This window comes from Pleurodeles waltl, chromosome 7 (assembly GCF_031143425.1).
Source record: "Pleurodeles waltl isolate 20211129_DDA chromosome 7, aPleWal1.hap1.20221129, whole genome shotgun sequence".
NCBI classification, from domain to species: Eukaryota; Metazoa; Chordata; class Amphibia; order Caudata; family Salamandridae; genus Pleurodeles; species Pleurodeles waltl.
In genome coordinates this window covers 226,668,234-226,740,322 of record NC_090446.1, presented here as the reverse complement: position 1 = coordinate 226,740,322, position 72,089 = coordinate 226,668,234, and the positions used below count along the sequence as shown (strand labels likewise).

The following is a 72,089-nucleotide window of genomic DNA, read 5'->3' as shown; positions in this document are numbered from 1 at the left end:
GTTGCGCAAAACCATTGATTAATATGCCTCTCAATCTGCAGTGCTCTGTGTTCTGCACACCCAGTGCTTTCTAAACTAGTGGCTTATCCATACTGTATCATTGACACTGTTTTAGCATTCCAAAATGGCCACCATATTTGGAAGCATGACAACAGCCATCTTGGCCTGGTAAAGTGAAACCACTATGCACAGTACCTTTCTATAATGGTGTAGGAAAATACCATCTTGCCTGACATGTTATCCCCATTTTTACTGTCTGTATGTTTGTTTGTTTTTGCCTATGTGTCACTGTGATCCTGCTAGGCAGGACCCCCGTGCTCATAATGTATGCCCTGTATGTGTTCCCTGTGTGGTGCCTAGCTGTATCACTGAGGCTCTGCTAACCAGAACCTCAGTGCTTATGCTCTCTCTGCTTTTTAAAATTGTCACTGCAGGCTAGTGACTAATTTTACCAATTCTCATTGGCACACTGGAACACCCTTATAATTCCCTTGTATATGGTACCTAGGTACCCAGGGTATTGGGGTTCCAGGAGATCCCTATGGGCTGCAGCATTTCTTTTGCCACCCATATGGAGCTCAGACAATTCTTACACAGGACTGCCACTGCAGCCTGAGAGAAATACGTCCACGTTATTTCACAGCCATTTTTCACTGCACGTAAGTATCTTATAAGTCAACTATATGTCTAACCCTCACTTGGTGAAGGTTAGGTGCCAAGTTACTTAGTGTGTGGGCACCCTGGCACTAGCCAAGGTGCCCCCAAATTGTTCAGGGCAAATTCCCCGTACTCTGTGAGTGTGGGGACACCATTACACGTGTGCACTACATATAGGTCACTACCTATATGTAGCGTCACAATGGTAACTCCGAACATGGCCATGTAACATGTCTAGGATCATAGAATTGGACAATTCCATGCATCCCTGGGTCTCTATGACAGGACCCGGGTACTGCCAAACTGCCTTTCCAGGGTCTCCACTGCAGCTGCTGCCAACCCCTCAGACAGGTTTCCCCGGGGCCTGGGCAGCCTGGTCCCAGGAAGGCAGAACAAAGGATTTCCTCTGAGCTAGCTGAGTTGGACTCCGACGTCGTGGAACCCTCATTTGTGACTCTGAGTCAACCGCTGTCCTCAGATCTTCTAAGTGCCTGTTCCGGTACTTCTGCAGGTGCTGCCTGCTTCTGCAGAGGCTCTCTGAGTTGCTGAGCGCCCCCTCTGTCTCCTCCTCCAAGGGGCAACATCCTTGTCCTTCCTGGTCCCCAGTAGCATGCAAAGTCCTCAACCGCGACTCTTGCAGCTAGCAAGGCTTGTTTGCGGTCTTTCTGCATGGAAACAAATCTGCATCCTCCAGCACGCCGTAAGACATCTTCTGACCAAAGGAGAGGTTCCTGGCACCTTCTGTTGTTGCTGAATCTTCAGCTTCTTCCACCCGGAGGCAGTCCTTTTGCACCCTCATCCGGGGTTTAGTGGGCTCCTGCCACCCCCTGGACACTTGCGTGACTCTTGGACTTGGTCTCCTTCCTTTACAAGTCCTCAGGTCCAGGAATCCCTCTTCAGTGTTTTGGTAGCAGTTGTTGTTCAAGCAGAATCCTCTATCTCGACTATACTGTTTTTCTGGGGTAGTAGGGTAACTTTACTCCTACTTTTTAGGGACTTGGGGTGGGGTATTTGAAACACCCTTACTGTTTTCTCACAGTCCCAGCGACCCTCTACAATCTACACTAGGCCTGGGGTCCATTCGTGATTCGCATTCCACTTTTGGAGTATATGGTTTGTGTTGCCCCAGGCCTATTGCTACCTATTGCATTCTATTGTGATTCTACATTGTTTGCACTACTTTTCTTACTGTTACTTACCTGATTTGGGTTTTTGTACATATAACTTGTGTATATTACTTACCTCCTAAGTGAGGGTATCATCTGAGATACTTTTGGCATATTGTCACTAAAATAAAGTACCTTTATTTTTGGTAACTCTGAGTATTGTGTTTTCTTGTGATTATAGTGCTATATGATATAAGTGATATAATAGGAGCTTTGTATGTCTCCTAGATCAGCCTAAGCTGCTTTGCCATAGCTACCTCTATCAGTCTAAGCTGCTAGAAACACCTCTATTCTACTAATAAGGGATAACTGGACCTGGCACAAGGTGTAAGTACCACAAAGTACCCACTATAAGCCAGGTCAGCCTCCTACAGATGGCCGCCTGTATCGATGGGATTGAAATTAGAATAATAAATAAGACTCCTAGACCATTTGGAGTGAGTTGAACTTCCCCCAAAATATTCCATAACTGGAGTTAGAATAGTAAATGTGACCTTCCAATGATCACCACTCATACTTTTTCCCCCCAAGGACAGAAATCAAGGCAAAAAAAATTGCTATGGTTACTGAGAAGCCATCTTGGAATGGTGTAGTCAGGGCCACTGGAATTATGCAATTCTGAGGCCTTGGCGATTTTTGCATAATTATGTATTTTCCACGTTTGCCACGTAATCCATCATCTTATGCACATTCTGCAGATTTTAACCAAAAAAAAAAAAAACATGTTCTACTTCAAAAAGATTAAAAGGTAAAAAAAAAAATGGCCAATCCGGTTCCTGCTCATTGGAACCCTTTTCGCAAAGTTTGACTAGTCATTTTCAAATTGCTTTTTGCTGTGTTTGGGTGTTAAATTGTTACTAATAAGGTGAACTCTATTTCCAGACACTATTACCAAGCGTAAAAATGGAAAAATAATGAAGTAATACTATCATAAAATGTGCTGCAGTAAGCCACATAATTTGACTTTTCTTGCCACTTAATTTGTTCAATCCTGCTGCATAATTTAGTCCTCTTTTGCCGCTCATTTCCAGTGGTCCTGGGTATAGTGTGTCATTATTTACTACCCAAGAATGCAAAGCAATTGCTTCTAAATGAAGTGGACATATTGGACCTTTAAAACAATATGCCCAAATCCAAGATCGCCACCCACTATTTATTTTTTTGTCCTGCAAGTGTTTGACCAATTAATTTAGGTGTCATGTTTTTTTTGTTGATTTATCTTGCCTATGCCTATTTTACTTCTGTGTTTTATTGTGAAAAGATAAGGGGGTGAAAGGATGAGAGACAAAGTGCAAGTGAGTTATGTAGAGGTTAAACTCACTAGTGAATGACTGGGTATTATGTTAAACTAATCTATTATACCTATTGGCAGGGCCAATGCTTTTTTTCATGATAGATGTCCTTTTCAGAATAAATAAAGGTGTAGAACATCTTTAATGATAATCTACAATTTCAACTATTTGTCGATTATTCTTATTATAGCTGGATTAAAGTTCCATATTTTAGGTCTGATGGCCTTCCGCCATTGTGCAATTATTTGAATAAAGGTATTGTCAATCTGATCTATTAGATGTTCGGCCATTTCTTGCATTTAAGAAATACACAAACAGAAAAATGAGACACATTGGGTTAGAAGGGAGTCGCTGGTGAGTCGTTAATATTGAAGGGAAAGAGTAGGGAGTAATAGCATCAGTCAGGCTCAAGCAAACTAAGAAACAACTTTACAGGGTTGGCAGAAAGTAAGGAACTGGAATATTAGGGCAGAAAAGGAGAACAGCGACTAAATGAAAGGATTGGTAAGGCAAAGTGGCAATTTAAGGTAAAAGAGAGCTGTAGTTATGTCATCTGACTCAAGTAAGTGGAGCATGGACTCTTTATCGATGTTAATTTTTAAGAGCAGAGCTGTCAAGATATGACGTTTATGAAGTTCTGCAACAGTTGGAGTAAGCAGATATAGAACTTATGTTGAGGCAAGGTGGGAAAATGGTGTTTAGGAAATAGGTCGTAAAGTTAGGAGTTAAGGTTGGCACAAAGACAGCAATACGGGCATGAGAGTTAGGGGTGATTTACAGACCACAAATAAATGAGGAAGATAACAGGGGACAGATGGGCGACAATGGGGGAAAGGTGGCAGTAGAACAAGCAGCTAGGAATTTGTAGGCAGGGGAAGTATGCCTCCAGAATGAGTGGTTAGGTTGTGGGTGAGAGGACTAGAGTCGTGCAGAAGGGTGGTAAGCATAGGAGGACAGGACATAGCATTAGTTAGAGCAGCAAGGGGGGCGGAATGTGGGTAGAGAGAGAACAGTAAGAAGCATATTACTTGAATATGTCGGGAGTTTGGAAAAAATGTTTTGCTTGCAAGTTGACAGGTGTCCAGTGGCTATAGTTTACGGTACATTCTGGACTGGTTGGTGCGGCGTCCCGGGTTTTACAGCCATCCAAGTGGATTCAGATTTCTTTAGTATGAGAACAGAGTTTAACTCACAATCACTAATATTGTTGATTTTGCATCCGGTCTGCAAGATCTACTTGCTTCTTCAGTGACCTCTTTGCAGATTTGCAAAAAAAAATGATGGTCCTCCTCCCACTGGATGCTTCCATGCCTCCCGGGTTGGAAGAGGGGCCTAGAGAAGCAGAGCTTAATCTCCACTGCCTGCTGCTCCCCTCCCAAACCAAAAAATAAGTTTTCCTTTTCCTCCCCTGGGCCCGATAGATCTTGACGAGGACTTCTTGAATTCCAGCAACTAATCTGGTTCTTGTCTAACTTATGGCTTCTCCCAGGGCTGCTCCTTTGATTTTGAGGTTTGTGTAGGAATGCGGTAATGTAAGAGGGGACGAAGGTGTAGGGGAGCCATGCACTCACTCACTATTGTTTGCTGCTCATGAACTGACTGAGAACTTCTTCACCTCCTGCCCCCCACCACACTGCAGGCTTACTTATGTCCCAACAACATGCCACATAGTCAGCCATGAACCAGACTGGCAGCACCCTATAAGTCACACCGAGACCAGGAGGTCTATTGAAATCAGTCCCACAGGATATATTGCAGTCTTAGCAAAGGGCATTTACAAGTCGGGAAAGTCATGGACAGTTTTGGCTTTTGTGCCAGTACCCCTGCCCAACTATCACCAATCATGCCCCCACCTGCACATCAGAACAAAATACATAAAACGAAGGCCTGTGGTAATTTCTAAAAGAACATATTGCTCACATTTTCAGGTGGATACTCTATCTAACCGTAGATTCCTCACCTTGGAATATCCTGCTCAAGTGCCAGGGTGGGTCCAGAGATTTTTCGTAGCTGTGGTCACATGCACTGATGAGTGGGAATCTGCAGGTCCTCTTCGACTCGACTCCATACCACCTCAAAAGGGACAGAGCAGCGCTGCAGATACATGCAACCCCCCCCCAAATGCTGACATCGCCTTGTCTTTTACCTTTCCAGGCTCTCAGAGGCAGAGCGTGAACACTTAGTAATAGTGTGCTGAATACTAGTTTGGTAACTATTTAGATATTACCCCCCCCTCCACCGAACAGGGAGGCAAGAGGGCAGTGAGAAATCTGTAGTTAGACTTCATATTAGAGAGAGTTACTGCATGTCACTAACATTGATATTTCTTACTTCCAATTCTTCACCTCAGATACCAAAACAGCACCTTTGAATTGTGGAGGGTCTGTGCAGTAGGCTTCTCAATGGCCCTTGGCCCGGTCTTGGTTTGACCTGGGTAAAAAAATGAAAGCTCTTCTGGAATCTAACCGATGGAGCCTCACATCTTTCAAGGGATGAGAGTGAGCACAGAAAGCTGGTAGAGTGATGGATGGCCCAACCTGGAAGGAAGTCACCACGATTCTTTAAAATGTATTTTTATTGCATTTAAATGTTCACAAAGTACACCAACAGTAAAATAATAATCATAGCCACAAAATTCTGCCATATAGATTACAGTAGTTCCTTACCCTTCAAGTATCCACCCCCCTCCACTGTACAGTTTAAGGACTTGCATTAGTTGTGGTAGTCCCAGAGTGCAAACATCTTGACTAGTGATCGCCAGTGGGGCGCAGAGTCCACCCCGTTAATCATTCCAGCACATCCTCCCAATAGTTGCCCATTTTATTGGACAACCTCTACCTTCGTAGACTGTTCTCTCTGCGACCATGCATCAATCCATGTCTTGTTTCCAGTTATGCAGTTGTGGTGCCCCCTCCAGCATCTTGCTATATTGCACTTGGCAACTATCAATCCCACTGTCAACCAGATCTGGACTGACCGGGTTAGGTTGGTATCATCCCAAATATTTATGAGGCACAACTTGGCAGAGGCCACCTTGTCACATCCACACATTGTATTTAAGCAGGTCATCGCTGATTCCCAGTATTACTGAATGGCAGGACAACTCCAGAGCATGTGAAAAAATGTTCCCACTTGACCGTAATACCTATGACACATCTCCGTTGGCATCCTACCCATTTTTGCCAATGAGGAGCAGGCATAATAGCACCTATGTAAGATTTTGAGTGGCACCAGTCAGAAACTATATCGTATTGCCACCTCCTGGGGAGATACCAGCGCAGATAGCCGCTCCTCGTCTTCGAGATCCCCCCAGATCACGCTCCAAATGCCGCCGAAGTGTAGTCAGGGTGCCTGCGGAATTGTCAAATACTTTACAGTATGTGAGATGGCTTTTCGGGGCATGGAGTCATCCAAAAGCTTATCTTCCAAGGGGGATGCCTCAAGGAGGTAGTCGCCCCTCAGAATAGGATAGGGTGTATTTTGTATTGTATATACAAAACAGGGCAGTGCCATCATTTTAAATAAAGTAGTCTTCCCTAGAAGGGTCAGTTGTAGGGCTCAGCAGTGTTGGACATCGTGTTTTAAGCTTACGAGCGGGGGTTCTAAATTATGTACTAGAAAGTTACCGGGGCCCATAGTTACATAGGTGCCTAAATAGCAGAAGCCATCCATTACGACACTGGCCTTACTGTCATGTAGCAGTCGCGGCACACAACCAAGTAAATAGATCTGGGACTTGTTCCAGTTTAATGTGTATGTGGAGTGCTGACGGAACAGTGAGAATATGTGCATTATCCTGTTAAGGGTGTTCGTAGGGTCAGCAATATATTACAGAATGTTGTCTGCATATAAGGATATCCTGTCTTACCAGTCCTCAGTCCACCTAAGCTCCTTGATCAATGGGTCCCCCATATTTATGCTGCCAATGGCTCTAACACCAATGCGAAAATTACAGGGTAGAGGGGGCAGTCCTGTCATGTGCCACGCTGGAGACAGAATGTGGAGGATGTGCTACCATTCACCATTACACTCTCTAGAGGTTCTGCATATAAGAGTTGAATCCATCCTGGACCAAATCCCAAAGATCAAGGACCACAAATAGGAATGGTCACTCGATCATATCAAAGGCCATTTTTGCATCTAAGGATAGAACCGGTGCATTTTCCCGAATTTCAGAAGCCCATCCCAGTACACCCTGTAAGTGAAATAGGTTGAGAGCAGTACTCCGACTGGGCGTGAAGCCCGATTAATCTATGTGGATTACAGTCTTGATGACCTGGAGCAAACGTGAAGCCAATTGTTTAGCTAAGATTTTGCACTCTGCATCCAGCAGGGAAATCGGGCTGTAAGAGGCACAACCATTAGGACATTTGCCCCCTTTGTGAAGCACCACTTTGCTAACCAGACTGATCAATCGGAAGAAAACCGGTCTTGCAGCTTTCCTGAAAATGTGCAAAAGGTGTGGCGCTATCTCGGCTGCTGTGAGCTTGTATAGTTCATGGCCTTAGGCCTGGAACCTTTCTCCCTCCCTCATGCCAGTCCCATGTCTCTTCTGGAGCTTCAAAGTTGAATGTTTTCTCCTTGGCTGCCACTTGTAGTTTTGCATGGAAATCATAGAGTTCTTGATCTCATGGCCCCGAAGGGCTTTTTTTTTTTTTTACTTCAAAGAAGCTCATGTGCATCCTTTGTACTTTGAGTGTAAAGTCCGGACAAAAGGTGCCTAGAATTTATGATGCGTGCAATTATTGGTTGGGGCAGTGCTACTGGTTTTTACAGGAATGCCGGGAACCTTGTGGGCAGATACACTAAGAACATGTTTGACAGGCCACGAGGTTGCAGTTTGTCTATGATCAAGACCTCTAAAAAGAGATCCACTGCAGGCTTCTCAGACACTCTTATTGTGCACAAGTTGTTGCGCCATATTTGGCCTTCATAGCCTTCCAGTCATGCCTCCATATTCTTGGTGGCGGCTCTCAAGTCTTGGACCTAGGGTGACCACCCATCCGTAAATTTCACGGACTGTCCGTAATTTCGCCCTGACGTCCGTTGTCCGTGATGAAAGTCTTCACGGACAGCATTTGTCCGTAATTTTAGCCTTTCACCTAAAGGACAATGGAGGCAGGGCGAAATTACGGGCAGATCAGTCTCCCCAGCTGCACTGGAAGGCAGGGAGTCGCCTGTGCTCTGAGGAAGGGGCAGACAGATAAGAATCAGACCTTCTTGCCAGGGGGTCTCCTTCCCTAAAGACATGCAAATGTGCCCAACTGGTAAATCTGCAAAAACAAAGGGGCTTGAAAACCTGCATTGACTTTACTAAAAGGAGTCACTTGAAGTTTTCTGGTGGCAAAGATATTTCTTTTAGAGAGGTATTGTAATGGTGTTCCAAAGTGAGCTGTGGGGTGTGTGGTTGTAATGGAGTGTTATACAAATTTTTAGTACTAGGTATAAACTGTATATTATTCAAATCTGTATTTGAGAAGCACTTTTTTTTTAATTTAACCGAAATGTATTTGCACATTTTGTAGCAGCCTTTATTATGATGTAATTGTATTTTTCACAGTTCTTTCAGGTACCTCGGTACCTCATAGTACTAACAAACATTGGCAAAGCCAATAGGTCTTATCTATGAAAGAGTTATTGGCCTTGCTAATGTGTTTTAGCCATTAGCAATGTTGTACACCAGAGTAGCTGCTGTTCAGCATGGCTTAAAGTTAGTGGCATAGTTGTGTGGAGTGGAGTAGAGTGGCATAGGAGCAGTGGTGTAGAGCCCAGTGGTGCAAAGTACAGTGCAGTGGGGTACAGTGAAGTTGTTTAGAGTCCGTTAGCGTAGAGTGCAGTGGTTTAGAGTGCAGTGGTTTAGAGTGCAGTGGCATGGAGTGGCGTGGGACAGAGTAGAGTGGCATAGAATGCAGTGGAGTAGAGTGGCATACAATGGAGTAGCAGAGAGAGCAGTAGTGTAGAGTGGTGCAGTGGCATAGATTGCAGAGTAGACTGATGTTGCAGGGAGTGCAGTGGCGTAGTGTAGAGTGGTGCAGAGTAGAGCAACGTGCTGTAGAGTGGAGTGATGTAGAGTGGCATAGAGTGCAGTGGCATAGAATGCAGTAGTACATAGTACATTGGTGTATAGTACAGTGGTGGAGAGTGGAACGCTGCAGAGTAGAGTGTCAGTGCAGTGATGTAGAGTGGAGTAGAGTGGCACAGAGAGCAGTGGCGTAGAGTACAGTGGTACAGAGTAGAGGGCAGTGGCGTACACTGCAGTTTAGAGTGCATTGGCGCAGAGTGCAGTGGCATAGAGTGGCATGGGGTAGAGTTACATAGAGTGCAGTGGAGTAGTGTGGCATACAATAGAGTAGCAGAGAGTGCAGTAATACAGAGTGGTGCAGTGTCAGAGTGCAGAGTAGACTCATGTGGCATAGAGTGCAGTGGTGTAGAGTGGTGCAGAGTGGAGTATTGTAGAGAATAGTGCCTAGAGTGCAGTGGCATGGAGTAGAGTGGTATAGAGTGCAGAGTTGAGTGTCAGTGCAGTGGTGTACAGGTTCTGGCAAGGCAAGAGAAAGCTGTGCATGATAACCCTGAATGGTGATCCGTAGAATGGTCAGTAGGAAACAATGAGCAGTGCATTAAGCCTTTCTTAAAAGTCTTTACTGGTAAACCCCATCTCATGCAGGGAGGTGGGCAGAAAGCCAGCAAGCCACCCATTGGACCTGTGCAGCTGAATAATAGCATTCTAAGTCCAGTCGAAGTCACAGTTAGCTTTAGAGTGGAAAGAGCTCCTGATGGCGCCGCAGTGAATCAGATGTGTGGCCTGTCTGAAGAAGGAATGAAGGACGAGCAGAGGAAGGTTTGCAAAATAATACTATCATTGGGCTAGCACACCATCTTCACTAGTGCCACATGGCTTCTACAGAAAGCAGACGAGAAGACCAAAAAGCAAACTGGGCTTGGAGGGACCGTTCGCTCTGCCGAGATTTTCTTCCTAGAAATCAGTGTAAGAATGGTAGATAGTAATCATTAGGTATCAAAAGGTAACTGGTTCCCAGTTCAATCTGAGATCTAAATGTATATAAAGGCAAAAACAGTGCCATATGTCCAAGAAACACTAATTACATTTTAAAATTTGTAAATTGTGTTTGTGCAATTTACATCCCAAATATTTTGAGGATTCTATGTGTACTTGGCACTTAGGGATAACCCAGATCTCTAGTTTGGCTTTTGCTCAATTTCAAAATCATACAAATACATGGACAAAGCGGGCAATTGCCTTCCACAACCTTGCAAGGGGTCTGGCCCCTGCTCACCCTTCAAAAGCACTAACAACGGACCATTGCACCAGAAGAGTTTGCCAAGGTGGATGGGTGTTGCTTGTTCAACCACTTGACAGTGCCCCTTCTGTTTCGCTCCTGTGTGCAGAGACAACTCCCCAGGTTCCCAATACCTTCGAATAGTCTTGGTGGACCCATCTTGTCTGATTTTAGGAATTGTCCCACCTTGTACTTCTCTTCCTTATTTACCCAGTTCTTGGCAACAACCCTTTGAATTACTTGCCGTGGATCTCCCATTTGCTCTCGATTTTATCCTCCTCTTTTATTATCTTTGATTGGTAGTCCGGGCTCCCATTTCTGAGATAAATGTAGAGTCCCGGACATACACTCTAGTGCTGTGAGACCACAGACAAGTTATGGGTACATCACTTCCTGACATTAGGTGTGAGACTGTCGCCCACACCATCTGCCCTGCCTTGTTAAGTTGAAAGTCCATGGGCGGTTGGGGTAAGCCAGATGTTTTTGTCCAATTTGTTTAAACTAGCATAAGGTTAATTACCTTAATGTTTCCCAAACTGTTTGCCAGGGGTTTTAAAATGTTCAGAAATATAATCAAAATTTTGCTGTTACTTTCTCTTCAGGAAAGATCGGGTAGATTTGGGTAGGGGTGATGGCCTTGCTGCAGTACTGAAGGGCATTAATTTACTACTGAACAAGGACGTAACATCTGTAAGGATGTGACACCTGAATGTAGCATACCAGGAGGCAATCACAAAAAGACCACAGTGAATAAATAGTGCTATGTTAAAAAAGAGTAAATAAATGTACTGACAACATAGTGAGGCATGGCCTCTCTTGCGTGTGTCTGTAAAACTGACATTTGTTCTTGAATTTTTGTCCTGAATTTTGACCCTTTGTCCTGAATTTTTGTCCTGAATTTTGACCCTTTGTCCTGAATTTTTTACAGTCCTGTCCAGAATTTTCCTCAATGCCAGGTGGTCACCCTACTTGGACCTAAGTTTCAGAGCCTCTGTGTTTGTGGCAAAGGTGGTCGGGGAGTCCTCCACTTCTTTCATTCATATACCCTATTGCGCAGGTCCGTAAGTAGCAACGGCACCTCCATTGTGACTGAGCCTATCTTGCCCTCTAGTGAGGTCCACACCCCTTGGATTCTTGTCATTATGTCTTTAAGTGTGAGCGGCGTGTCATCTGTTTCTGTTTAGGAGGCTGGCAGTTCTCCCCCAAGGGAGGATTTCTTGGGAAGCACATGTTTCTCAAGCATGTTTTCTTGTGTTCCTTTTCACCGCCCCTCTTGGTCCTAGCACATATGCAGCCTGATTTCACCCAGAGTTCCCACCAGTTTCACTTGGCAATGTTGTTGAGTGCTCCTGATAGATCACAGAACCAAGGGATGGGAAGGTCAAACAACCCCCTCCCAGGCCACACTGTTACTGTTGTACTCACTGTGTAGAAGTTCTAGGTAGATTTTGTCTGTGCAGGTTTAGGAAGCCTCAGTACACAGAAGCCAGTTTTGTGTCAGTACACAGAAGCCAGTTTTGTGTCTGCGCAAGGCCTCCCTGCTCTTGTCGCAACTGTGGAGTATCTCACACTAATGCCCCAAGTCTCCAGTCACTCTGTGGTAGTACTGTCAGTGGGCCATCCAAATTCCCCAGTAGAACAATGTGGCTGTAAACATAGCTTGCCTTTTGGGCCACAACCTCCAGGTTGCTGTCCGTCTCACCCAAGGTCGAAGGGCAGGACACCGGGTCTCGACTCCTCGTTGTCAGCAGCTGTGCGGAGGCTTGCTGCTGCCTTGAGGATCATTTATTGCCACCAAGCCTCGGGGCTGTGAATTCACACCTCTGCCTCTCCCAGTGAGCGTCTCAAACTCTTTGCCCTCCCAGAGGCCTTGCGTTGTCACCTTATTTGGGTGCCTTCACAGTGACACCGCCGTGCATCACCTGCCGCCAGAGCCGGGTGTTGCCAGCATCTTGGCTTGCAGGATGAATGTTAACCCACGGCCCTCTCGATCTCCTGTGGTGCCAGTTTCCATCTCCAGTTTAGGGGAACGGACGGTCACCGCGGTGCCACGGCTGTTAGGGGCCGGCGCTGGACATGTCTCCATGCCCTAGAGACAGGCCGACCTGGTGGGATCTGCAAGCGGTCTGGTCTGCGGGAAGCTTCTCCAAGATGCACAGCCTTACAGGTGCCTCCACCATACATGAGATCAGAGTCTGGTCTCAGTGGTAGGCCTTGGTGAATGTGGGTCAAACAAGGTGTCTCTCAGGCATGATATTTTGAGGAGTCTGATTCCCCCAAAACTGGGCTCAGGTCCCGGATTACTTGCTACGGAAAATGGACATTGTGGCGGATGTTAGTCTTAATGGTAGGACAAAGCCACTTTAGCACGTCACCATTTTTTTGATAAGGGCTCTCAAGTCCTTATCTCTAAAGATTCTAGGAAAAAAATGGTGCATGGCGAAAGCACTGAAAGTGCCTGCAGTTCACTAAGGAGCAGACGTACGTGCAATGAGGAGCAGTCTTTAAGTTCAAGAAATGCAACAAGCAGCCATGCATAGGTCTGAAAGACATACATGTGAGGAATGTTAACACCAAATTAAGGTCCCGCTTTCCATCAGAAACGTTCTGGTGGGAAATACGTTAACCTTTCATTAAAACACATCACAACAGATGATTTAAACTAGGATAGTTGGTCGGCCATCTGACAAACATAGAAAGGCCCAAGGAGCGAATAAATAACCTTTTAGGGTGCCCAAGCTAAGAAGTTACTGAGCGAAAGAGAACACTAACAAAGGAAACATCCTACAACTTTGCCACTAAAAGTTCAGTGTCCTAGGCACTCCACCGGTTTAAATAAAACTGTCCAGAGTGGACTGATTTTAAGGAAGGGTGTCTGGTGGAAAGGATGACCTGTACCACCTCAAGCAACAGACTGAAAACAGTCACGGCTGCTGCTCAATCTCCACGCATTGGGTTGAGGACTCTGTCCTGCAGCTTGGACACCAGGTCTCCCAGAATGGTAGTCTGATGGGAAGACAGATGCTCATGCTGAGGAGCCCCAAGTATTACACTCCTGGCCCAATCTGGAGCCACCAGAATAACTTCCTCAGTTATTGTTGAGCTTCTGAACTCTAGGCAGGAAGGCACAGTCACTTGCTCCGTTGCATCCCGAATGAGCCTTTTAAAAAGTGTTCTTTCAGAAACCCCAAAATGCAAAATCATTTACACTGCACATTCAACAGTGGCAAGACCATCTCGCCATGGTTCTCTTGTGCCACCTGGCTTGGCTAACAAGGAGAATGCAAAAAGCTATAAGACAAAGAAGATTCAAAGCCACCCTTACCTGGATCCCAGGACAGAGCCCAAAATATCAGTATCATATCCCAAACTTGTTGCTGCAAGTGAAAGACCTTGAAGTGCATAGAGTCCAAGACTGCCTCCAATGAATGGACACGTATGAAGAAAGTAGGTGGGTATTAGGTTCATTTTTGGTGAAACCAATGACGTTAAACGTTACACCATATTCCAGGGGTGGCTAAGGATTAACTGCATTGAGCGCACCTTCAGAAGGCTATGAAGTATGGGAATAACCTGACTTCCTGAGATGGGCACCAACCACTGCTATTACTTACAGGAACATCCAAGGGACATTATTGAAGCCAAGGGGGGGGAGCATGGCAAACTGAAAATGACAGTGGCCCACCTTGAACCATAGATGGGTGCATACACGTATGCATCCTGCAAGTTTAATGGCAACATCCAGAGCAGATGGGACCTGTGTGAGCATTTTGAATCTGTCCTTCTGCAATTCGTTTATGGGTTGGATGTCAAAGGTAGGCCTGAGGCCCCAAATCCGTTTTTTAAATTAGGCAACAGCAAGAGAAACAATCTCTGCCTTCCTCAGTGTCTGGCACCCCTCTATATGGCACTCTTGGCAAGTAACGGCCCTACTACTTGTTGCAGGATTAACCATGTTCTGCCGAGATTCATTCCGTTGTAAGACGAATATAATATGGTGAGGTAAAAAAAACAAATAGGGCACAACCTGCCTGTGAAATCTGTCGGACTCAGATGTGATAAAATGCCAACCTGAGAATAAGTGCTGGATCCCACTTCCCACTCAGAAGGCATGAATTGCTAAGGGTAAACTATAGAAGTTCAAGCTATTGTAACAGGGGAAGAGGAGTTGGAGGACAGATTCTTCTGCTGACCAGCTCATCTGCCAGTTCCACACCCCCTGAAAGAACTAGGTTGACGGCTGGCTGGCAAGTCCGTTTGCATCAGTCACTTGGAGCAACACCTAAATGTCCTCAACTGATGAGGAAATTGTTTAGCAGGGGCGAACAGCGCCAAGAAACGTGCCTTAGCTCTGCTGTTTTAAAAGCATTCCAAAGCAGTCCTCCACCTCTTCAAAGAGGAGAGGCCCACCAAAGGGCATGTCCATTAGCTAGGTCTGCACATTGGCAGAAAACCCACTGGACATTCTCCCAGCATATGGACAAAGGACAAAGAAAATAGTGTAATCCAGACCAGCATGAATAACATACCCGCCTGTGTATCATACATGATCTGAGCCAGACGCCCCTTGGGACTGCCAGTAAGGTTCTGCTGGCCATCTCCTAAATGGCGTGTATCAATCCAACAGACAAATTGGATCTATGAAATGTAGTGCCAAGCGGACAGTAGAAAACATGGCCGCGAAGAGGGATCAACCCTTCTGGTTTTTCTTGTTAAGAAGATTGTTTGGAAAAGAGTCACGGTTCACCTTACTAGTATAGGCCAGTACAATAAAGCTTTCAGGATTGGTATGCTTAGTGAGAGAAAACACTTCACCCGTCTGGCCACCTGCCTGTTCAAGGCACCAAAAAAAAAAAATGTTTCGACCAGGTAACCACAAGTGTATAAATAAATGGGTGCATGGGCTGAGTTCCTTCTGGCCTGGGCTCTAGTATTTCTCACTGGACGGCAGCTAACTCATACTTCAGCAGCCCTTAAAACCAACACTGCGAACAAGGAACTTTCTCTAGTTGGCGGCCCATGTGGCAAGTATCAAGTCCACGTCTGTATTGAAAATCAGGGTACTGGGCACCAGTGTAATATAGGAGGGTGGGGAGCAGGGGGAACAGTCAAGCCATCCTCTCTAAATATCCTATTTTGCCCCTTTCTCTGTCACAGGACCAGAATCAAAACTAAAATGTTTTCTCCTTTCCTGACGGACTTTGAAGAGCAATTATGTACTATTTGGTAAGAATATACATCTAGCATTTGCAACACTCTGCCTGCTTGTTAGGCTGCTTTGGGGGGGGGGGGGGGGGGGGGGGGGGCTGGCAAGTGGATGGGATTCTTAACGTGGAACTTCAGTACCATCTTAGATAGGACTCTTGCTTTGTCCTCGTTACTACTATGCCTTTTTGGATCCACAAATACGGTTCCTGGTTGGTGGGTGCTTGTAGTTTACTGACTTTCCGTGGTGAAGTGATATGAATGAAGAATGGAGCCTTGAGAGTTAGTAATTTGAGGTGTGCATTCGGCATTGTCTCAAAGCATGTTGTGAGTAGTACATTCAGGTACCATGTAGTCATGGGCTCCCTTCAAGAAGGGTTTTCCCACTGGGGTAGTGAGGGAGGAGGAAAGAAGGGGGGAGGGTGGGGGTGGCTAGTACGCCTCTTGTGGATGCTACAATGGCTGCTAGGTGAACCTGGATAGATGTTATAGAAGAGATGCTCATCCAATAGGTGTGTAATGCACCATTGATGAACTCTCCACCTGTTCTCGCATTTCCTTATTGTTGGTCACCTTGCTTCCTTTAAAATCTCCATTGCTCGCCTTAGTAGATTGAGAGTACCGAACTCTCAGGATACATGCTGCTAGGCTGTGTTTGGTTCCTTGTGCCATACCTGCTCCTCCTGTATCATTAGCAGGTCACAGAAAGCTGTGGGTACAATGTATTGCCCTCAGAATATCTCCATGAGGTCTAAGTACCATATCCACCGAGGCTATTATGATCATGTTGACTTGTTCCTGCCTTCACTTGTGGATGATCTTCCTAGATGTTCTACCATTCATCCCATCTCTCCCATTTGTGAGACACCCTCTTCCCTTATTGCTCTTCTTACAACTCAAAGTACTCTTCCTGCAGCTCTGGCGTTTTCCAGTGTCAGGGTTGGACTCCAGCTGTGTCCCTGGTCTTGGACCCATACAACTCTTGTGCTTTACCTCACAATTGACAGTATTGCCAACTTTCGAAGCAGTCATCTCAGTAGTGTCTCAAGCCTAAACGTATACCTTTAGTCTTAGCTCCTCCCATAGACTCCTTGGGCCTCCTCACTTTTATAAGAGGGCACTTAACAGTCCAAGTTCCTTTAAGGACTGATGTTTCCTGTGGTGAAGTCATTGCATAACGAGCCCACTTCTGCCTTACTGATGGTCTTGTTTGAGGACTGCTTGCGGATTGTTTAGCAGCTCAAATCATCAAAAATGTTTAGGTGAGTTCCCCAGCTTCCTCTAATAAATCCGTGGTGGTCCCCAATAATAGCGTGGGTGATTCCAGTAATGATTAACTAGGGGTCCTCAGAAGTCAAATGGTTAAGAACCTTTGGTGTACAGTGATTCATGGTATTCTCCCCCCCACCCCCCCAAAGCCCCACTAACAATCTACTACACAGCCTCCCAGAATCTGAAATCGAATAACTTACTTATCACACACAATTTGTTTGGTCATTCACAACACACAAGTTGCGATGTCTGTTTAGGCCACCCCTCACTGGAATGTACTACCATCTATAGTACCATCACCCCACCTCTGACTACTTAAACCAGTCAGTCTAATTATGAAATTGGAGGGGGAGGGGGAAGATTACGAAAAAAAGCTTCTTAAGTAACCTGACAAGCCTAGTGAAAAGCATAGGAGTAGAGCTCAAACAAAAGGAGCAACCAATAGTGCACAGTAAATGCACATTGAGACCATCAAGGAGTCAGGCCACAAGCATTCCCACAATTTAGGCTGCTAAGCTAGATAGACTAGCTTTACAAGGAAACCACCCCCACAGCAGATGACGGAAGAGCAAGTTCTATAAAATCTCCAATTACGTAGAAAATGCTTAAGACAAGCGATTTACTTTCAGTAATACCTTGTATGTTAAAGGCTGCAGATTCCTTACCTTTCAATTCTCATAAGAGATGGGCAATGGGTGGGTTAAGAAATCTGCAGCTATAATCAGTACCAGATAAGGAAATACCAAACTAGGAGGAGGAGGAGGTGGTGGGGGGGGCAATCGTTCTGCTTCTTGGCCATTGTGTAGTTGATTTTAATGCAGTGTACAACCCATCTGGAGATGGTACGCTTTTACACTGCCCAGCATTTTTCCACACCTACAGACTTGATCTTACAAGGGTTCTTGATGGATGACCAAGATGTAATGCGAACGCTTTGCCTGGGTCCAGGCAGCAGAGTCTCCTCTTCCTAAGAAGGGTGTCAGGATAAATAGTGAGTTAGGGCAGCTTGATAAGGCCGGCAGCTCACTCATTCACTCTGCTGGCCGATTAAATTGAAAACAGCCTTCCTTGTGGCAATGTGAGATGCCTGAGTGACAGTGATGACGCAGAAAAAGAGGGTCCAACATATATTCACATATCATGTATCCAAAAGCACATAATGTAGTGTGATTTTAGTAAAGAAAATAACGTACAAGGGAAATTGTGCCCTCGGGGTAGTTCGCCATAATTGTAAACAAGCTTTATTAATCATGAAGAATTGAAAATTGTAGTAATCCGACATAATTGCAAATGTATGCCATGATTTCTTATTTGAAACTGTTTTGCTTAGCTTAAATTTAGTAGAGGCTTTGGCCTAGTTGCCTGGTTTCAAATTCTAACTGCGTGGCTTTTCCTTGAACTAATGAAACATATTCTTGCTTGAAGTTGTATTTTTCCAGCAGAGATGACTAATACACTTATCTCCAAGGTTTCGTACTAGACCGGTGTCATCCCCTTTGATACAAGGTCAGTCTCTGCAGGTGCGGACAATGAAGGTACAGATACCAAAAATAATTGGCAACCCATGTTGCAACTTGTGTTCCAAGGCTCCAAGGACAGTGTATGCATAAATGAGCGCTAGTAAAGAGACAATTTTCATTGGGCAATTTGAAGACAACCTATGAACCCTCCAATGGAAGACCCTGCAGAATTTGGAATGTTTCTTACTTAAACCCACTGGACAAAGAGAAGTCAGTCATTTTCCTCGATGCCAATTTGAAGCCAGATGCCAGACTCCATTTTGGACGACACCCTGATGCCCTTTTCTCTATCTGAGAGAAAGAGACTTTAAGAATTCTCACCCTAGAGACTTTAAATTTGATTTGCCCCGTCTTGCCCATGAAGTAACTTTGCCCCATTCCCCTTGCTGTGGCAAGGAAGCTTGCCCTTAACTTTGACCCTTTGAAACCTGCCCCAAGCTGATCGAACCGGTACCTGAAGGACGAAGACTTTTCTTGAATGTGGATTGTATTTGGTAAATATGAAAAGGATAATTGTATTATGCATTGTGTTTTTTTTTTTTTTTCCTTTTTAGGTACCAACTGCTATTTCGATAGGGCCTAAGCTAGAGGTTTTCCAAATTTTTGTTGACTAAATTAGTTTTGCACGAATCCCCACATGCCGATGCTAATTAGAGGTTAGTCGAGGTATTCATTCAATGCACCATGCTAATTTGAAATCTTGTTATGCTGACCAATGTATGAAATTAGTCAAATACAGTTAGTCATATTAGTGATTTGTGTATTGCCACAACTGAATGTATCATTATTCAGATTTTGCGTAGATTGCGTTTCTTCCGCCGCTATGGACAGCTAGTAATGTTCATATAAATATATCATTTGGTTTTGAGACTCATACATTGTGCTAGCTTTGTTAATATAGGGAAATAAATTCACTAACTTTTAATAAACAGGTGTGGTTATTCATGACTGAAAGGTCACGGTGCGCCGAAATATCAACTTATTGATTTCTGATGTGATATATTGATCTATTGAGTATTGATTACCGATTACAATAGTTATTGATCTAAGTGACCTGACTATTCTAGGATGAGGAGAGCCCGACTTGACTAAAAGATTCACCGACCTCCAACGTGTCCAGGTACAGGTAATTTATAAGGGCTAGACGCGTTATCAGTAGATGGTAGCAGAGATTGATGGTTATGCTCTTTGGGACCCCATCCGAACAATAGACTGAGTTAAGATAGAATTTTCTTTGATAAAATAAGTTGGAGGGATGATGATGCCCTAAGTCCCCAATGACTTTCCCGGAATCTCTGAGCTTGCGAATGGAGGACAGGGAGGTGTGAGAATGTTTTCGGCGTTTCTAGTGATGGTATGAGAGAGGTTAGGGTTTTGCAGTTGCACAGCTTATTGCCGCAGATTAATTGAGAAGTTTGTGAGGATTTTAGGGGGTTAAAAGATATTAGAGGAGTGTTACTCCAAAGTGTGAGAGTAGGGAAGTCATCGAACTTCACATGTGTGTAGCGCTTTGTGCAGAAAAATTGTCCACGTGGTTGTTGATGTTGAGACGAGTCCTGAGAGGTCAAGAGACTCCGGAGTATGTTGAAAAGTGTATGAGACACTTGTTTGATGATGTGATCTGGTCGGTTTAATAGGTTGATGGGGCGTGGTCAACAAGTTGGTATGAATTCTGAAGAATGAAAGAAAATTTTCGACTTTGAGATTTGACGAATTCTAAAGTGCACTAGAATAGTTCATTGATCAGTTGAGGGTAAAGTTTGCGGGTCAAATTTTGCTTGCGAAAGTGGGAAACCGAGAAAGATGGAATAACTGCTGAGGCTAGTGAAAAATCCCTAAGGTTTCTGAAGCGATTGTATTACCCTTCCTGTAGTAAAACCGACAGATTTGTTTTCTTCCTTTGGTTAGTGCTCGCGATATATTGCAGAAGTTAATATTTGAGTGAAGACGAACGAAAGAGGACAAGCCGCTGGACTGTCAGCCGCAGTGTGAGAGTGTGACGTCACTAGGAGCACGATGGTATAGGTCGGTTGGTTGGTTGGTGAGAAGGGTCGCACAAGGATTGGACACAGTCCGTGAAGCGCAATTGGTAGGGGCAAGGCAAGCAAAGAGTATTCCGGGAATTAAAGTCACTTATTGATTACACATTTTAGAAAAATATAAGACCGAAAGATGAAATTCTTCAAAGCATTTAAGAGTGCCATGAGGGGAGATGTTTATATTAAAACAAATGTAGGAGAAGAAACACCGCCTGAGGGTACACCAGCTTACATTGTGACTGAAGAAAAGGGGGTCGCACCATGTCTTTGGCTAAAGCAATGGTGCAAATTAACAGAGAAGCACGGAAGTGTAGCGTTCCCTATCCATGGGTCGTTTAACCTAAGGGTTTTGGAGAATCTAAGATTTGCGTTGTGCGACATGAAAGTACCTCCAAGACCAGCAGTTTCAGGCACTAGCAATTTGGGAGCTAATAGCTAGAAACCAACAACAAAAGAAATTTCAGACAAGAATAAGAAAAGACACTAGCGGATGCTAGATGGGACAGCACACAGAAGGTGTGGAGATCAGATGTATTGCAGGGGATTAAATTGTTTCCAGCAATTACCGATGAAGAGGAAACAGAAGGAAAGCTACCTATAAGACAAATAGGAGTCAGTCCAGAGATAGAGAGAACAACAGACACTCGAAAAGGTCAGACGATGAGGAGTTCATTATACAATTGCTGAATGATCGGCCGCCACCATATGTGGAAAGCGAAAAAGGCTCAAGCATTAGTACTGCCCCTCCATAACCAATACAGGGTAATGTAACACCAAATTTGAGAATCTCTGAGGCCGAACAGCTCCGACATGCCTTTCTCACCACAAATACCACAGATTCAGAGAATATACCCAGACATGCCTAAATTGAAACCGGCTGATAATTATCAGCCACAGGTTCAAAGGCATTGCTGTGATGGGCATAACATGGAAATGACTTCGGATTCAATGGCGCAGGGAGGACAAAACTATCAAAGACCGACACTGATTCAAGCCGAATCAACACAGTTTTTGATGCCTCAAAAGCAGGCACAAGAAGTGCCGAAGTATACTCGAGTAACAGAGCCAGTTAAGTATGCCAGCAATGATGAACCATAATGTGGGGATTAACATGCCACAGAATTCGGGGAACAGACAGAATCCAGATGCGATATCTCTGCCTATCCCTGTAGGTCCACCAGCACCACTGTACATACAAGCAAACCCAAACGTATGCGAACAAAGGGTAGTAATGACAGAGTGGGACAGGGAGAAGATGCATAGAAACCACTCCAGAAACAACTCCAATAGCGACACTACCAAATGGATCTGGGACCTTGTCAGAATTTAGTCCAATCCCAATTTGTGCTCCGTCAACCGTGGTAAGGTCACATCCACCACTATTAGTACCGTTAACCTCAGAGACTGAAACATTACAGAAACCATCAGTAGCAGTTGATGTAACTGCTACACTGATGGGACTGAACGCGCAACAGTTAACACAATGGTTCAACAGCCTGAACTCCCCAGAGTACATCCAGCGGGAAGGGAGAAGAATACCTGAATAAAATAAGATTGGGTATGGAGGCAGATTAACTGGTAGAGGGAACAATGTGCTTGAACAGATTAGAATCATACACACAGAGTAAGAGCTAAAATACATGTGCCCTAGGATTACAAGAGAAGTAAGTAGCATACATAAGAAGTTACAAGAAATTGCAGACAGGAACGAGATCGATATAAGTAAGACTAAACACCTGAGCAGAAGTTACAGGTTAGATTTTGAGACAAAAGATTTTGAACACATGAGAGCCACAGGGATGAAAACACACCTTAAAGAGATACTGCAGAGCGCACAGGTCTGGAGATGTTTAGACAAGTGGGAAAGCAGGTGGGTTAAGAAAAAGGACAAAAAGAAAGAAAATACCCCAGAGCAGAATGAGAAAGCACAACAGAATGACGACCTGATAACCATGTTACCAATAAGAGAGACAGCAGGGGGGAACTTGTACCATGGCACAGGTGCGATATTCAATCCTTTACGGATGATTTCCCTAAATTAAGAGAAAAAACAATCGAGTGGTATCAAACAGATTTGTGAAACTCGCAAAATGTCTCTGGGAAGACCTAAATACATTATTTGAAATTGTGGTTCCGGCAGATTTGTGGGAAGATTGTAAAAGGGCTGTAGGTTGGCCGACGAGTGAGCCAGAGAGAGATAGGGACACAGGTGCGCCATCACCTACGGTAATGAGTTTGTACCACTAGGTGATCGAGCACTTGAAAACCAAGGTTGCGTCGAAAAATGTGGATTGGCAGAGGATTGATAGAACAGCCCAAGAGGTTAAAGAATCTATACATGCGTACTATGAGAGATTGTTGAAAGCGTTTAAGAATTACAGTGGCACAGAAACGATTGAGGCAAAGGACATGTTCCATTTTGTGTTCAGATTTGTGGAAGGGTTGAGAACCGAAATCAGCCAGATGATTAAAACGCATTTGATTTGTTGGCAGTCAAAGTCGATCGATGAAGTGTTGAATTATGCAAAATACTGCAGTGATGAGATTGAGACAAAGTAGAAAAGATTGAAAGAAAAGGTGATGCAGCTTAGAGCAGCTCAGACAGGTTTGCAAGGTTTTCAAACAACAGATGCCACAACAGCAACAACAGGGAAGTGCTATGTTTCAGCCGCAGATGAGAGGCAGAATCACATGTTCAGAAAAGGGAGACAGCTTCTGGTGTGGTAGGAGATATATTTGGAGCATTGATTCCTTCAGTGGGAGTCATATTGAATTCAATAAAAATACGAAAGTTGTCTACTATTGTGGATAACATGCTGACAAACTTTTCAGGAGATGTAATCCTGATGGATGCTGAACTCGCTGCAGAAAGAGCTAGGACTCTTCAAAATCGGCTTGCCTTAGACATTCTTTTAGCAAAGGATGGCGGAGTTTGCAAAATGCTTGGTACACGTCACTGTTGTACAAGACAACAGTGGAAAAATGAGAAAGGTGCTTACAAATTTAACTAATGAAAGTACAGATTTGAAGGAACTGAAAGAACCAGGAGTTTGGGAGAAAGTTGAAAAGGGATTTGCTTCTGAGGGAAATTGGCTCAGCAACGTTTGGAACGGATTTTTACTAAAAAAAAAAAAAGGGAATATTAATAATATTAGTTTATTAGGCTTTTGGGGAATATGGAAAGCTATCAAAATATTGAAAACAAGGCGCAACAGAAAAAGTGAAAAAGAACAAGCCAAAATGGTAGAAATATATAGAGAAAAATCTAAAGGGATTAAAAGAAAAAGGGAATTGACTGAAGTGCCATATTACTATACAGAATTTTTATGGAATAAAATTTGTGGGTAGATGTGATGACAGTCATCAGAGGAGGGATTGATGACACAGAAAAAAAGAGGGTCCAACATATATTCACATATCATGTATCCAAAAGCACATAATGTAGTGTGATTTTAATAAAGAAAATAATGTATGAGGGAAATTGTGCCCTCTGGGTAGTTTGCCATAATTGTAAATGAGCTTTATTAATCATGAAGATTTGAAAATTGTAGTAATCTGACAATTGCAAATGTATGCCATGATTTCTTATTTGAAACTGTTTTGATTAGCTTAAATTTAGTAGAGGCTTTGGCCTGGTTTCAAATTCTAACTGCGTGGCTTTTCCTTGAACTAATGAAACATATATTCTTGCTTGAAGTTGTATTTTTCCAGCAGAGATGACTAATACACTTATCTCCAAGGTTTCGTACTAGGCCAGTTTCATCCCCTTTGATACAAGGTCAGATACTGCAGGTGTGGACAATGAAGGTACAGATACCAAAAATAATTGGCAACCCATGTTGCAACTTGTGTTCCAAGGCTCCAAGGACAATGTATGCATAAATGAGCGCTAGTAAAGAGAATTTTCATTGGGCAATTTGAAGCCAACCTATGAACCCTCCAATGGAAGGACCCTGCAGAATTTGGAATGTTTTACTTAAACCCACTGGACAAAGAGAAGTCAGCCATTTTCCTCGATGCCAATTTGAAGCCAGATGCCAGACTCCATTTTTGGACAACACCCTGATGCCCTTTTCTCTATCTGAGAGAAAGACTTTAAGAATTCTCACCCTAGAGACTTTAACTTTGATTTGCCCCGTCTTGCCCATGAAGTAACTTTGCCCCATTCCCCTTGCTGTGGCAAGGAAGCTTGCCCTTAACTTTGACCCTTTGAAACCTGCCCCATGCTGATCGAAGCGGTAACTGAAGGACGAAGACTTTTCTTGAATGCGGATTGTATTTGGTAAATATGAAAGGATAAATTGTATTATGCATTGTGTTTTTTTTTTTCCTTTAGGTACCAACTGCTATTTCGATAGGGCCTAAGCTAGAGGTTTTCCAAATTTGTGTTGATTAAATTCATTTTGCATGAAGCCCCACATGCCAATGCTAATTAGAGGTTAGTCTAGGTATTCATTCGATGCACCATGCTAATTTGAAATCTTGTTATGCTGACCAATGTATGAAATTAGTCAAATACAGTTAGTCATATTAGTGATTTGTGTATTGCCATAACTGAATGTACCATTCAGATTTTGCGTAGATTGCGTTTCTTCCACCGCTATGGACAGCTAGTAATGTTCATATACCTATATCATTTGGTTTTGAGACTCATACATTGTGCTAGCTTTGTTAATATAGGGAAATAAATTCACTAACTTTTAATAAACAGGTGTGGTTATTCATGACTGAAAGGTCATGGTGCGCCGAAATATCAACTGTTATTGATTTCTGATGGGATATTGATCTATTAATTGATTGATTACCAATTACAATAGTTAGATTATTGATCTAAGTGACCCGACTATTCTAGGATGAGGAGAGCCCGACTCAGCTAAAAGATTCACCGACCTCCGTGTCCAGGTACAGGTAATTTATAAGGGCTGGACGCGTTATCAACAGTTGATGAGGATTTTAGGGAGTGCACAAGAGATGTATAAGACCTTTGCGGAACCTATGTACAATAGACTTCAATAAGTAAGGCTGATTAGGCAACCAAGTGGAGAAAGGAGGAAAAAATTAAATAAGAAAAACTGGGGGGGGGGGGGGGGGGGGGGAGAAGAGGAAGATAAATAGCCCTTATGAGTGTCCAAATCAAAGCCCAAGGTAGGGTGGAGGGATTACACTTGTCTATGCCCCATGGCACAAATTGTGTACAGGTTTGGGTGAAGAATCCTCCATTGCTACTGCAACAGAAGATCCTCCTGAAGTGTCAATCTAATCAGGAGGCTGGATCGACATGATCAGCAGCTTGTGTTACAAGACTGTCCGTGCCCAGACCAAGGATCACTTATGCCTGGTTGCTCCTGATCTTCTTGATCAAGAGCTAAGAGTGGTATTGACCGAAAGGTGTACAAGAGGCCTGAATTCCACACAAGACCGTCTCCAAGCAATTGCTGCCTTGGAAATTCCAGTGCACAAAACCAACATTACACTCAGCATAGGCAGGCTGAGTAATAAAGGCTCTTCCCAGTGCTAAAAGAGAACTTATATCCACTTTTGAATGGAGTCGCCATTTGTGATCAGCTAGGCATTTTGAATGCCTTTGCTTGCTCTGGCATTCAGATAGCCCACCAGATGTAGAACCACCAGGGACATGCCCAGTTGTTCCAGCCATGTCCAGAGCCTCCTGACAAAGGGTCTACGACCCCTCTCCGCCAGTTGCAGTGCCACATTTTTGTGGCAAGTGAATGCCGCCATTAGCTTTCCCTTGGTAGAGGGATTGTATTGTATTGATTTATTTATAGAGTGCATTCCGGCAAGAAAATTGAAGTGCTAGACCAACCAGCGATAAGGGAAAAAGCACAAGCTGCCCCAGAGTCTAATTTGCAAAAAGCCAGGTTTTAAGGCTCTTCCTAAATTGAAGATGAATCGACATTTGACGGAGCGAGAGGGCAGGACATTCCAAAGCTTGCCCGCTTCCACCGTGAAGGCCCGGTGACCCCATCTGGCCTGGTTACGAGGCACCTTGATCATAAATTTGTAAGAGGATCTCAAGTATCTCGACGGTTGATAAATATGCAGAGTAGACTTCAAATAGTCACATCCCTCCGATTGTAATGCTTTATGAGTGAGGCAGAGTGTTTTTAAAAATAATTCTCTTCTTAATCGGGAGCCAGTGTAAAGATGACACATCTACTGGCTGATGTAAACTGAGGAAGATTCAAAGTGAAGTGTGCTGCCGCGTTCTGAATAGACTGTAATTTGTCTAAAGAAGATTTTTGCATTGAGCAGCAATGAATTACAATAGTCAAGTCTAGAAGTGACTAACGCCAGCACCATCGGCCACCTTAAGTCATCCTCTAAAAGATGTAAAATTTTAAGTGTTTTTAAATATCCAAAAACAGACCTTGACTATGATTGATCTGTAATTAAATCCAGAGAGTCGTCAAAAAATAATCCCTAAATTCTTTGCGACAGGCATGGGTGATGGGCAGCCCCCACACGGCGGGGGCCACCAACTGTTGTCCCAAGGGGAGTCATTACACCCAAAGCACATAATCACCGTCTTATCCCCGTTAAGTTTAAGCCAATTACTGGCCATCCAGTTGTTCATTGTCGTCATGCAGCATTGAAAATTCTCCTTAGTGTCCTGCCAGTTGCAAGAAACAGGCACAATCACCTGCGTATCATCTGCATATGAGAATCTGGAAACCAAAAGAACGTACCAGGTTAGCCAGAGGCGCCATATATAGATTGAAAAGTGTCTGACTGAGGGAAGACCCCTGCGGAACACCACACGGAAGATGGAAAGGAGAGGCCCGGTGGTCACCACCGTGATTTTTCTGTCCATGAGAAAGGAGCTAAGAAGCTGCCAAGCCTTCCCTCTCACTCCAGCCTGGAACAGACGATCGAGCAGAATGATAGGCGAAATAGTGTCAAAAGCTGCGGAGTAGCAGAACCAGAATTGAACCTTCTCCCAAATCGCCGCTACGATGCATAATGTCAGAAGTAGAAATAAGAGCTGTTTCTGTACTATGAGCACCACGAAAGCTATGCTGAGATGGATCCAATTTGCCATTCTCTTGAAGAAATAGATAACTCATAATTAAGATGTTTTTCTAACATTTTGGTCAGACCTGGCAGTAGTGAAATTGGGTGAAGATTTGTAAGGTCCGCAGCATCCTTTCCCGTTTTTAGTGAGTAATCACTGTGGCCTGCTTCCAGACTGCTGGAAAAATCCCTTCATGAAGAATCTCTACAAATACTGGCTCCAAGGCCTCGGCCTCAAGCTGCGGAGCTAACTTTAAAATGCGAGGACAGAGATCCGTGGGAGCGCTTGATTTTAATGTCATGAGCAGATCACAGACTAAATGCTTTCAATGCCAATTGGATTCCACAGAGCTCAAGCATGTTGATGTGGAGCCGCACTTCCACCAGAAACCAGAGTACTCATCTCCACCTTCCCAAATGGCAGTCACACCCCAGTCACTGTCAGATTGATTTGGGGAAAGAACATCTGCTTCTGGCCCAATCGTCAACCACCAGTACAGATTCCCTTTGATAGCTAGACCATGTCAGATTCCATATCCGGGGGAGTGGTGGGGGAAATGTGCTATGGAAGTAGAGGATGGGACCACCAAGCTCTCAGGGGCTTAGGCACAGCATCAGGAATTTGGGTACTTCGGTGCGGAGCAATGGTGGCAAATTGGCCTATTCACAGGCAGACCTTTGCTATGTTTGGACCAGGTACCTAGTACTCTATCAGTGGTACAATCATTGCACAAGAGCAGGGGTTGAGATGCAGAAGCTCCTGGTTGCAGCTCCCGTCAGGAGATTAAGGCTGATAACAACTGAGGGTAGCTGTAGGTCCAGGACCACAGCCACCCTCCTCAAAGCCAAAGCATAAGAAGCTCCTCCCTCCATAGCAGGCAAAGAAATTATACCAGTATCTGAAGATGCACCCAGTCCACTGGCTTCACCCAAGTACTTATGCCAGTTCATTTCTTCATAGCCGATTCTAAAGGGCCAAAAAACCCTACCATTCTTCGAGGCCTAACCCAGCAGAATAAGGCTCAGGATACGATCTAGGAGGAAAAGTTCCTGCCAGCGTCGGCTGCCACCCATTCGGCTCTGTGTCAGTGGGGGGAGGTTGAGGTGGTATGACTGGAGTGTCATAATCTAGGACTGGATCCCTCGATCAGTGTTACTCGATGGAGCGCCCCCCCCCCATCACCTAAACCAGACTCCTGGGGAGAATTCAAAAGGTAAGGTGTCTGCAGCTTGATGTCTCCATCAGATTTGTAATGCTAGATGCCAAAATGTAAAGTATCCTAATCTGTTAAAGTACATTTGGACCATACAAGTATAAAAATCTATTTATTTTATTTGTAGTATTTCTGAAGACAATATTAACCATGACAATAGTAACCATCTCTGGAAAAAAAACAAAAAGCCATACACTGTGAAAAGGAATATAGTAAACAGAATTATTATAGCCTCCTCACAAACATTCAAACAACCCATACGCTCTATACGCTTTGCCTATTCACATCATTCGAACTGGACAACATTAAAATTTAAATATATACAATGTATTTACATATTGGCATTCTTCCTTCCCATTCACAAGTGACAAGTGCAACCATAGCAGCCTACCATATCTGTACATGCCAGCGGATTATTGCACTTTCAGGTACAATGAGATTACTCAAGTCACATTAAAGGTCATAATACAGCCCTGATTTTTTTTTTTTTGTTTTTTATAGGACACTGATTGGTAACTATTTATGTGCTATTTTCAGCTCAGTCTGCTGAAAGTCAGCTTTGGAATGCTGAGGAAATGCTATCCACTGCCAATAATTGTGATGCGCTTGTTCTAGTGGGTGCAAATGTGTGCAAGATTAACTTTTTTTTGGTGTCACTGTGCAGTTGTTCAAGAATTCCTTTGAGTTGTGGGACGCTTAGTGGAGTTTGCTACAATCCATGAATGTTCCAACACATCCTTTAAAGGCAGCCTCTGGTATGGATTATGTTTCAGCAGCTTTGAGATCAGGTCTCGAGCGCCATCAGACACAGATGAAGGAAACTGATATTCAACCTAAGGAAAAAAAAAAACAAAAAAAAAAACGCATTAGCAGATCCCTAAACTTGCGTGTCATAGAAATACTTACCTGCCCAGTCTAGTATTACTGTCCAATCCTGGCCACCACCACATTTAGCTAGCATTCTTGAAAGTGAAGATGACGTCGCCCAGTCTATTTTTCAAAACCGTTTTAAAACCACGACCAGCTCAACTGTCCGCAAATTCCATGGTACTTTAGTGATAACTGGTTCTGAGAAAGCCCATCAACATTCCCACGCATCTGAAACACCACTGGTGTGTGTGTGTATATAACCATGCTAAATATGGCCGTAAATGTCCTGATTTTTATTTCTGATGGGCGTTCTTGCACCACACAACAATGCAAGAATGACAACTCCAAAATGCTATTTAACAAGCCATGCAAGGCCACCTTGTGTGGCCAGAGTGGCTTGTTAAATCCAGAGTAATTCAATGCAGCGCAAATTGCTGTGCTGCATTACTCTGACCCATGGTGGTGTCCAAACACAATACCCCGTTGATTGACGCATTTCTAGATTTACCAAAGGTGGCATACTTTGAAATGTGCCAAAATGCTACATCTCTTGTTACGCCTCTACTGGAGAACAAACATGCTTATCTTTGATTTTTCCTTTGTGTGTCAGAATAGCAAAGAGTAAAATGTATCAGGATATTGTTTTTATGCAAAAAGGAGCCCCTTTCTGCACAAGAAACCATCCTCCTTACAACACAGGCTCCATTGCACAACAATGCAAGGGTGCCTGCATTGGCAGCAAGCAGCCAAAGAATGAAGAGAAGGTGGTTTGTGTACCTTGTAAAATAAAATGCAAACCCCCTACAGGCATTAAGATGGTCAACCACTACACAACACTAACTTACAATTTCAAGAGGCAGCAAAATTACCTTGGAAATGCGCCTGTAGGTTTCCTGGTGCGTGTCAGCTTCAAAGGGTGGCTTTCCAACAAGAAATTCATAACACAGCACACCGAGACTCCAGAGGTCCACTTTATCGTCATGCATTTTACCTTCAATCATCTCAGGAGGCAGGTAGTCCAGAGTACCACAAAGCGTACTTCGCCTAAAGAGGGAGAGGAAAAATAAAAAAAATAAGCCTCGCAACTCAGTCAGCAATCTAAAGAAACTTACTGCAGAATCCAGAATAAAGGCTTGTTCACAGCCTTAATCACTTCCTTCGAAGCATATTGTACCACCACCCCATGCAAACCTTACCATCTAATCTTTAGCATTCTCCACAATCTGAACCAGCTCATTTGTAAACTTCGTTTTCCTATCTCTACACTTCAGAAAGCGATGTTTTGACAATGCCTTTTGTTGAATCAAAGTACAACTGATTCAATAAAGCCAGCTCATGGCCATTGTGTGAACATCTGTTCCTTAAGCATGTAACAAAGACCCTCCCTCCACTAACGGGAAAACATCTGAACACTGCTATAGCAACATACACCAACCTCCGATGAGGGAGATTTTCTGATCAGTCTAAAATCCATGTAACAGGTTAATCTACAACCACTGGTTGACTGGAAACAGTTCTGCCAATGCCAGGTGTCCCATGGATTATATTTTCCAATGGATCAGCATCAGAAGGACTTCACTGGCTCAGAGGACAGACAGAAGAGGTAAGCTCGAGCCAAAATCTTTCAAGGTAAAAACCTTGATATCTAGTCTGTAGATATCTAGTCTGATTGAGCACTGATTGAAATACTGAACACATCCTGACCAAGGCACTAGACAAGGGGTATGCCAACTCTACGCAGCACGCCAGACAATCTCATGTGTGCTCCCACCTTTGAAGCAGAGTGCTCTGTTTCAGTTTAGTGTCCTAGCTGCTTGAAATCAAGATTTGATAAGTTAAAGAAAGGGTATAAAGCTCTTCAGGCTAAATACTAGCTGTGAATGACCACTGTTTAATCCAATAAACATTTAAATAATGGGTTGCACCAATGAAGTCCTTTCCAAACCTGGTTAGAGCGCTTGTCTTTAGAGATGCTAAAACACAGCTTACATCAGCGATAAAGCACTATTATTAGGCAGTGGAAGAACCTTAAGCCAAATGAAAACTGCGCTGAGTACCTGACATTAGTGCAACTGAGTTAATGGCCAATCGAGGTGCGAGTGGCTTTCCATTTGTTAAACAAATTGAATAACAAATTTGTCTATAATAAAACTCCGACTTAAAGAAATTTGTCAACTTGAGTTATTGCTACATAATTGTCAGCATAAAGTACTGTAGGTGCATAGGCAGTATTCGTGACTACACAGTAAAGTGCGCTTATAAAGATTTCACTGTAAATAAAAACTATTAACCAACTAATGGTACTCCGTTTACTGAACTTTAAACAATGCCATTGGAGCTCTGGACTTTGAGATCGCCAACAGCAGCCGTTCAACTCCGTTACCTTGATAGTAAAGTTGTTTTTTCCATTAATAAGAACAGTGGTTTTCACTGCTCGTCTAATATAGCCATTTAACTATGGGAACAATATTAAATCATAACTGTGTAAACCCAACAAGCACAGGGCAGCTGCGAGGGGAAAAAAAGCTATATATATATATATAAATAAATCAAAATCACGCTATGTAAAACTCAGCATGCTTGTGCTGCATAGAAAATAAAATAGATATAGTGAAGAAACCAGGCTGAAAACATGGAGACTTGTATGTTTTCAGTAGCTGGCCGGTGTGCTTGAGGGCTGAGCACCAAAGGCATGACATATGCATGCCTTTAATGAAATCAAGCAGACTTAAAAAAGCCCACGAACCAATGAAAGTGACAGGCGTGACATGGGTGAGGTTAAAAGCCAGAGATTACAATAGGGACAGAGCACATGTGTGCTCTACCCTAAAAAGAAGCCAGGACTACGTAACCGCAACTTCCAATGACTGAAGCCTTTTCACTTGACCAGTAGGTGCTTACTGGACAACATCCTGGTGGATATTGCATATCAGGTATGTTTGACTACTAGTTATTTTCAAAAGTGTGGAAAGACTGGTTCGCTAGTTGGCATGTCCTAGTATTGACCCCCCCCCCATTTATATTACCCATCCTGAAAGATAATAGTGAAGCACACAACCTGTCTTAAGATGCATGGACTCCTAGATTAAATAAATGCAGCGCCGTGGTTCTTAGCCTTTGGGGGGGGGGGGGGGGGGGGGGGGGAATTCCGGTATTAATTACATTAATTACACCAGCCTCAGCAATTTTGGTGTTTGAGAGGCTGAGCTTCTCTAAACTTAGTTGAGGACACCCATTGTCCATACTATATTTTGTTCTTGTACCGCTCTCAAGAGAATCGAAGGGTACCAACTGATTTTAACCTCCAATTTTGAATTCCTCCACATTCACACTCAGACAATTCCAGCCAATAGGTTTTTGTTATAGAAAAATCTCTTTTCTTAGTTTATTTTAAGAACCACAGGTTCAAATTCTACATGTAATCTCATTTGGAAGGTATTGCAGGTAAGTACTTTAGGAACTTTGAATAATTACAGTAGCATATATACTTTTCACATAAAACACAAATAGCTGTTTTAAAAGTGGACACTGCAATTTTCACAGTTCCTCGGGGAGGTAAAGTATTGTTAGTTTTTGCAGGTAAGTAACCCACCTACAGGGTTCAGTTTTGGGTCCAAGGTAGCCCACTGTTGGGGGTTCAGAGCAACCCCAAAGTTACCACACCAGCAGCTCAGGGCCGGTCAGGTGCAGAGGTCAAAGAGGTGCCCAAAACACAGGCTTCAATGGAGAGAAGGGGGTGCCCCGGTTCCAGTCTGCCAGCAGGTAAGTACCCGCGTCTTCGGAGGGCAGACCAGGGGGTTTTTGTAGGGCACGGGGGGGGGGGGACGGGGGGACGGGACACAAGTCCACACAAAAAGTACACCCTCAGCAGCGCGGGGGCAGCCGGGTGCAGTGTGTAAACAAGTGTCGGGTTTCCAATGGGAGTCAATGGGAGACCAAGGGGTCTCTTCAGCGGTGCAGGCAGGCAAGGGGGGGGGGGCTCCTCAGGGTAGCCACCACCTGGGCAAGGGAGAGGGCCTCCTGGGGGTCACTCCTGCACTGGAGTTCCAATCCTTCAGGTGCTGGGGGTGCAGGGTCTTTTCCAGCCGTCGGGACCTTAGAGTCAGGCAGTCGCGGTCAGGGGGAGCCTTGGGATTCCCTCTGCAGGAGTCGCTGTGTGGGCTCAGGGGGACAACTTTGGTTACACAGTCTTCGAGTCGCCGGAGGGTCCTCCCCGAGGTGTTGATTCGCCACCAGTCGAGTTGGGGGGGTCGCCGGGTGCAGTGTTGCAAGTCTCACGCTTCTTGCGGGGATTTGCAGGGGTCTTTAAATCTGCTCCTCTGTAACAAAGTTGCAGTCTTTTTGGAGCAGGGCCGCTGTCCTCAGGAGTTTGTCTTTCTTGAAGCAGGGCAGTCCTCTGAGGATTCAGAGGTCGCTGGTCCTGGGGAAAGCGTCACTGGAGCAGGTTTCTTTAGAAGGCAGGCGACAGGCTGGTAGGTCTGGGGCCAAAGCAGTTGGTGTCTTTTCTTCTTCTGCAGGGGTCTTTCAGCTCCGCAGTCTTCTTCTTGTAGTTGCAGGAATCTAAATCTTTAGGTTCAGGGATGCCCTTAAATACTAAATTTAAGGGCGTGTTTAGGTCTGGGGGGTTAGTAGCCAATGGCTACTAGCCCAGACGATGGGTACACCCTCTTTGTGCCTCCTCCCAAGGAGAGGGGGTCACAATCCTATCCCTATTGGGGGAATCCTCCATCTGCAAGATGGAGGATTTCTAAAAGTTAGTCACTTCAGCTCAGGACACCTTAGGGGCTGTCCTGACTGGCCAGTGACTCCTTGTTATTCTCATTATTTCCCCCATCCTTGCCGCCAAAAGTGGGGCCGTGGCTGGAGGGGGGCGGGCAACTCCACCAGCTGGAGTGTCCTGTGGTGCTGGAACAAAGGGGGTGAGCCTTTGAGGCTCACCGTCAGGTGTTACAGCTCCTGCCTGGGGAGGTGATAGCATCTCCACCCAGTGCAGGCTTTGTTACTGGCTCAGAGTGACAAAGGCACTCTCCCCATGGGGCCAGCAACATGTCTCGGTTGTGGCAGGCTGCTGGAACCAGTCAGCCTACACAGATAGTCGGTTAAGGTGTCAGGGGGCACCTGTAAGGTGCCCTCTGGGGTGTATTTCACAACAAAATGTACACTGGCATCAGTGTGCATTTATTGTGCTGAGAAGTTGGATACCAAACGTCCCAGTATTCAGTGTAGCCATTATGGTGCTGTGGAGTTCGTGTTTGACAGACTCCCAGACCATATACTCTTATGGCTACCCTGCACTTACAATGTCTAAGGTTTGGCTTAGACACTGCAGGGGCACAGTGCTCATGCACTGGTGCCCTCACCTATGGTATAGTGCCCCCTGCCTTAGGGCTGTAAGGCCTGCTAGAGGGGTGACTTATCTATACTGCATAGGCAGTGTGAGGTTGGCATGGCACCCTGAGGGGAGTGCCATGTCGACTTACTCATTTTGTCCTCACTAGCACACACAAGCTGGCAAGCAGTGTCTGTGCTGAGTGAGGGGTCCCCAGGGTGGCATAAGATATGCTGCAGCCCTTAGAGACCCGCCCTGGCATCAGGGCCCTTGGTACCAGGGGTACCAGTTACAAGGGACTTAACTGGATGCCAGGGTGTGCCAATTGTGGATACAAAAGTACAGGTTAGGGAAAGAACACTGGTGCTGGGGCCTGGTTAGCAGGCCTCAGCACACTTTCAATTCAAAACATAGCATCAGCACAGGCAAAAAGGTCAGGGGGTAACCATGCCAAGGAGGCATTTCCTTACACAGAGCATTAAAAAAAAAAACTTAATATCCTATTTGATATTTTTATATTGTTTATTAATCTAGTTTTCTAAGCAATTGTGGGCCCACAAGGCTTCGCAGACCACAGTTTAAGAACTATGGACTAGTAGACTCCTTTAGTGGTATGAAAACCCAAAATTAAAGTAGTATACCCCTAAATGAGCAGTTTTCAGGTATCTTTGCTTTAGAGCAAAAAAGCTCACAACTCAGAAAACCTTCTAAAGTGTAACCACCACACAACTTTAAAACTAACAAAGCAAAATAAATACTTTACCGGGATGAGGGAGCATGCACAGACCACCCAAAGTCTGCAATCTTCAGCTCTCCATTAGAGCCAAGCAGCAAGTTCTCAGGCTTGATATCCCTGTGAATGACCTTCTTCGAGTGGCAGTAAGACAGTGCATCTGCTAGCTCTGTGATATACTGAAGAAAAGAAAAAAAGAAAAATATTGGAGACCACAGCAATCATTTATTCCGCCCAAACAGCTTTAAGGCTTAGCAGTACAACACAAAGTAACCCACACCCTCCGTGAACTGGCAAGCACACTGTAGGAAGTTGGCTCTGTATGTGCTATTTCAAAGTAAGGAATAGCATGCACAGAGTCCAAGGGTTCCCCTTAGAGGTAAGATAGTGGCAAAAAGAGATAATACTAATGCTCTATTTTTATGGTAGTGTGGTCGAGCAGTAGGCTTATCAAAGGAGTAGTGTTAAGCATTTGTTGTACACACACACACAGGCAATAAATGAGGAACACACACACACTCAGACAATTCCAGGCCAATAGGTCTTTGTATAGAAAAATATATTTTCTTAGTTTATTTTAGGAACCACAGGTTCAAATTCTACATGTAATCTCATTTGAAAGGTATTGCAGGTAAGTACTTTAGGAACTTTGAATAATCACAATAGCATATATACTTTTTACATAACACATATAGCTGTTTTAAAAGTGGACAGTGCAATTTTCACAGTTCCTGGGGAGGTAAAGTAATGTTAGTTCTTGCAGGTAAGTAAACCACCTACGGGATTCAAATTGGGGTCCAAGGTAGCCCACCGTTGGGGGTTCAGAGCAACCCCAAAGTCACCACACCAGCAGCTCAGGGCCGGTCAGGTGCAGAGGTCAAAGAGGTGCCCAAAACACATAGGCTTCAATGGAGGTAAGGGGGTGCCCCGGTTCCAGTCTGCCAGCAGGTAAGTACCCGCGTCTTCGGAGGGCAGACCAGGGGGGTTTTGTAGGGCACCGGGGAGGGGGGCACAAGTCAGCACAAAAAGTACACCCTCAGCAGCGCGGGGGCGGCCGGGTGCAGTGTGCAAACACGCGTCTGGTTTCCAATTGGTTTCAATGAGAGACCGAGGGGTCTCTTCAGCGTTGCAGGCAGGCAAGGGGGGGGCTCCTCGGGGTAGCCACCACCTGGGCAAGGGAGAGGTCCTCCTGGGGGGGGGGGGGGGGGGGGTCTCTCCTGCACTGGAGTTCCGATCCTTCAGGTCCTGGGGGCTGCAGGTGCAGGGTCTTTTCCAGGCGTCGGGATTTCAGAGTCAGGCAGTCGCGGTCAGGGGGAGCCTCGGGATTCCCTCTGCAGGCGTCGCTGTGGGGGCTCAGGGGGACAACTTTGGTTACTCAGTCTTGGAGTCGCCGGAGGGTCCTCCCTGTAGCGTTGTTTCTCCACCAGTCGAGTCGGGGTCGCCGGGTGCAGTGTTGCAAGTCTCACGCTTCTTGCGGGGATTGCAGGGGTCTTTAAATCTGCTCCTCTGGATACAAAGTTGCAGTCTTTGTTGAACAGGGCCGCTGTTCTCGGGAGTTTCTTGGTCTCTTGGAAGCAGGGCAGTCCTCTGAGGTTTCAGAGGTTGCTGGTCCTGGGGCCAAAGCAGTTGGTGTCTTTTCTTCTTGTGCAGGGGTTTTCAGCTCAGCAGTCTTCTTCTGTAAGTTGCAGGAATCTGATTTCCTAGGTTCAGGGGAGCCCCTAAATACAGGATTTAGGGGTGTGTTTAGGTCAGGGAGGGCAGTAGCCAATGGCTACTAGCCCTTGAGGGTGGCTACACCCTCTTTGTGCCTCCTCCCAGGGGGAGGGGGTCACATTCCTATCCCTATGGGGGGGGGAATCCTCCATCTGCAAGATGGAGGATTCCTAAAAGTCAGAGTCACTTCAGCTCAGGTTGCCTTAGGGGCTGTCCTAACTGGCCAGTGACTCCTCCTTGTTTTTCTCATTATCTCTCCTGGACTTGCCGCCAAAGGTGGGGGCTGGGTCCAGGCGGCGGGCATCTCCACTAGCTGGAGTGCCCTGGGGCATTGTAACACAAAGCTTGAGCCTTTGAAGCTCACTGCTAGGTGTTACAGTTCCTGCCGGGGGGAGGTGTGAAGCACCTCCAGCCAGAGCAGGCTTTGTTTCTGTCCTCAGAGAGCACAAAGGCTCTCACCGCATGGGGTCAGAAACTCATCTCTCAGCAGCAGGCTGGCACAGACCAGTCAGTCGTGCACTGAACAATTGGGTAAAATACAGGGGGCATCTCCAAGATGCTCTCTGTGTGCATTTTTTAATAAATCCAACACTGGCATCAGTGTGGGTTTATTATTCTGAGAAGTTTGATACCAAACTTCCCAGTATTCAGTGTAGCCATTATGGAGCTGTGGAGTTCGTTTTTGACAGACTCCCAGACCATATACTCTTATGGCTACCCTGCACGCACTTACAATGTCTAAGGTTTTGCTTAGACACTGTAGGGGCATAGTGCACATGCACCTATGCCCTCACCTGTGGTATAGTGCACCCTGCCTTAGGGCTGTAAGGCCTGTTAGAGGGGTGACTTACCTATGCCATAGGCAGTGTGAGGTTGGCATGGCACCCTGAGGGGAGTGCCATGTCGACTTAGTCATTTTCTCCCCACCAGCACACACAAGCTGGCAAGCAGTGTCTGTGCTGAGTGAGGGGTCCCTAGGGTGGCATAAGACATGCTGCAGCCCTTAGAGACCTTCCCTGGCATCAGGGCCCTTGGTACCAGGGGGTACCAGTTACAAGGGACTTACCTGGGTGCCAGGGTTGTGCCAATTGTGGAAACAATGGTACATTTTAGGTGAAAGAACACTGGTGCTGGGGCCTGGTTAGCAGGATCCCAGCACACTTCTCAGTCAAGTCAGCATCAGTATCAGGCAAAAAGTGGGGGGTAACTGCAACAGGGAGCCATTTCTTTACACACACAAACACAAACACAAACACACACACCTGTCATGACCTGGACCACGTGCCTGAGCATAGCTCGTTATAGAATGGATCTCTGTGCACATTGAAACGTGGTAGGCAGCTACTAGTCTCCAAAGTTAAGAACTTCTACAGCACTAGTAGATTCAATAATGTTTGGGCTCACTGTACTTTAAGCTCTGTCACAGTTCAAATAACTGCCTGCTCCTTCCTCCTATCCCAGCGACAAACTGAAAACTGCCAGGATTCCTGAAATATATGCTGCAGAGCCCCTGGGTTGGTGTGACCACAGCCTTGAATTTCATCCACTAGCACTCATAACCAAACTAGGTGTGCCAAGACTAGAAGCTTAAGGTTTAGAGGGCTGCACGTGAACCCAGAGCACTATCACCCCATGGTGAAGTTTAAATATCGGCCAAGGTCTGATCACCTTGGCAGTTTGACCTGGTCCTCGCAGCACGAACACTAAGGACTCATAATTTAGGGGGGGGTTCCCCCAGGATCATATGGGCATTACTGGGTTTGATTCAAAATGGACTAAATAAGGCAGGGATTTGAAACTGGCTGAAGAAGCATGCATGCCCCCCCCCCCCCCAAATCATCATTAATGCTTTTTAAACAAAGGGGAACTCAAATTAGAGTTCCTCCTCAAAAGCTAGTGCATTTTGTGGTGGTGCTGGGGTGGTGGTTGTTCCCTGCATCAGCCCCGATACGCTCTTGAGCTAGACAGATTGGTGGTAACCCCTGCATGTTTAAGAATGGGGGCCCTTGTAATGGTCTTGTTCCTTCCAACTGATGACAGGAATTGCATTCTCCTCCGTGTGAAGAGCTAAGAGTTTGTCCCTAAAATGTAAACAGTGTCAATTACTGCAATTGTGCTCCGACGGCAATTTCTGTGTTTATCCGACCAGGGGGCTTGCTACACCTAGAGCAGACTTGAAAGGTGTTCTCGCCAGAGTTACTTTTGCCTGCAGCCAGAAGATGGTTGCTCAACAGGCTATCAGTTTAAGAAATGGAATGTTAAGAAGTCTTTGATATCCTACTCCTCAGTCCCTCACTTGCTCTCCCCGTCAGACTCTAGAGTAGGCCATTCGCAAATAAGTTTTGTACAGCTTCGCTCAACAGGAGTATGTACATCTCACAGGTTCAAAATAAGAGTAAACACATACTGAGAAAGTTTGCAAATTAAACTAAAATGGATAAATACAAAGTTAGCTATGTTGTGGCATAACATAAGAGCTCCCGACTTTGGGACTGAGGAAATTGTTACACACTAACCAATAATTTTTTTTTTTTAATTCAAAATGATAATCTAAAGGCAGATAGGTTGTGTGGAAAGCCACAAAGTGAGTATTAAAATGAATGAAGCACTGCTATCTACAAGCCAAGAACGGGCTTAAGAAAATACCTGCACACAAGGTGCCCAATAGAAGCTCGAAGGGGCATATGTCATGTAGCAAGGTGTGGGGGAACCCACAGGGAAAGGTGCGCATGTAGCTCCTGAGGAAAACAAATAAAAAATTAAAAAATTAACACCACAGGAGGCAAAAGAAAAATGTAGTACATTGAAACTAATTTATTTGCCCGACCTGGAGACAATGCATGTAACCAGGTCAGTCTCCAGGGCGTGACCATAACAGCAACAGGAAGGACAAATGTAACTATTACCCAACAAGGGAATTTCGAAAACCGAATGCAAGAACCACCTAGAGTCTAGAATAGAATTTATTGGCAAGGTAGTTTACTGCTTTTTCTACCACCTTTGCAAACCAATGCCAGTTTGTTCACATGGGCACCAACAGATACCCATCTGTGGAATCCCACAGGGTCTCAACCTTTACATGGAGTTGCTTTGTGCTCTACTCGAAGGTAACAGAACTCCGAGTAGAGTTGTATATCATTGACATACTGGTGTGTTTTGATGCTAGTTCAGACAACCAATTCAAACACTGCCTGCACATCATCCAAACCAGAATGGCCACTGCCTACCTGAAGCTCAACCTTTCTAGTGTTTTATACTGCATGGTTTGGTTTAAGACACCACTGCAATAGACTGCAGACTATAGAGCCAATAAAATATATTTTAGCATCCTCACTACACGTTTTTAATTTCAAAACTTCCTTGAAATGCTTGTCAAATGCTACATTAATATCAAATCAAAAGGGCACCAGCTTTTCTTGAAAAAGTCCAAGACCCAATCCAATGTTTGAAATATTCAAATCGTGCTAAAACAAGGTCCGTTACAGATTGCTCATTGTTCAAGATTTAAGGCCACTGAAGCTTACACCACAAAATGACAGTCAGTGGTAGGAAATGCCAGGAGGAAGAATCTACCTACTGATCATACAAATGTGACTAATTCAGATAACTAAGCTATTAAAATGGACTGGACACATGTTTAATGTAGATTGAATTAAAGCGTCCGAGTGCTCCATTCCAAAACTAGAAAGACAGTATGTGGTAGCTGGCTAAACATGTACCTATGTTGAGGTAAGTTTTCAGCAACAGCAAATACTGGTCTATATAAAGCACTTGGGGCATGGAAAAATAAAATATAAATTGTTTAGAGCAGAGGTTCCCAACCTTTTGATTTATGTGGACCCCCATTTTAACATTAATGGAATCCAGGGACCCCCACCTGAGCCATTGCTGGAAGCTGGGGGACCTAATTTGTCAATATTTTTTCAAAGCAGTCGCGGACCCCCTGAGAAGGCTTTGCGGACCCCCAGGGGTCCCTGGACCACAGGTAGGGAACCACTGATTTAGAGCAGTGAGGGGGAATTCCATCTATTGCAATAGTACAGTTAAACTGAAACTTTCCACTAATTGAGAGCAACTTTAGGGCTCACTAATGACCCCTTCTGCAAGATGCACTGCTCATCTAAAACAGTACTCCGATATGCTATTGTGGACTGAGCAATAGGCAGTGTTATCAAATGGGGCCTTTGCGCGACAGAGGTTGGATACTTCTAAAAGCCAACTAACCAGCAAGGCAAGGGATCAACAACATAAGACTGAATAGTGACACCTACATTAAGATGTGCGGTGGCCTAAAGGGAGCAATATGAGATATGCACTCCATTCTCAGAAAGAATATAGGTTGTATATGGGACTCTTGACAAATGTTTCACTACAGAAAGTATCCAGCTACTGACACCATCGGGTCATTAACCCTATCTAAGTAGGGTCAAACTCAACTAGCCTGCAGGTAAGACATCTTTCTGCACATACTAGGATGGAGAAGACAAAACCAGACTAGCTGATGAAGGCCTGAAACACTAACACGACAAAAAAAAAAAAAATAGCCCCAGTTCCTCACTTGAGCCACTGTTTAACGCTGCTGCGTGTGAATATTAAATAAAGTTAATTCCTGCGTTTATACAGAGCTATTTTTAATGACAGATTCCCACATGCATACACCAGAGTTTTTCACTTAAGGAAGAGGCTGCCTTGATGGCATTATTTTATCAGGAGTGGAACGGATCAGTCAAAATATGCCACAGAAATGTGGGTGAGACTTCTCCAGTACCTAGGATATTACTTCTGTAATGCCAGAGACCATCATCACATGTGGGCTTCACCTACATACTGCGTGTTTGATATAAGGTTTTTGTGGGACAAAACTGAAAGACAGTGGGAACAATGGCAATCCAAATCAGATGTGCTGCAGCCTCCACAGCGGAATGTCAAATCCATGGGAACCACGTGCTCAGACTGGTTGAGTATGTATCCATTCAATTCAAGAACATGCACTTAATCAAGTGTCGGGTTTGCGTAGGTAAACGATGCTACTGCATGCAAAGTTGAGTAGCAGGGACCTCGGCTGGGGAGGTAGGCATAGCGAAAGTGATATAGGCCAGCAAATACCCATGCCATGAAGTGGAGGCTAATCCATTCCGGGTCAGAACAGACTAGACTACTGAGACAACCGAGTCACGCTTTACTCCAGGGAAGGACACGTTAAACCCTTCACCCGAGAACACCACAAAATTGTTAAATATCTTACCGTAGCAGTTCTTTGGTCATCAAACGTTTTATTTTTCTGGAGCTCTCTGAATAGCTCTCCACGTGGTGCATATTCCAAAATAAGATACACTCTGGTAGCGTCATGGAAGTAACCATACAGCCTTAATATGTTGGGATGCCTGAAAGAAGTCAGATTAATGAAAAGCGTTAAGAGGAAAACTGGGCTGTGCTCAGATTGTAATAATTTCATTCACTGGCCAAGTATTCTACTCACCCTTAACTACACTTTACCTCGTGACCCAATTCCCTACAGCTGCTGGAAGAACTTTACTGTTATTTTACCAGCACCTTATCCACAATCCTAAATTCAACTAATCTCTGTAGCATCTGAGTATGTGCATTCATTTAGGTGTGACAACTAGCCACTGCAAACAAAAAAAAATAAAGTTACTTATCTTCAGTATAAGTGTGCCTGAAGTGTCCTCTTACAAATATTCTCTAGGTACAGCTCAATAGTATAAACAGGTGCCACTACGGTGGAGCAATTCCTGCTACTCCAAAACCCCATCAAAGTGCCCTAAAAACAAAATCAAGGAACATGTGGCACATTTCTTAGGGCCCTTAATCTCTTCATCAACCCATCAAGGGATTATGAGAGGGAAGAGAAGATACCATAACCCTCATTAGCCAAGGTCAAATAACTTCCTTCTGTTGGATACATCTTACTAGAAAATCCACCTTATGAGACTCAAAACACAGAGGCAAGGTTGAATAGGGCCTATTGTCCAATGAAGTCTTACAACACACCTGCATGCTCAAGATGCAGGACGTAAGTTTAGGTAAAGTAAGCAAGTATGAATACAAGGCTCACCTAGAAGATATTAACTAAAGGAATCCTTATTCTGAGCCATGGAATCAACCATGGCCCCAGTGGAGATCACACATGCCCACTGGAGGGTCTCAGCTAATGTGAAGCAGATATTGATAGAGCAGTCTATGCTACTGAGCTAACGGCTTCCCCTTTGTACTTCTATATTTCTCCTCCACTGCTTTCCAGTTGCTGCAGCGCCAAGAAACCAGTAATGTTCAGTGCGCTTTATAAATACTATACATACATTCTGAATGGCACTGCTGAACAAACAAATTACAGCAACCTGTTTAATGGTTTTTAGATGGTTTCAGGGTAGCACAAATGAAGCCAACTTCAGATTGCAGGCCAAAGGCCTCTAAAGACACCACACTCCAAGTCCATCCACATGGTTCGGTATGAAAGACCAACACTTGTGAAAAGCTGGTCCACCCTGTGTATGGGAGAAGAGGCCCAAGTGAGTGTCAGGGCAACACACCCAAATCTCCTCACCCAGCCACAGCGATAAATCAACTGCTGAGGATATTTCCACAGAATTTGATAAAAATGCAATTAGTGAAAATGTGTGGGTTTAAGGACGGCCCTGTGGGCAAGTTAATCTGGAACAATGTGGCAGTGATCCACCTGTGGACACAGCAAATATTTGGAGGAGTGAGATTAAGATCATGTCTTTCACCTGGAGTGAAACTCAAGTCTAGAAGCGCACATCCAAAGAGTGCATTAAAGTCTGCATCAGAGCATAGACTCCACGCATTGGACACATTTATCAGGTATCACTGAAGGGCTGTGATCTGGCACATGAATCGAGATGCCCAAGGCACTCAAACCCAACTAACTCAAGGATGTACAGAACTATAAGTCTGTTTTTGACTGAAAGTTAATTCCAGAATCTGTGATCTGAGGAGGAAAATCTGAATCTCTGGTAGAGTATGAATCCTAGAAGGATTAAAATCTGCAGGATATTCCTTTAAGATCAATGTTCAAGTGTAAGTTCCAAAAGGTCACAAGCAAGTCTGACAGGATTCACGCCTAGCATATCTATTTTTTGCCAAAAGGAAGCGGTTCAAAAGAGATCCAGGATGTGTTTCAGACCTCTGTACCTAGGAATCAATATTAAACTGCCTCTTTCAAAGCACCACTGCTAGTGGAGCCCCTAGAAAATGTATGTTCTAAACATATCCTGGAAGAAAGCAGGAGGTTGTCATTTGAGTGGGGTCCTCTGGGTGGGTTGAGAGGCTTTTGATAAATGGCTGAAAGCGGAGGTCAACCTTGATATCCCGATTACTTCCACACCCACTCCGGCGTGGGGGAAGACAGGAGAGACTATGTCCCAGCAGATGGTAGAACGGTAAATGCATGGAATAGGAATCTAGAAACATGCATGCTGCGAACCTTGTGGCTTCTATAACAGGGTTTCAAACCCTAAAATGAAAGATTGTGTCAGGCTTCAAATGTGACGTGGCAACTATAAGACTGCCACCGCTGCACACGGACATCAGTTCTTTCTAATCTCCACACTGTCAAACGCAAAGAGTGAAATCAGAAGTGCAGAGGTTTCAGATCTGTATGTTAATGAACCCTCTAAGGCTATTCCACAGAACTGGGAGAGGTGGGCCAGGGAGAATTGGAGCTAAGTGACCGGGTTAGTGATAGGCTGCATAAAACTGTAAGCTAAGAGCCAGATAGTTAAGGCCTTTCAGAGCAAGTTACGATTACTGTTCACTGAAGAGCCAAGTTTCCAAAGTCTTTCAGAATGAACGCAAAGAAGCCTTTTTAATTCAAGTAGCAAGTTCCAGTTCTGTGCAGTGCAAAGCTCCTACCTCCCAAGGAGGAAAGCCTGTGAGTGTTCAAGTTCAGCCAATAACCTGGTTGGTACCAAAGAGTCCGGCTTGGTACGTATCATCTAAAACTTTGCCTCAGGAACACTGGACCTTCGCCATACAGAGCCTTGCATGCAATGCACTGGGCCATGAAGACACCATGCTTCCTCACTGGCAACCAGTGAGGCCTATTAATGGCCTGAGAGACACCATTAAATCTAGGTACCTTTAGTAGCATCTGAGCAACAGTTTTGAAGTATCTGTAGTTTGTGAATTGAGTTTAGGGAGGTTTTGACATAATACATTACAATAACCTACATGGGATGTGACTACTTTCAGTATTTCTGCCCTTATCCACTGATGTCTTGATTACCCTTGCGGCCACTATTAGCGCAGATTCTGTACTGTGGCCTTTGTGAAACCCAAATTGTTTATTATGCAGAAAGGCAGCCAGCTGCCTGTTCATAAACTTTTCAAAAAGCTTGGCTGGAAATATCAGTCTCGAAATAGGTGTAGTTATTTGGATCTAACAGGTTCAGTTTGGGTTTCTTCGACAACGGAATAATTGATGCAGATTGTGACTGATAAGGGGAAAGAGGGAAAAAAATAAAATAAAAAAACAAAAAAAAAAAAACACACACAAGTTCTCTGTACCAGAAAAGCCATTCTTGAAGGTAAGCAGCTAGTTATTCTGATAGAGGCTAACTATTTCTTGTGAGCGAATACCAACAGCACTTCTAGATGGTGGGTCCTTGGCACGACCAGGACATTTAACAGGACCCCACAAAGTGAAGTACCCATCCTATCAGGAATGCTTTTACTTTTTGCCCCAATCAAGAGAAGCAAAAAACTGATCTTGTCAGCATTCTCTAGTTTGATGTACAAACAAAGAACCCCTTAGGGTCAAGTTGGTGACAGCTTATTTTGGGGCGGGGAAAGAGTATACACAAAGGCCAGCAGAGTAATGGATTACACTATGGGGGAAGGTGGCAACTAACTTTGGCAAAAAAAAAAAATAAGCAGCTGTTGTTCATAGACGAACTAATCTTCTAAATCCAGGCATTGTGTAACAACCGTACACTTTATCCGCTCACTTCCCTAGCAGAGGCGATAGCAACAAGGAACACTGCCTTGTTGGCCAAGAGGCAAATATGATTAAGTTGAAATAGCAAGCACATTAGGCAAGTCCCACTGCAGGTATTGCTAGTACATGTTTCAGTTCCTTCAAAATAAGGAATCACAAGGGACTTGGAGGGATGACTGATAGGATAACGCAGAAGAAATACCGCAAACTGGCTACAACACACACACCTTCTCCCAGTGTCCATAATATACAGACTTAAGAGTACCAGAAGATCACCAAATATTTTGGGTAAGGAGTCTGAAAATCAACTGTCACCAATCAGTATCCAAAATTGAGGGGTGGGTTGTGCAGGTTCTAGCCATACTGTTGCCACAGAATGTTCTCCTGAAGGGGCAGTCAGACCAATGGACACATGCTCCAGAAAGAGGTGGTGGGTGGAACGCTTGCCATAAGTCCAGGCTCTGGCAACTGCTTGTGATGGCATTCCAAACCACTGTTCAATCCCACCACGCCACCTCAGTTTGAGCCAGATCACCTTGCTCCAATAGGAACAGCGCAGCCTGAACTGTCAGGCACTCCCAAACCCAAGCAACTCAAGACCGGCCTTCTTACAAGGGCAAGCAGCAACACTGGACTTCAAAGGAGGGAAAGCAAAGGGGTGGGCTATGGGAAACTAAGCCATAACCATGGGTGGACTTAGCCAGATCTAAACTAAGATTGAATTTCTGCCATCCTGGATTTTGGATGAAAGTTGCTCCCTTAATTTTTGCCACCCTTCTCAGGAAGTGGTCACTCAAGAGGGTGGCAGTCTTCATATGACTGACAGAGGCTCCCCCTACGTTCCACCCCAGGAGCAAGTCTAAATATGTTAGAGCTGCCCCACACTTTCGATCCCAGTAGGACAAAGACAAGGACTGCCCTGCTGGACCCCTGGCCTCCACTCAGGACTGCACCAGCTGCACACTTTGGGCCTTCACTAAGAAAAGGAAGTCACATTACTTGTAGAACCCAAAGAAGAGACACCCTGTAAGCAACTGGTACGAAGGGGCTGACCAGAGTCCCCTGCATCAAGTCCTGCAAGAACAGCCCAGCTGACTAGTGTTCAGTGGTCATTTAAAGAATTTGACCAGGTGGTTTCTGGGAATTGCAATCCCAACCTCTAAGGAGCAACTCTGAGCTGTGAATACACAGGGGGCCCAAAAAGTACTTCTTGAAGAACAGCCAAAAGTTTGGAACATTGACCCCAATTCAACCTCACTTGCAGGTTTGTCCCGCTGAAAAGCTTCGGAGCACCAGACTTCCAGGATTTGACAGGGGGTGGGGCTCGGCTCACAGAAAGGCAATTTGACATCTCATCAAGCTGATTTTTATGTGGAGGACATCATGGAAGATAACCTCCAAAAAAGTTTACGGTGGGAAACTTAACCAAGGCTTCCCGCACAGTCTATCGGAAGAGGGCTCCAATGGGGTTGGCCTCAACCTGTGACTTCATCCTGGTGGGAAAAAAAATCTAAGAATTTTTTACGTGTGAAGGTAAAATTTTAAACGAGGCCTCCAGCTCAGTGTAGCTTAGCAGGACTCCATTGCAGTCAGCCTCAACTTTTGACTATACCCTTTTGTATAGTTCATGGCTGTCAAGCATAGCGGTGTGCAGTAGAGTGGCAGAGTCTTATACAGTGTAGTGTTAGACAGTGGTGGATCATTTGTGAAACCAGTGCATGGTAGTGACTAGTTGGTTTTGAGTTACAGTTTGCTACTTATTTGAATGTGGTGGATAAAAGAACTATAAAGTAAGTTATAACTTTCATTTACAAGGTTTGTTTATTTTAAACTTGGATTGTGTAGGGAAAAGAAGTTTTAACTATAAGCTTCAACCTTTGTTTGCCCCCTTGAATTTCAATGTATCTTTTTTTTTATGTGCTTCAAATACGAGTCGTAAGTGGAGTTATGTGGAGTGACTTACAGTACAGTGGTTTAAAGTCTTGTCAGACTTGATTATTGTAATAGAGTAGTATACTGTACAGTAGTACGTTGTCAATGTATTAACAGTCTCATAGTGGAGTCAAATAGCAGATTGAATCTGCAAACTGTACAGTTGATTGGCGTGTTTAAACAAGAGTCGGTGAGAGACCGTCAGTGGAGTAACATGCTTTAGATTGCAGTAGGGTTAAGTGGAGGATCCTCAATTGGAGTCAGCCTACAGTGGAGGAGAGATACAGTGGTGTATCATATCAAGCTAGAGTGCATGTACTTCTCCCCTAAAACATAACCTTGGAGTAACCACAATTGACATTTAATTTACCTTAAGCCCCTTGTAGAGTAGTGCATCATATGCCCCAGGGCCTGTAAATTAAATGCTACTAGTGGACCTGAAGTACTAGTTGTGCCACCTACTTATATAGCCCTGAAAACATCTCAGGCCTGCCACTGTAGGAGTATGTGTGCAGTACCACTGCCACCCAGACCTGAAATGTAAAACCTCTTGCCAAGACCTACACCCCTCATGCAGGCCCAAGGGAGGCCAACGGGCAGGGTATCACTGGAATGGCAAGAATCTCTTTACTGGTAAGTTGGATTTATTATTTTATAAATGCCACTTTTATCAAGTTAACATTTATCTGCATTCACTGCCCTGCAAGCCTACAGCTTCTCCAATACAATTCTGGCTTGCCGTGGGTGACAGTTGCACTTGTGCATTCCTTTCAGACACCCACAACACAGGATACATAGCCATATCTGCTTACTGATGGTCTTCCTGGGAAAGGGATGGGAGGATCTCACACTTGCCTCTCAAAGGGAAAGGGGTGGGGTCCACTCAAGAGGGCCAATTATCTCCCACTGGCTGTCTGGAGCAGAGACTTATTTGATAGGGGCCGACCTCTGCCCTGCAGGAAAGATCTCAAAGATATCTCCAGAAGTGACTTCAAGGGCTCACTGGCTTGCCCACTTTCTCACTTTGGGTCACAGGGCCATCAAAGACCCCCACACTCGGTCTCAACTATTTCACCCTTGTCAAGAAGGCTGCCTTAACCACCCCCCCCCCCGAGCTACGCTCCGAGAAAATCAGAAGCCTCACGCCAGAATCCCAGCTACGAGCAGGCCATCTAATCTAGGTGGCAGGTGAAGGCACTGCCTGCCAACTTCTACAACCACTGCCAGAATGAGAAGGATCCTGCAGCACAGCCTCTTGCCAAGCAGCTGGAGCAAGCAACCACCACCAAGGGAATCTCACCCCCCCCCCCAAAATCTCATTCTCCTGACCAATTTTATACTTTCGTAAGCAAGTTAATTTAAGAGCTCACAAGCAGTGCAGGGTGGGGCCCAAGTTGGTTAGCTCTGCGTCTTTTGTTAAAAATGTTAATGTCAGTTACATTCACTTAAGCATACGTGTAACACATGCCAAGATTTTAAGAGTAAAATGGGAGATAAAAAAAAAAAGTGGATCCAAATGCTTTTCTCCCATTGAAGGAAAGGCAACTTCAGGCAGAAGGCCAAAATAAAGGTCTTTTTTCCTTAATCTGATGTTTCCCGCTTGATGCGGTCTATTGGTGTATTTTAGACAATACAGGGGGGAGGAGAACAAAAATTAAAATAAACTCTCCACACCAATACAAAGATCACTCAAGAGACCTCTAAACGAGGTGGGAATAAGCTAGGCAACTCACCTTAAATGAGACTGAATTTCAACTTCTCTCCTTAGCTGATGTTCAACTCCTGCCTTCTCCAGCTGAGATTTGAAGAGTACTTTCAATGCTAAAATGAATTTGCTTTGCTGCTCACGGGCAAGATACACATTGCCAAACTTTCCTTTACCCAATGGACGTCCGATTTCAAAGTCTTCCAAACACCATTGTTTTCTAGAAGGGGGTGGGGGGTGTACAACATTGTTACCATTAATGAAGAGTAAAGACAAATGTGGAGTACATTCAGACCATGCTTTTATCAAGTAACCTGACCCAAAACGAGACACTCAAAATGCATACAACTACCCTAGCAAGTGACATACAACCCAATAAAAAAAAAAAAAAACACAGCAACACTGCCAACCTTGATTGAGCAATGAGCAATAACTGCCATTTACCCCCATGCTCAGTCCTAAATGAAATTTAATGCCCTACATCTTAGTTCTCACCTCCAGATTCTTAGTGACCTGGTCTGGCCTTTCTTCTTTTAGGTTACCCACACACTTACTGGGAGGCAAGTGGGCTGCAGGAGAGTCAAAAAAAAAAAACCTGCACAACTTGGCTCAGCTAGCATTTTCATTGTGGATGTTTTCCTCGACTTAATCTGTACATATAGAGGGTGGGTTTTAAATGGGAGTTAGAAAAAAAAAAAGTGTTAAAGAAAATTGTCACCGGTGCCCTCTGGTTTGCATGGATATCCACAACTTTGTGAATGAGCTAATTAATGACCATGCACATATCACTAATTGAAACATTCGCCAAGAAAGCTAGTGTACTTTTGCCTGGAAAATATAGTTGCCTGCACCTAAGAAAATCTTATATGGGACCCAACTGTTTTCTCTACTGTAATTCCACAATTTCCTTTTCCAGCTGGGATTTGTGTATTACCAACTGCTCAGCTGCTTTTTCTCAAACATCAAAAGCCTTTCAGAGTCTAGGGTTGTGAGTTCCATTGTCTTGACGCCTGGAGCACAGGACTTTGGTGACCTGTTAGTCTTCAAATTTGTGTGGCCCCCGATGTCCTCTGATCGAAAACTTTGAGTATTCTGTAGTGAGCTATGCTGACGACATGCAAGTTGGCGTTTCAGGAAACTAGCATTCAGACCTTCAGCAAGTGCTCACATCTCAGTTTCAGCTGTATTCACCAGATCAGTCTTTGAATGGCCAATAACTTTCAAACTAAAAACTGAAGTGTTGCTGCTAGGAACAATTCGTTCTGGTCCCCAGATTGGTGGCCTCAAGATCCAGGCAATCATCCTGTAGCAGTCTACAAAGTTAAGTCTAGTGTTTTTTGGCGAGTGTCATTTTTTAAACAAATTAATTCAGACACTTCTTCCTGCTTTCTCGCTTTGAAAACACTTAGAAAGGTTCTTTCTTCAATTCCTGTATAGTTGAGGAAGCTAGTAAATCACTGGACTCACTTCCGCAAAACTGGACTACTGTAATGCCCTATTATATAGGGACATTCAGAAGCAGCTACTTAAATTTCAGATTTTGCAACAGGCCGTAGCTCAACTCCTTTTAGGAATCCCACAACACCAGTCCGATTCAGAGGCCCTGGTCCAATTGCATTTACTTCCTGTACACAAGTGCATCCATTTTAAAGTGCTGTATGTAGGGTGTAAAGCACTACATGGTCTAGGACCAAAATAGCTAAGAGATACATTCATTTGGAATGTCCAGCAAGTCCTTTGAAGTAATCATTGCCTTGTAATTTCCTGGTTCCACAGTCCAAGAAAGCCCCTTTGGATGTCCTGTGGATGAAGCTACGTCTACCTTAACAGTGGAACTCTTCCAGAAGATCTGAAGAACTGTTTCAGTCTCCAGCTTGAGGAAAACAAAAAAAGCTCAAAACTTATTTTTTTAAATCTGATAGCAGGGTTTTTTGTCCCCCCTTGTTTCAGTTTGTTGGTCGCACCATGACACCCTCTGCTATATATGCACTCTATTAAATATACTCTTTTCCACATCAGAAGCACTGGATCCCCATCCTCTTCAGACAACCCCCAAGTTCTTAAGGGACACTTACTTTGCCGGGGCCATGGTATAGTATGTGACATTGCTTCGCCCAGACTTAAGATGCTGTAAAGAATGGCTTGAATGCTTAACATTGAGACTTTGGTAGGCACCTACTATCAATTGGTGACTTCTGTGCCAGTTTATACTGGTAGCGGAGGAAAACCTAAACAGAGTTTATCATGACTTGCCTTTTCAAGGGGTGTGTGTGTGTATGTTAAGGGGGTGGGGTTGAAAGAAAGCTTGAAATAACTACATTCTAATTGACCCATGCATTCTCAGACACCCTCCCTCCCCCAATCAAAAGCACAAAAACATTCTGCATTTTTAGGCCTTTTGACATCAGATTTAATACTTCCCCATGTGCTCTTTATCTCTCTTCCCTGCCTCAGTCTTCTTGTACAACAGCCAATGATCCACAGCCATAACCACCACTTCCAAACCAGTGAGTTTTAAAAATTGTGAGTAGATACCAGCCTATCAAAGATCTGTCAAAATAAAAATGTTTGAGCTTCTGTATAAGCATAAAGCCAGTCACTTACTTTTTTTCCTGTTCACTAGGAGGGTCAATGCCTTTCTGGTCAGCTTGCTTGTGATTTTTAGCTGTAGATAGAGAATACAAATTCACATTAAAAAGCTTTACGTATAATACTCAGAATGCATCATGACACCATGCCTTATTTTCAGCAGCTTAAAAGGTGGTCCTTGCCTTTCTAAACACAGGCCTAAGAAGAATCAGGTTGGTCACCAAACTGGTATGCTACTCCAAGGTTACTAGCTCTTAGCTAACTAGCTGTGGTGCGCTGATCATTTAGAGCCTTTAGGTCCACAAATTAGCAGCATACTAGGATAATGACCTAACTTTCCATCTTAAAACCCAAGAGATGGCATATCTTCAATATTCCCCACCACCATCCTCCGTGTTTCTAGGTGATCTGAAGGGATGCAGGGTTGCCTCCACACCAGTCTTAATAGCAAGACCAACAACAATACATAACTATGATAGAAATCAGGTAAAGCAGACACCGCAATAATGAGTACCCTATTTACCCATTACCCCTAAAATACACGTGTTGGGGGGGGGGGGGGGGGGGGGGGGGGGACATGCCGAGGGAATAAAGTCTCTACACCAGTCCTTCCAACTGCACCACAACCCCACATTTGGCATACTGGTGGCCCCACACAAGACCCTAGTATATGGTACCCAGAGGGTACTAGGGTATTCCCCATGGGCTGCTGCATGTATTATGCAAAGTGTATCTGCAGGCCTGCCATTGCAGCCTGCATGAGGGAGTGCATGCACCCTTTTCACTACACATCACCCCTATGATAGGCCCTCCTAGCCCATGGGCAGGGTGCAAGTCCCTGTCCGAGGGCACCCCTGCACTAGCAGAGGTGCCCCCACAAACAAGGTCCATGCTCATGGACTTTGGAAATGGGAGCTGCATGGCTTGGTAGGAGTCGCCTCCAAGCCACTGGTATGCTTTGGAGGGCACATTAGATGCCCTCTGCATGAACCAGTCTACAACGGTTCAGGGGCCACTAGTCCCTGCTCCAGCTTGAAACTGGACATTGTAAAGGGGAGCGACCACTCTCCTGTCCATCGCCACCCTAGGGGTGGTGACCAGAGCTCCTGCAGAGGATCCCTGGGTGCTGCCATCTTGAATCCAAGGGTGGCAGGGACCTCTGGGACATCTGGCTAAGTGGCCAATTCCCTTTTCAGTGTTATTTAAGGTATCTCGTGTGGGCCCTCAGATTCAGCTTGCAAGATTACAGCAGGACTCCTCTGCAAACTAGTTCGGCTTCTAGCCACTGGACCCTCCAGGAACCCACAATCTGCATCCACAAGGAAGTCTCTGCTTGCAACATTGTTTCCACAACTCCTTCCAGCTTCTGCAGCATTTCCCCCGGCTCGGAGGGCATCAAATCTTCAGCCTGCACGAGAAGGAATCTCCCTTCGAGGGAGGAGTCACTCCCCCACTTCTGCAGGCAACAACTTTAACAACCAGCTGCTTGGATCTCCTCTCATCCTGAGCTGCGTGGATCCTGTATCACAGGTGGTGGCCCGTAGTAGTCCTCTTGGTCCCTTCTGCCAGTTGACCAACATCAGAGGTGGTAAGCTCTTGCCTTCCCAAGAGGGACAGTACCCCCCTGCACCTCTTGCAGCTACCAAGGCTTGTTGGTATCTCCAAGGAATCTTCAGGCTCTGTATAGCCCCAGCACTCCTTCCTGTGACGCACAGCCCTCTGCGTGCTTCTCATGCAGCAAGGGACCCTTATCCAGTTGTGCTCCGTGGGCTCCTCTGAGACTCCAGGTTCCTCTTCCAGTGGGGGCTGCCTCTTCTCCTGGGTCTTGCTGACTGTCCTCCTAGGCCTACCCCCTCATTTGCACTATTTTCTATTGTTTTCAATGTCTATTTCTTATTATTAGCATATATATCTAGTGTGTTACCTCCTATTTGAGGGTTGCATCTCTAGTACATTTTGTTAATTAGGTCACTAAAATAAAGTACCTTTATGTTAACAGTTTTCTTTCACGTGTGTAAGTGCTATGCGACTATAGTGATACTGCAGGAGCTTTGTGTATCTCCTAGATAAGCCTTGACTGGTCATCCACAGCTACCTGTAGAGAGCCTGCCTTCTAGACACCGCCTACACTATACTTATAGGGGAGACCTGGTATATGGTCTAAGTAATTAAGGTACCCACCACACACACGGCCAGCTTCCTACACTTTTGATGTACAAGTGTACACCCAAAAAGTGGTCACAATCCCAGTCCCTCACCACCCACTACAGTAAGCATTCCATTAACCAACTACAAATGCAAGTCACAGCTCAAGAAGGAACCAGCAAACGCTTCATTCTCAACATGTATTGCCACAATGACAACCTTTATTCCTAAAGAAAAAGCCTCTCCGGCTGTTCCTGTGAGTCTACTTCAAATGACATCTGGCAATTTGCTGTAAAATCTAACATGCATGAAGTGGGAAACACGAGAACTTAAATGAGAAGCAAAAAAATAAAAAATAATCAAACTAAATCCCATCACCATTATTTAACACACTAACAGCAAAAAATGGATACTTGCAGGCAACACTCCCACACATTGGATGTCTAATTTTTCAAGCCACTAGAGCCATCATAAATCTGTTTTAGCACGCTTTTCCTTGCAGTTATAAAGGCATAATAAAGATGCATACTTTTCAGTAGACTATCAGTGTTAAAATTACTGTTCATGCTCTTGAATGGATAAGACCCAATTAATACGAATAGAATTCAGCTGTTCTGCTCGATTCACGTATGCAGTTCCTTTTCACTCTTCAGAACATAAGTAATGCCAAGACCTTAAGGAGACTGATGGGAAAAACAGGAAGGTTTGATAGTGGTGACAGTTATATGGGTGGGAGAGTAGATTTTTTTTTCCTCTACACCTGTAGAAAGAGTGACATCTAGACACCCTCTTGACTTTCAAGAGTGATACAAAATCTTTTAGCCACCTTTGGGCGCTTATTGTCATTTGCTCACCTCAGTTTACCACATGCACTCATTTGGACGCAGACTATGCTGCTATTAATAAAATTACCAGCAACCACCACCCAGAACTCAAGTTAGCTCCCATTTGCTTGAAAGCAGGCATAGTTTTACAGCAATCTAAACAGCCCAAGAATACTTACTAGGTTGTTGCTGTTCCTGTTCTGTTGTCTTTGAAGGTGGTCTACATGCTTGTTGATTTGGGGTCACCAAGTGGGAAGGCTGAGGTCGCACTTGTGTCACTGGTTTGGAGTGCTGCTGGCTTTGCGTCACTTTTGTCTGTTGAACAGAAGGCTTCTGATTGACAGAGACAGTCTTTTGAGTTTGTGATGGAACACGCTGGGCACCATTTGATGAACATAAGATCCTCTGTGGTGGAAGGGCCCCACTATGCCCACTACTTTGAGGCTTGTGTGTCACAGGTACACGTTTTGCATCACCGCCAGCTGGAAGCATACTCTGAAAAGAAGTCACAAATATTAGGAAAAAGCATTTAAAACCGAATTGGTATATTAAAAATTACAAAATTTTAATTTGAGCAAGAGTGCTCGTTAAAAATAAAAAATAAACACGAAGTAGGGCATACCATACTTCACTATTAAAATTTCCAATCCAATTAGCCATAAAGAGTCTGTGTAGGCAAACCTTTAGGTAACAGTGACAGGTGGGCTAAATCTTTTCCAAGTCACAGATGCTTACTGGGTAAGTAACATTTTCTGTTTGATGGCATGTGACTATAGATATGCATGCTTTGCATAGACTAAAGCAGTGCCCTCCAAAAAGCAGTAGCTAACCTGTGGGTGTTGCAGTTAGGAAAAGAGTCTTTAGCACTGCCTGATCTACATTGCTTGTTGGCCAGCCAGAACATGCACAAAATAATGCTTAGTGAAAGTGTGTGGCGTGGACCATGTAGCTGCTTTAAATAGCTCAGCTATAGAGATATTGGCCCCTACTTTACAAATAGATTTTGCTCTAGGAGGTGTAGGTAATGTCCTTTTGGCTTCATTAACATGTCTGCATTCATTCAACTATCCACTTAGCAATGCCAGTTTTGGAAACTGGCTTTACTTGTGAGGCTGCAAAAAAGCAACAAAAAAGTGGTTTAGTTTCACAAAAACCTTGATTTCGGTCATCATAGTACATACCATGAAAAGCCCTTCCCACAACTGAGGGTGGGTGATATTCTGTAAGTGAGCACCCAAGCATGTCCGTGACAAGTCATGTCAGGATTATGTTTGTGGGTGTAGTTGGGGAATCCGGTGTGGGTGGGGGGAAAGCTGCCCTTTTAACAGCTTGCTTGTGTTCCACTACTACAGAGAGCGAGAAGTGTGGCTATCTAATCAACACTAGATCCTCTGTCTGTGACAGACCACTGCTATGATAGACATTCCTGTGGCAGATGTGTGTGCGCGCAGTTGTGCATGTGGCATTATGGCACTGCAGAATGCCATCATACCAAGTAGGCACATGACAGCTCTGACTGTCACTTGTTGACTGGCTTCAAAAGATTGTAGTAGCATTTGGAAACTCTCATGCAGTATATGGAGAACCAGTTCCAGGAATGCTAGGGTAAGACCTTTAAGCAGGTTTTGATGGCTGCGGAGAGGGATGTGTTTCAGTGCGAAAGGGTTTGGTGCTGAAGATAGAACCGGCTGGCTCAACATGGTGCAATATCAGCTGCAAAGGTTTCAGCTGAACTCAAAAGGTCAAGCCAGAGGGCGTGGCGTTCAAACAGATTTTTCGAATGCCCAAAACTAAACCTGCCCTCCGTGAGCTACTCCCCTTCAAATCACTTAATTTTTATGTGTTGCACCTAAGACTGCACATGTACAATGCCTCAGAAGACATTGTTACCTTACAGGGAGCTTAGAGGTCGCTCACTAGCTTGATCCTTTAGGTTAATATCCCCTCTACAGCACTGATGCTGTACTTGAGTGCTTACACTCTTTCTAGGTGCTACTTTAATTTTTAAGCACTGTTTCAGCTGTACCCCTAGTATATTTTTTCCCCTCAGTGCGCCTATCCACATGGTTGCCCCTCCTTCTGAACGTTTGACCATGTGCAACCCCTATCCCTCATGCCCGTTCTCTCCGCCACCCGAGTGTCAGTCTTCCCTCAATGAGGAATCAGGGGAGAAAATTAAAGTAATGATACAGACTGCCATAGCGCTTTCTTTTAGCGGACCTCTTGACTAAAGAACAATGACAATGCAGATAACTCATAGGCAAGATCATTTGCTTTGCCAATGCCATTTTCAAATGCTGGACAGAAGGGAAACAATCAGCAGGTAGGATTCTACAGATGGTCCTGCTGACAAGGCAGGCAAGGTGCAGAGTGAGTCAGTGAGCCAGGAGCTGTGCACAAGGAGGCAAGTGGAAGTAGGAGGTAAGTCAGTTCATGGGTCAATTGCAGGACAACAGGGCACTATGGCTGCAGTTCTAGGTTGTTTCAGAAGTCCATTGACTTGGACTACCTCCTGGTCCTTTTTACAGTGCCATGTGGGTTGTTTTTCTGGATGTTTGAAGTTGGCTGCTGAAGGGTACAGTGCCACCAGACTTGGCATACTTGGCATACTTTGTGTGGAGCTTGGTCTGGCTGCGGTGTCCGGTTCTGGAATTAGCAGTCCATCAGTGAAGTGGACCTCAATGGCTTGTTGATTCCTTGTGGAGTTAGAGTGGTAAATCCACTCTGGATGGAGTTCTCTGCCGGGAGGTCCTCTGAGGTTCTTTAGTGTTTTTCCAGTTGTCCAGCAGCACCTCACTGGAGATTGTCAGGTCCTGCAGGGTTTGGCACTTTTTGAAGCCGCAGGTCCACAGTTCTTGTGCCTTAAATCTCCTTGGTCTTCAGTCTGTAGAATTTGACTTCTTGGTCTAGGGATGCCCAATAAACTGTATTTAGCGGGTGTTTTATGGGTAACCTGGTAGTGACCAATGGGTCATCTACCTTAGGGTGGCCACACCCAGTAAGTGATCACTTACTGCGGACAGAGGTCATTTCCCTACACCCGATTAGCTATTTTCCTTCCACCCAAGATGGAGGAAAAGGAAATAAAGAGTCCACCTCACATGCAACACCATAGGGGTAGTGCATGCTAGGTAGGCCCACCCCTCGCGTCCCACCATTGCTCTAGCCAAAAGAGAGTGTTTGCAACAGGGATGGATATCTGTTGCTAGCAGCAGGCCTGGAGGATGCACATCAAAGGCGGTAAACCCTTTGAAGCTCACCAAAGAGTAGTGCACAGTCGCGAGGGAGTTGGTGTTAGTGCCTCCACCCAGGAAGAGCTTTTTCTGCATCCTGGAGAGAAGGCTCTCACCCCAGGGGTGCAGATGTGTCTGGTGGCGACAGGCTGGTCAGCATCCATGCCAGGGAAGTTAGCTTTTGCAGGAGGTACCTGCAAGGTGACCCCTAGGTACATCTGTTAACAGAACCAATACTGGTTCCAGTTTGGAACGCTCATTCTGAGTTGTTGGATACCAAACAACCCAAGGTTCAGAGCGGCCATCATGTAGGTGTGAAACTTGTATTAACCAGTGTCCAGTATACGTATTAAATGGCTGCTCTGTTCACTCATTAAGTGAGCCTGGTTTGCAGGGGCTCTGAGCATTATTAACTTCTTTTAAGGTACATCACATACCAGGCAAAAAGCGGGGGCTAATCATGTCAAAAAGAAGCCTTTTCTCACACGCAGTGTATGTATATATATATATATATAAAAAAAAAAAAGCTAAAAACAAATTAGGGCAGCAATGCTGCTGGAAGAAAAATTACTTCCATTAAACACCGATCTTTAAGACCAGAAAACTGGACCAAATGTTAGGAAATGACCAATTACCAATGCAACATGATTAACTATTTTGAAGGGTGTACACTAGGCCTCAAATACCCGATAAAAGAATGGCATCATATAATAGTATACCGGAAGTAATTACCGTCAAGACAACACATGAGTGACAATGAAGTGTATGCCTTCGTTGTATGTAGATTTTTCGTAGGAGTTGCTAGAGGCGCGCGCAGCCATTAAACGTAAACTAGCGAGTACGCTTGGAGACTTCGTACTCACTGCAAAATATGAGCTTGGAAAACCAATACTTTAGCATTACCGAGCTGACAGGGATATTTGGTGCACAGAAAGAATCAGTGCAAAACCGCAAGAGTGCGTAGATTAAAAAAAAAAAAATTAACGTTTTTCAAGCATTAACAATAAATGCGATAACACGCTTAGGGATTAATACACCACGGTCCGTTGTATTGAGAGGAGGGACGATATACCCACACTGCCCCGAAATCGTGTAAGCTTTTTCTTTAGTAGTTACGAGTAAAGACCCACAAGGGACGAATTTAGCATTACCTTGACAACGCCGGTAGTTCCATTTTGGTTTTCTTTGCCATGTCGGTCCATTCCTATGAAATGTAAAAGAAACATTTTAGGCTACCTAAAGCTATGAAGATTATTAGATACACAGACTTTCTCACGGAATGAAATCACCAGCTAAGCAAGGCAGCTAAGGAGCACGACAGATGCACTTCATAAAGCATGATTTTAAGAGCCAGGAAATGTATCATGGCGCTATTTTAAAACAAGTACGCTCTTTAGTGTTTCCACGGATTGCTGCCCCCGGTTAAGAAACGTAGTTTCATTACCATTCAGTAGTTTTAGCTGTCGAGCAGGAAAACAGTCTTCTCGAACTGTTAGGAGATCTGACAATGTGTTTCGAACTGCCAAACCCGATGACACGGCTTCCTGTTACGTGCCCCGGGGACAGCGTTCATTCCAGCACTTTGTATAGTGGAGGGACGGCAACGCATGTCTTAAGGAATGACCATATAAGAACCTAGACAAACGATTTTTTATAAAAGGTGGGTCCAACGGCAGCAAGAGTGGCGAGATGACCAGTATAAAGGAAATAATTATCGTGAGATCAAGGAGGCTCACCATGGACACCGCGTCCCTTCCAGTGCGCGTTACTATGGGAGAAAGCGAGAAGCTCCTGTGATAGAAAATATGCAATCGGGATCAGAGGAAAATACACTCGTCCCCATTTCCGCTAGTGTACGTGAAACTAGCAGTTCCACTCAGACTTTTCTATACTTTCCGTAGCGTGAAGTTTTGCTTTACCCACTATAAATCAGGACTTCGAGTACCGGTATGCAGAGAAAAGGTAGGCTGGAATACATGCTCGAACGTATATCTATGGAATTTGGTAGTCTAGCTATCCAGACGTAATCTGCTTCCGCCTATCGTACATCGAATGAAGCAACTACGTAAATTGTCAAACTTAAAAGAAAGAAAAAAAAAAAAAAAAAGTAGTAAACTACCATGAATTATCACCACTGAGCAGAAAATAACATTATCAGGCCCGTGGCCTTCAATTAACATTCTCGACTGAGAGACCATGTTGCCATTTGTGCTCTCAAAGGGAATCAAAACAATTCCAAAACTACACTTTCAATTAATAACCAGATAAATACCTGGTATTCTACCATCTAATCATTTATAGGAAGCACCAATGCTCTTCTGTACCTCTAAAATGCCTAGAAGGTGGGTACACATATGTGTTCCGGCTGTCTTCCAACACCCAATACACTACTCACAAGCAGGCTACAACGACGCTTGAGAGAACTTCAAACCACGAATCTTGATCTGCAGTTTAATCCAAAATTTAGATCACAGAACAAGGAAGATGGCCGCGCCTTGTCCGCTGCCTCTATCCAGGACGCACCGCAACCGGAGGCCCAGCAAAGCTCTGTTTAAATTCAAAAGTGCCCGCTTTAAGTACCTTTAAACTGGTGCCCGTCAACGATTGGCCACCTCGGAAATCCTACTTCGAGCCTATTGGTTAACGAGAGGAACACGCACGTTACGGAGCAACTAGAAACGAAGCCTGACGTCAAACCGCATTAAACGCTACCAGCTCCGCAGCCGACAGAGACATGGGACAGGCAACCGGCTACATTGTGCTCTTACCTTCAGGTGCTGCTCTTTCAAAACAGCGCTGCAGAGGGTCTTACGGACGCAATGTCTGATAACTCATAAACAATTCAAACTCCAGGCATACACTATTTGGAGAAAGCATCCATTTCTTTTAAATTCTTTATGGACATAGAAAAGGAACACGAAGTGACTGCATGAGCAACTTTTGATAAACCTGTTAGCGGCCATCTTAGACGAGTGTAGATTCCAATTAAAAGTATCAACACACATTGCCACAAAGTTATATAATAACTGACAAAGCCAAAAATTCTCGCATTTGGGGCCTACTGGATTTACCTATACCTCTGAGTATGCGAGCACCATGGCCAACAGTAAAAAAACAATCAATGGTGATCCATCTGAAGCAGTAGTGTAATGTTTAGAAGTGCATGTGCTGACGTATGTGCATTCACTATTCCTATAAAATGACTCAGTCCCAATTTTTTAAAAAACTTTACTGAGCTCTGATCAAATAAAAAAAAATGAAAGAGAAGCAGTGTGACAGTTCTTTTTTAGAGTCAAGCCTGCGATAGCATGTGCTAGGTTGCGAGATACACTTGTAAATAGAAAAGGGCTTGGAGCCCATCTGTTACTTAGCATTTGTTGGCTTGCGTGGCAATCTGCTTTACAGCCTTGTAATTGATCACTGCAGGCATATCATTTCCAAACCTGTCTGTGGCACAGGAACCAAGCACTGATTGCTTCCTATCCGCTGCTCCCGACTTGATTGAAGTACTATTTTGTTCTTTTTAATGACTAGTGCCCAGCGGGACAAATAAAATTGTAAAGTTTTTTTAGACCTGACACCCTTAGGGTGGTCAACTTCAACTTTGTGACTGCCTTCCTCCACGTTTTGACACTGTTTTTGCTGGTTTTAGGACTCTGCACACCTTACCACAGTTAACCAGTGGTAAAGAGCATATCTTGTCTCCCTCAAAACATGGTGACATTGACTCATACCAAATTGGCTTATTTAATTTACATATAAGTCCCTAGTAAAGTGCACTATATGTGCCCAGGGCCTGTAGATTAAATGCTGCTAGTAGGCCTGCAGCACTGATTGTGCCACTCACATTAGTAGCCCCTTAACCATGTCTCATGCCTGCCACTGCAAGGCCTGTGTGTGAAATTTCACTGCCAATTCGACTTGGCATTTAAAAGTAATTCTCAAGCCTTAAACTCCCCTTTTTCTAAATATAAGTCACCCCTAAGGTAGGCCTTAGGTAACCCATAGGGCAGGGTGCTATTTAAGTAAAAGGCCGGACATGAACATATGTGTTCCATGTGTCCTGGTAGTGTAAAACTCAAAAATTCGTTTTACACTGCTGTGAGGCCTGCTTCTTTCATAGGCTAACACTAAGGCTACCCTCATAAACTGTTTGAGTGGTAGATTCTGATTAGAAAGGGGTAAACAGGTCATATTTAGTATGGCCAGAATGGTAATACAAAGTCCTGCTGACTGGTGAAGTTGGATTTTATTTTACTATTTTAGAAATGCTACTTTTAGAAAGTGAATATTTCTCTGCACTTAAAACCGTCTGTGCTATACAATCCACATCTGGGCTGGGCTGGTTGACGGCTCCCTTGTACATTTCACCCAGACAACCACAAACACAGGATGCTTAGTCACACCTGCACACATCTGCATACTGAATGGGTTTTCCTGGGCTGGAAGGGTGGAGGACCTGATACTTACATTTCAAAGGACAGTGGCCTGCCCTCACACAATGGACTGCCAAACCCACTACTGGGACCCATGGCAGACAGGATTGTAATAAAAGGGAACCTTGTGCACTTCTAAGCCACTCTTTGAGGTCTCCCACACTTCAAAGGCACATTTGGGTATATAAACTGGTGTGCCTGACCCTACCAACACAGACACTTCTTGACAAGATACCTTCTGGGAAAAAAACTCTGGCCCAGAACCTGCAACCTGCTAAGAGAAGCTGTCTGGCTTCCCAAGGGACTCACCTGACTGCTTTGCTATTAAGGACTGCTGCCTTGCTGTTGCCCTGCTGCCTTGCTGCCCTCTGGCTCTGCTGAGAAGTGCTCTCCAAGGGCTTGGATTGAGCTTGCCTCTGGTTTTCTGAAGTCTCAGGGCCAAAAAGACTTCATCTCTGCAAAGAACTCCTTGTGTGGCGAAAATCAACGCACTGCCTACCCTGCAGTGAGAAAATCACCGCAACACCAAACCAGAATGAGGCAGCCCGGTTCCCCAATTGGAAATCGACGTATCGCCAACGTTGCGACCGGAACTTCAACGCACGGGCCACCAGATCGACGCATCATCGAGCCAGAACGACGCTGCCTGACTTCCTGTGAAAGGAATCGACGCAGCGCCTGCTGTGCAACAGAAATTTCCCCACATCACCCACCAGATCGACGCAGCTCCTCTGACTTCGTCCTGCAGGCCCAGGATTTCTTCGCACCGTTCCCGGAGCGTCCAAATACCCCGCAACCCGAAGAGGATCCAAGCCTGCGTGCCGGGGATTGACGCAAAGCCCTTGCTACATGGAAAAGCATCGACGCACCGTCTTTGTGCGCCCGGAGAAACTGACGCATAACTCCCCGTTTTCCATGCATCTCCCCCTCTGCGGTCCCATGCAGATCATTTAGATGCAAACCAGGTACTTTCCACTCACAAGAGACCATTGTTGTTTTTAAGAATTAAAGACTCTATTTATCATTACAAACGTGCTATTTCAACTTGTATTTATCAAATCTTGATAGTTTTGACCCTAATATTTACTCAGATAAAGATTCTATATTTTTCTAAACCTATGTGGTGTATTTTTGCGGTGTTTGCACTGTGTTATTGCATAATTTATTTCACAAATACTTTACACATTGCCTTCTAAGTTAAGCCTGACTGCTCAGTGCCAAGCTACCAGAGGGTGGGCACAGGATAATTTGGATTGTGTGTGACTTACCGTGACTAGAGTGAGGGTCCTTGCTTGGACCTGACTGCCAACCAAAGACCCCATTTCTAACGTTGGTGATCAGTGGTGAGGATAGGACTTGTATTTGTGCAGTGACATACAATAGCTACGTATACGCTATGTACCCACAGTTGAAGGTCAACTTGATTTTTTAAATCTTTTTCTGCAATTTCGTTTTTCTACCTGACATTTTAATATATTCCTCATTCAACATGTCTCTGGCTGGGTCTTAAGCAGGAGCTGAAGAGTTTGACCTAGCCAAGCTGGAGACATACACTGTTAACTAGCTGAAGGGGTGCTGCAAAGGGATGGGAGTACCTACCCGAGGTGCCTCCAGAAAGGAGGAATACCAAAAGGCGCTGAGGGCCTGGGCTGAAGCCCGTACACAGGAGAATGTTGAGGAGGAGGAGACAGAGGATGGCCCCTCAGAGGATTTGTCACCAGCAGTGGGGGATGCTACCCCTGGAATTGTGTCCCCTACTAAACCAGGGAGCCGTGTCTCTAGCCCTGGCCTTACTGCAGAGGAAAGGAGGGAAGAGAGAGAATTTCAACTGGAAATGGTAAGGTTAAACATTGAAGCTCAACTGGAGGGGAGGAGGGCAGAGAGAGAAGCCAAACAGGCTGAAGCTGAGAGAGCAGCCAAGCAAGCTGAGTCTGAAAGGGCCTTGGGTGAAAATAAACTACTTCTGGCTCATGAACTGAGTCTAAAGGAGCTGGATCTCAAGTCTAGGCAGTCTGAGTCCAGCAGTGATGGTGGCAGCATATAGGTAGGACCTGCTGGGGAAAAGAAGGTTTGTATACCCAAAAATGTGGTGCCAAGTTATGTGGAGGGAGATAACATTGATAAGTGGTTGGCTGCTTATGAAGTTGCATTTGGGCTCATGGAGTTTCTGAAGAGTAATGGGGGCAGCCTTGTGGTGGTATGTACCAGAATTGGGGAGGGTCATACTCCTTACATTGGATCCAAGGGATCAAGACACATATGCACCCATGAAAACTGCTTTACTTGCCAAGTTTGGGCTGACCCCTGAGAAGTACCGTCAGAGGTTCAGTGAGAGCACCAAACTCTCCACCAGAACTGGGTAGACTTTTTGATTTCTCCAGTAAGGCACTGAATGGATGGGTGTAGGGCAGTAAAGTAATGACTATTTGGGGCTATATAATTTGATCCTGAAAGAGCATATATTCAGTGATTGTTTCACAGAGTTGGGCCAGCACCTAGTTGACAGTAAGATGACTGATCCTAGGAAGCTTGCTGAGGAGACGGACATCTGGGTTAGCAATAAAGTATCCAAAAAGGTACCAGGGTTCCCACCAGAAGAAAGAGGGGGGAAACAAAACCTTAAAAATAAGGAGGAGAATGACATCCACAACCTCAGTCCTTGGCAGGATGAAGCACTCTGGGCACCAGGCCCCCTCCAGAACCAGTGGAGAGATACATCCACTACCTCAGTCCTTGGCAGGATGAAGCACTCTGGGCACCATGCCCCCTCCAGAACCAGTGGAGAATGACATCCACTACCTCAGTCCTTGGCAGGATGAAGCACTCTGGGCACCAGGCCCCCTCCAGAACCAGTGGAGAATGACATCCACTTGAGAGACTGTGGCTTTGCAATCCCCAGGATAAAGCAGTGGGCAAACCACCCACTGGAGAGACTTGAGAGACTGTGGCTTTGCACTCCCCAGGATAAAACAGTGGGCAAACCACCCACTGGAGAGACTTGAGAGACTGTGGCTTCGCACTCCCCAGGATACAGCAATGGGCATGGAGCCCCCTCGTGCAGCAATGGTGTCGTGCGTTCATCTGGCTGAGGTGCCCCCCTCCTCCTGAGGTGCCTGTTTATTTTCGATCTGATGCCCCAGCAGTGTTCTCTCCGTTTCCAGTCAGGTATCCTGTGTGGGCTTCGCCCATGCATTTGGAGACCAGTGGTCCACAGACAATGATTAGTACACTATCCGGACTTGTGTAGTTGGTGTACATATTTGTATATACTGAATTTTGAATTCTGACTATCAGATTTTTCATGATTACAATCGTTACAATCATTTCCTTTTGTCCTTGCATTCTTCCGGGGAGTGGGGGGGCTGTATAAGTAAAGTTGCTGCATGTATTTGTGTGTATGTTGTTGTGGGTGGGGGTGTTGCGTGTGTGTCACTCTCTTTTCCCTCCCCCCTCCCCGTGTTGTGTAGTGCAGTACTCACCGTGGTCGTCAACGGCATCTGTCCTGCTCTGGAAGAGCAGCATAGGCACGACGTGTAGTTCGGGCTCCATGGCGTCCTGGTTCCTTGTTGGGTGTTGAGAGGTGAGTGGTTTCTCTTCTGTGTACTGTTTCCGCTGTGCTTTTGATAGCGTTGGTTCCGCCCCGGAAAAGGTGGCGGATAGGCCTGTTGTGATGGGGTGGGTGGTACTTTGTCTTCCGCCTGTATGTTGGCGGTTACCGCTGCGGTGTTTGTTTCTACCGCCGTGGCGGTCAGAGTGTTAAAGTGGCTGTCTATGTTGGCAGTTTCTGCCATGGTCGTGATTCCGTTTTTTTTTACCACCGGCCTGTTGGCGGTCTTACCGCCCCTTTAACACCGACCGCCAGGGTTGTAATGTGGGTCTAAATCCACACTTATTGCTACCACAGACACCATTCACAAGCAGGTAGACCAGGGGGGTACTGCTATTCTAGTATTACTGGATTTATCGGCAGCCTTTGATACCATCTCATCCTAGTTTATGGTACAATCCTTGTATCAGGTAGGACTGAGGGACACAACTCTTGGAATACTTGAGACATTTTTATAAGATAGATCAATGATGGTTAGCTGTGGCGATTTTAGAGCAGCCCCATTTCAGCTTCCCTGTGGAGTTCCCCAGGGCTCGTTCCTCAGCCTGACCCTTTTTAATCTATACATGGCCCCCCTAGCAACACTGGTTCTCTCCTTTGGTTTCCAGGTATCCTCGTACACGGTCGACACCCAGCTTATTGTTTCCTTTAGAGATGATTGGGAAGCAGTGTCAGACAGGTTCCAAAACTGCTTGAGGGAAGTTAGCCGGTGGATGAGACAGAACTGGCTGAAAATGAACAGGAACAAGTCTCAGATTTTGATATTTGGGGTATATACATCTGTCGCGTAGGCTCTCATTATTCTAATGAGAATACTGGATTTTGAGCAGCTAGATCGTCCACGGTGTGGGAGACTGAGTCTGACCCACAGTGGGTGAAACCTGTCTCTCTAAATCTGGGTTTTGCTCTGGCTAACTAGCAGTGCCTCATCTCTCCCAAAAGGTAGAGAAGATTGGGCAGCTGAGCGCATAACATATCATACTTCTCAGGGAAGTAGTGGTCACTCAGGTCGCATCCGGTTCTCTCATTCTCAATTCAGTCTCATATATAAATGACAATGAAAGCAGTATGAGTTTTAAAGATTGGTTTAGTAAAACGACTGCATCTTAGATAGCAAATCGTGAGCTGCAATAACCAGAATGACACAGCATGACAATATTAAAATGGTGATGATGAGAGTGAAGCATAAGAATAACGCTATCATATTGCCACTAGAATCAATGGACTATTTTTTATCTAAGTCATAATTTAAGCACAGCATGTTAAGCTCTAATTCTGCCTTTCAGGTTCCCCCGGGAGGACATCGACCCTCATACCTGAGCAAAGGCCTGTAGTCTGCGTTAGCATCTGCAGCGAAGCATTCAGCAATCGGCATACAGTAGTGGTTCCCTGGCTTGAATCTCCCTCTTAACGTGTAATGGGACTAGGTAGTGTTTTTATAATAACACAGCTAATGTTCTAAGAAAATGTCCCGACATAAGGATGTGTATTTTCTACGAATATTAGAGACTAAACTTCTACCACATTCACCGGCAATGTACCAAACTGTAGCCTTGACTGAAGCACAAAGTGATCAAGAATGTCTTGATTGAGAACACACTGCTGGGCTAAGCAAAATAGTTAGATAGATGCAATTAAAACAAGACCGTAAAACTGGTTATTGTAAAAATAACAATGCAAAGCCGAATAAAATATATCTAGGTCAAAGTGCACAGCGGCCTAGTGTATTAAACTAACATGCATGGAGCTATAGCTAAAATGTCTACACAACACATCTATCTGTGGCAACCGTTGGTGGCCGATTCCTGTGGAACTCTGCCCATCCCCATCACAGCAGGTAAGTATTTGGGGGTTATGTTCGACTCTTCCCTGACTTTTGACATGCAGGTTAACAGACCCACAAGTGCATGTTTCTGGTTGGCTAAAATCCTAAAAAAAGGTTCTGCCTTTCATAACCTTCGACCTCAGAGTGACAGTGGTCCTGGCAACTGGATTATTGTAACACATTGTACTCATATACAAATCAATTCTCTCTTACTAAGCTTGTTCAAAATGCGTCTGCCCGTCTGGTGCTCAGATTGCCCAACTTTTCTTCCATGAGGTGGGGCCTTAGGGAGCTGCATGACTGCCTGTTAGGAAACATACCTCCTTAAAGCTCTGTGCCTGACCCATAAAGCTCTCCACTTCCAGAGCTCAGGTAATTTGCAAAGCGTTCTTAAGTGGTACTCTCCGTGCCGGCCTTTAAGATCCGAAGACCTCTGGCTGGCACTGGTACCTCGCTGAAGAAAGCTAAATGGGGTGATTGTTCCTTTTTGGTGGCTGCCGTTAAGTTCTGGAATTCTTTGCCAGTCCAGATTAGAGGAATTAATTCACTATTACTGTTCCGTAAGCACCTAAAAACCTGTTTTTTCTCACAGTAGCTTTCTGTATGGTTGTGCTTTGTTCTTTCACTCCGTTTAGTGCTTTGATACCTCTGGTCTGATGCGCTATAGAAGTATCCTAAATACAATCTTGTTCTCAATATTGCAAAGTGGCATTGTTTCTTTCTTACTTATAATTTCCAAAATTATGCTTTAAAACATAATCCTCAGTACACCCAAATTCGCCCCACTCCTATTCAATCTGCCCCAATCCAGTACACCCCATCTCATCCCACACCAATCCACCCACTCAATTCAATCCAACCCACTCAAATCCAAACCACTACAATCCAAACCACACACCTCAATCCAATACACCACACCCCAATCCTCTCTACCCACTCCAATCCAATATAATCTGCCTCTGCCCCACTCCAATCCAAAACAATATTTCCCACTTCAATCCACAACAATGTGTCTCCCTCCAATCTGCCCCACTCCACTATACCCCGCTCCAACCCAAATCAATCTGCCCCACTCCAATCCAAATCAATCTGCTCAATCCAATCCAAATCAATCTGCCCTGCTCTGAACCAAATTAATCTGCCTCACTCCAATCAAAAACAATCTGACCCACTCCAATCTTCCCCATTCCAACCCACCCTAATCCGCACCACTCCAATCTGTCCACTCCAATACAAATCAATCTGCCTCACTCCAATACACAATAATCTGCCACACTCCTATCTGCCCCATCCAACCCAAAATAATCTGCCTCACTCTATTCCAAAACAATCTGCCCAATTCCAATCAGCGCATCTCCAATCTGCCCCACTCCTATCCAAAACCTAATGCCCCACTCAAAATCCACCACAATCCAGCCCACTTCAAACCAATCCACAGACAACAATCCAATCCACCCCAATCTAGCCCAGACCAGTCTACGACACTCAAATTCAAACCCCCTCACCTCAATCCAATCCACCATACGACATCCCACTCCAATCCAATCCAATCCACCAAATTCCACCCTATTTTAATTCAAAACAATCTGCCACACTCCAATCGGCCCCACTCCAATCCAAAACAATCAGGCCCACTCTAATCCAAAAAAGGTCTGCCCCACCGCAATCCAAAACAATATGCCCCACTTCAATCCAAAACAATATGCCCCACTCCAATCCAAAACAGTCTGCCCCCAACCTAAAACCACCCACCTCACTCCAATCTACCACATTCCAATCCAAAGCAATCTACCCTACTACAGGCTGCCCCATTCCAATCCACAGCAATCTGCCCGACCCTAATCCGGAACAATCTGCCCACTCCAATCCAAAACAATCAGCCCCACTCCAATCCAAAACAATCTGCCCCACTCCAATCCAAAACAGTTTGCTCCAATCTGCCCTATTCTAATGCAACAAAATCTGCCCCACTCCAATCTGCTCCACTCCAAACCAAAACAATCTGCTGCAATACAATACAAAACAATCTGCCCGGTCCAAAACAACCTGGCCCACTTAAATCTGCCCCTCTGCAATCCAAACAATCTGCCCCACTCCAATCTAAAACAATCTGCTCACTTTAATCTGCTTCACTCCAATCCAAAACAATCAGCCCCACTTAAATCCAAAACAGTCTGCCCCATTCCAATCTGCCCCACTCCAATCCAAAACAATTTGCTCTACTCCAATCTGCCTCAGTTCAATTCAAAACAATCTGCCCCACTCCAGCCTGCCCTAGTTCAATCCAAAACAATCTGCCCCACTCCACTTTGCCAAACTCCAACTCAAACCAATATTCTCCTCTCCACGCCAAAACAATCTGCTCCAATCCAAAACAATATGCCACCTCCAACCTGCCCCTCTGCAATCCAAACAATCTGCCTTACTCTAGTCTGCCCCACTCCAATCTGCCTAACTCCAGTCCAAAACAGTCTGCCCTACTCCAATTCTCCTCACTGTAATCCAAAACAATCTGCCCCACTCCACCCCAAAACACTCTGCCACACTCCAATCTGCCCCTTCCAGCCCAAAATAATTTGTCCCACTTCATTCCAAAACAATATGCCCCACTCCAATCAGCCCCTCTCTAAACTGCCCCACTCTAATCCAAAACCTAGTGCCCCACTCCAATCCAAAACAGTCTGCCTAACCACAATGTAAATCACCTCATTCCAGTCCACCCCACTCAAAACCAATGCACCGACAACAATCCAAGCCACCCCAATCTACCCCAGACCAGTTTACCCAATCAAATCCAATCCACCATACGACACCCCAACCCACTCCAATACAATCCACCATAATCCATCCTATTTCAATCCAAAATAATCTGCCATGCTATAATCTGCTCCACTCCAATTCAAAACAATCTACCCCACTCCAATCCAGAACAATCTGCCCCACTCCAATCCAAACAAAAGTCTGCCCCACTGCAATCCAAAACAATGTGCCCAACTTCAATCCAAAAAAAGATGCCCCCCTCCAATCCAAAACCATCTGCCTCACTCCAATCTGCCAGATTCCAGTCCAAAGCAATATACCCTACTCCAATCTGCCCCATTCCAATCCAAAGCAATCTGCCCCACTCCAAACTTCCTCACTCCAGTCCAAAACAATTTGCCCCACTCCAATCCACAAACATCTGCCCCCTCCAATCCAAAGCAATCTGCCCCACTTCAATACAAGCAATCTGCCCCACTCCAATCTGCCCCTCTACAATCCAAACATTCTGCCCTACTCCAATACAAAAAATCTGCTTCAATCCAAAACAACCTGCCCACTCACATCTGCCCCACTCCAATCAAAAACAATCAGCCCAAACTGAATCCAAAACAATCTGCCCTACTCCAATCTGCCCCATTCCAATCCAAAGCAATCTGCCCCACTCCAATGTGCTTCACTTCAAAGCAAAACAATCTTCCTCAATCCAGTCT

General features: G+C 44.8%; 1 protein-coding gene across 3 annotated transcripts; it reads right to left on the bottom strand.

Annotated features, from left to right (window-relative positions):
• Positions 1–28,799: 28,799 nt before the first annotated feature.
• Positions 28,800–61,314, bottom strand: AURKA (aurora kinase A). Of its 3 annotated transcripts, none has more exons than XM_069243610.1 (9): positions 61,073–61,314; positions 59,900–59,952; positions 55,695–56,010; positions 52,562–52,622; positions 49,986–50,177; positions 42,589–42,727; positions 35,661–35,809; positions 30,438–30,612; positions 28,800–29,531 (listed from the first exon to the last, which is right to left on the bottom strand). In XM_069243610.1, exons 2-9 carry the CDS (start codon positions 59,948–59,950, stop codon positions 29,367–29,369), a joined length of 1,248 nt encoding a protein of 415 aa, XP_069099711.1. In that variant the 5' UTR covers positions 59,951–59,952; positions 61,073–61,314; the 3' UTR covers positions 28,800–29,366. The 3 variants fall into 3 exon arrangements, with proteins under 3 accessions (XP_069099711.1, XP_069099710.1, XP_069099712.1); XM_069243609.1 differs by having other exon boundaries at positions 61,144–61,314; XM_069243611.1 differs by lacking the exon at positions 61,073–61,314 and adding an exon at positions 60,193–60,302.
• Positions 61,315–72,089: the final 10,775 nt, after the last annotated feature.

Bases quoted from the DNA above. Each gene is read 5' to 3' on its own strand.
- AURKA (XM_069243610.1), bottom strand. From the start codon at position 59,950: ATGGACCGACATGGCAAAGAAAACCAAAATGGAACTACCGGCGTTGTC. The intron at 42,728-49,985 runs GTGAGTTGCCTA...GACTTCTTTCAG, and splicing joins GAAATTCAGTCTCATTTAAG to GCATCCCAACATATTAAGGC. The intron at 30,613-35,660 runs GTAAAGTATTTA...CTCCCTCTTTAG, and splicing joins GTGCATGCTCCCTCATCCCG to GCGAAGTACGCTTTGTGGTA.